The sequence below is a fragment of the Notechis scutatus genome, chromosome 5 (genome assembly GCF_049901735.1).
Source record: "Notechis scutatus isolate UNSWTSFEM ecotype Mainland chromosome 5, rNotScu1.2, whole genome shotgun sequence".
In the NCBI taxonomy this organism is placed as follows: domain Eukaryota; kingdom Metazoa; phylum Chordata; class Lepidosauria; order Squamata; family Elapidae; genus Notechis; species Notechis scutatus.
The window spans coordinates 75242545-75314633 of record NC_142013.1 but is presented as its reverse complement, the minus strand read 5'-3'; positions in this window follow the sequence as shown (position 1 = coordinate 75314633).

The window sequence follows — 72089 nt, the reverse complement described above, 5'->3', positions numbered from 1 at the left end:
CTTATAACGAAGAGCTTTTGATTTTTACCTTCTGTAGAAAAGCAGGTTTTTCAGTGTCCATTTGCTATCTCCGTAAGGAAGGAGAGTGAACTTTCCCTTTTAGATCTTTCGTTCACCGCTCGACAGCCTCCTTTGGAAACAATGTATCGTTGAAAAAGTCAGATTTCCAGGGTATTTAAATGAGTCTTAATGTCCCGGTTCAGCCAGAAAAACTTTCACTTTCTAATTCTTCCTCCTGCACAAATCTTGTCTGGTTGTAGATTTCTTTGTGGCGGCCATTACTGACCACCGCTCCACCGCCTCTGGAAAAAGGAGTCTAGCCAGCTGGGGAAAGGGGTTGCGATGTCCCCAGACCCCTATCCGGATCTCCTCTATCTTCCGTTACCCCTCTGGGGTAACGACAACCCCCAAATCCAATCGTATTGGGGGTACTTCAGCAGCGAGTGCAGCAGGGACCCGCAGAGTCGCAGATTCCTGCCGCCACCGAAGCCTTGCAACCGGAAGTTCCAAGAATTTAAAAAATTCTAAAGAAATAAAATAAGTAAATTGCTTTTTTAGTTGTTTAGTTCAAAAAGAAATAAAAAAATAGAAAATAGAAAAAAATTAAAATTGGAAAAAGAATTTTATTAAAAAATTGAAAAATGAAATTAAAAATGGAAAATATTTAAAAATTGAAAACAGAATTTAAAATTAAAAAGAAGTTGAAAAGCTGAAAAAAGATTTAAAGTTAAAAAATAATTGAAAACTTGAAAAAAGAATTTGAACATTAAAAAAAGAAATTGAAAAAATTGAAAAACAATTTGTTTTTTTTTAAAAATTTTTAAAATTTAAGAATTTGCAAAAGTTCTTGACCCTTATGTAGTGTTATGCACTTCTTTTTGTTGGAAATCTCAAGCTTTTTTCTAGGAGATGCTTAGCTCTTAACCCTCTATAATCTGCTTTGAAAGTTTATCTCTTTCCTCCCTGTTCACAAGTGTTATGTACTTATCCTTTTCCTCCCTGCCTCCTTGTCGGTTGCCTGGCCATTGCCAAGGTTAATTTAGAAAAAGATACTCTACATACCAATAGCAAAGATAAAACAGTGTGCAAATAGTGTCTTTAATTTCACATACTAACAAAAAAAAAATAGCTGAAGCAATCCATAGGTCTTAGCAGTTTTATCAAAAACTTCCCAGCTATCTCCTTCTTTTCTTTGTTATATGTCTGATCTCAGTATACAGTCAAAGCCTTAAGTGTATTATTTGGCTATCTGTCTACAGTAACAAATGACTTATTATTCTAAATGCTGCCCTTACTGGACCAATTTAATAAAGATGTTAATTTGCTGGTCTCCAAATTACACTTGTAATCATATATCATTTCTTCCAACTGTGACTTGAGACCTAAGCAGGGAACCCAACTAAGACTAATGCTTTTCTCTGGCATCTTTCCTTTAATTCCATATGGTTTTCTTCTAAAGATGCCACCAGCATAATTCCTTATCCAATTAGCTGCAGAATAATATTTACTTTATCAGTTAATTTTAGAGAGCTGTGGCAATAGCCTCTAGTTTATGGTAATGCTTTTCCCCTGAATACACTGGTTTCTTGAATAGCTCAACATGGAGAAGTATCAGAATTGCCTACCACAGTTTTATAATTATGGTTTTTTCCCCCTCTGGGCACAGAAACCAGTTAGCAGATGTATCTATTGATTCTGGCATTTCCACCTAATACTGCTTGTTCTTTTTGACCAGCTGTTATTTTTGTCTAATGGGCCCTGAGTTACTTACAGTTTTATGTGGGCTTGGGAATGTCATTTTTTTCTTCCTGATTTCTGAATTCAATTAGTGGAAAAAAACAAAACTAAAATGAAATTTGAGCAAATGGTCATGTTTCTTTCATTGCTATGGTAGAGACAAGTTCTATTGGTCACCATATATAAACCTGAATAACCCACTTCACTTTGAGTCTTTGACCCAATTAATTCAAAGTTTGACAGTTTGTATACACATTTATCAGGACTTGTTTTTCAATTCTGTAAACAAGTAAGAACTTCATCGTCCCAATTCTTAAGCCTCCAAATTTGAATTATGAGTTTCTTTCCTGATGGCGGTTCTTATTTATTTTTATTACAAATTAATCCATTTTTCATATTAAGCACCTCCTCCTCTTTTGATTTAACTCCTGGATACATCTTCTCTTTTCTGTCAGGTGAAACTATCCACAGAATTATTGCTACAATGTATTTCTCTCCCTTCATGATTTATAATTATGTCTTCTGTGCTGACCAAAAGCCAAAATTAAAGGCTCTAATATAAAGCCAGAATAAAATTAAGAAAACAGTAAAACAATATGGCATCCTGAGAACCTGCAAGCTGCTCTTAATGTTGCTCATGGGGCAAGTCCACTTGCCTTTAAAACATTCTACCTTTTATTATAAATAGTCCTTTCCTTCAAGATGTTTATTTTTCTATCCTTTCCTTAATCTAACCAAATCTCTTTTGTTAAATTTGACTTGACTCTTTTAAAACAGTAATAAATATAAACTTTACATAGACACTGGGTGAATCTGCAACCTGTGTGAAGATTACAATAGTAGTTGGACAAAATAATAGCAATAGGTTAATCCAGGCTGAACACATATTGCCAAACTAAAATTAAAAAACCTCGAAACACTTCTGTATTACACAGGTCAAACTATCAGGCAGGAAATCTATTCAGTAACAAATAGACAATGAGCCCGATTTGATTGATGTCAGTCCATTCATGATGATACTTTTTAAAGTATCTTTATGTAATACTTCATTTGGTGAAAATGATTCAGTTATAACCCATGTACTGCAAAAGAAATGTATTGCCAGACATTTTTAAATAACAGTAACTTGAAAGTGTTAATTTTTGATGGGAATCAATAAATACAAGTTAAATTTCTACCCAATAAGACACAGCAACGGCTAAGAACTTTCTCTCCTGGAGAAATAAAAAAAACCACATTCTACCATAATTAGTGACAAGAATTTGCCAAGAATTTGCCATGCCAATCACACAATAGTACACATTCAGTATTGTTTCCATTCTAATGTGTGATTGAGATAAAAGAAAATAAGCCCAACAATATTTCTTAAAATCTGAAAAACTAAAACTCCAATCATCATCATAAGAAAGATAAAAGTTATTAAAGAAGTTGAAACAATCTGAAAGCAGCTGAATGCTGTCTTTTTTTTAATGGTCAGTTGTGTTATGATCATACTTTTCCTGTTCCCTGATCTTCATCAGAAGATTATTGTAATTTATCAGACTAAAATTCAGAATGGAAAAGAATTAAAAATGCACTTCTTTTGAACATATGCAGAATCTCACTGAATCAGGAAGAGACAGAGCAAAATGCTTAAACGTGCATCTAAAAATAGCTCAACAAACAAATTCCAGGCAAGAAAGGAGAACATGAAATAGAAAGGGTGTGACCCAATTCATCATTTTATTCTACATTTTCTCTGTGCCTCTAATCTCCTAATGATGCCAATACAGATACGTAAGCAATATGTAGAATTCCAAAGCAGACATCAGGAGTTAAAAATCCATTTCTTTAGAATTTGAATTGGGACATCTCCAACAGGGAGTTTCAGAGGGCTAGACTGCTATCTTGTCTTGCATATCTCTGGGCCATTCTAAATATGGAAGTTTCCTACACTTTGTGAACTGTAGCCTACCAAATATTATGCTGTGGTATGTTACTATTAAGTAACATGCCATCAAGTTCATTGTTGCTCTTGTTGCTACTGTTTTCCTGCAAAGCAGGAAAAATACTCAGCTTCTGTGCACATTGCCCCCCCACCAGATGTTGTGTGGCCCAGTCTCTCCCTACCTCATCCCAGATACACAAAGAGTATGAGAATGATCAAGGAAAAGAATAATTGCCTGATCTGGTACCAACTTTTGACAAGTGGCTAAACTCATAGTTCTAGTCAGCTGTCAAACTTGTTTCATTCCCTAGCCCTAAGGTATGCTAAGGAAAGCAACTTTTTTGCCCATCCAAAATACTTGGCATGGCCTAAATCTATAAGGACAGAACCTTTCACTCAGCTGAGGTAGAAGACAGATTATCTGCTGGAGATAAACCATTTATGATTTCACAATTTTTGACAACCTAAGAACTGAAGAAAGCACATTAGTTCTCCCATGAAAAACAGCCTTAAATTAAAGAAATGCACTATGCAGAAAATGAGTAACTGTAATAATTGTTATATTTGATTTTATGACTAGAACCTGCCATCTTATTTCTGTCTCCAGATGCTTCTTTCATAGGAACCAACTATTAGAAAAAGGGTGTTGCAGCTCTTGACATTATCTTTAATTATGTTTCCTACAAATGTTGCATTCAGAGCTATCTGCTGCTTTGTTATCCAAGGAATACGCAGGAGTCTTCTCCACCACCACAAGATGATTTTCTTCTGGTCTTGCTTTTTTAAGGTCCAACTTACAAACCATAGGTTGCTACAGGGAACACAGTAGAGCAGATAAATCTACATTTGGTTGCCAGATTGATGTCCTTGCTTTTCCACATTCAACTCATGTTCATCAATGCTGTGTGACCTGATGTCTTGTGAAGTTTTATTTCGGTGTTGCAATCACCACTTTGAGCTATCTGCAATCCTAGGACAATGAATTTTTCCAAGCATTCTATCTGTTCACCATCAATTTCTGATGTTTCCATTTCTTGCAGTTATCTTTTTGATGTTCAGAAAGAGACAAAAAGAGATTAAAATTTGATGTAACATTGCACTTTGACCCTAAGAGTCAAATTTATAAGTAACAAAATTTCTTCATAAATTAATAATATTCTGCATATGTAATAATAATCTTCTATGAAGGGCCAGCAGCAACTGACCTTTTAAAACTGACAGTAGCAGTATAACAACAAATGAAAATGTATGTTTTCTTTTAAAACAGCCATTGCTTTGACTATTTGATGTGCCTATTAAATTTATTAAAAGGCACTTTTATGAATTTCCTAAAAACCATGGGAAAATCTAGTAGTGTTGTGGATCAAAGCGTGCAAGAAGGCAAATGTAGGGTGATACTCCATGCCCTGCTCCTTTCATATATGGGTCGCAGATAGGTCTTTAAAACTTGTTTTGTCATTGTTGGTGTGTTCCAAAACTTTAATGCATGTCATTACATCTCAGAGTTGCTAGCTAGCTAGCCTTGCATTAGTATGCGTGTTGGAATACTTTATTAGAATTATTAACATCCTCATCTTAACCTTCAATTAAGTCATATTCTCATTGAAGAACTGCAGATATATTTTTGTTTTCAAAGATGACAAATGACATAGTGAAACCAAAACAGGTGAGATTTTTATGTTTGCTTACTATAGACAGTGAAATTATTCACAATTCAAATTTTTATGGGTATCCTGCTTGGTCATCTTCCTAGAGATTATACCCTCCTGACTTTCCCATTAACTGCCCTTCCTCTCCCTTCACTCTCTCCACCGTTTCTGGACTTAATATGAGAAAGTAAAAAGAAAAGAAAGGAATGGATTTATGATTATTTCCCTCACTGAGGCAAGTCTCCTTTCCTTGGGTTGGCTTAAATCAGGGGTCCCCAAACTTGGCCACTTTAAGACTTATGGACTTCAACTCCCAGAATTCTCCATTTCCACCCCACTCCAGGGGAAGAATATACTGCAAAATCTCCATTCCCTCCCCACCCTACTAACTTGGTTTCTAGCTCCATTCTCCTGTGCAGGGCAACAAAAGAAGACCCAGTCGATCAGCTGGGACTCAGGAGGCAGAGAATAGATGGGGGCAGGGCCAGTCAGAGGTGGTATTTGCTGGTTCTCCAAACTACTCAAACTTTCCGCTACCAGTTCTCCAGAACTGGTCAGAAAATGCTGAATACCACCTCTGGCTGTCTCCCTCTTTTCTGTAATGGACCTTAGGTGTAGATGTCATATCTATGAAATTCATTCCTTCTCTTTCAGAGAAGCCATCCATGGACTTTTTCTCCTCTGACCAGGAACCAACAACTCATATGTAACTATTCTCCAATTATTTTTCTCCAGCCACTTTGCTTTACATTGTCTTTTCCTGTTCTCTTCTTTCCTTCTCTCTCTCCAGTTTGAGTCAAATGGAAGCAAGATTCCCAAAAACTAAAGAAGAAACCTGGGTTTCTTCCCAGGTTTCTAGTCCACCTATGTATAAGATAGGAGCAATGGGATTGCTGCTACTCAAATCTACAACAGCCCTTGCCAGCCAGTGATCTCATTCAGCTATGATGAAGGACAGCTGCACTTCAAGGATAGGATTGCTTTTCTCTATCTTTATTGCTCTTCAACTGCTGACTCATTCCACCATATCAGACCACTAAAAACTATATGCCACACATTTGCACATCAGTAATTTCAGTGAAATTTCGTATGCCAAATAGTTCAATTAGCACAGATACACATACTAAAAGTGCTTAAATGAAGGTGAAATAGAAACTCCATAATGTATTTAAATGAGCCTTCTAGAGTGTGTATTTCTCAAATAGAATAAACATGCTTAGCCTTTGTAATAATTCTTCTGCAACCAGAATTAACTGGTAAATAAATAAACATGTTGATCTTCAATACATCCTAATTATTCCTCAAATATAACGGAGTCTGTACTTGTGAACTCTGATCCAACTCTGGTGTGATATCTGAATTTAAGAAATTTGTCATTCCACATCCATTTCCTTGTAAATGGATGGCAGTTGCCTGCAGGTTGCTCAATAACTAATTTAAGCCCTAACATAATAACTTGAATGATGTATCAATCACTTCCCATTTAACATTTGCTTGGCTGAATTAATAGTCCTCGTTTCATCAGAAGAAGGTCTGCAATAACTACATCATTAGTATGGTGGTTCCAAAACCACAATAACAATATAGAAATATTAACTGAATTATTGAGGTATGCAATACATGGTGTTTTCTGTATATTTATATATGTGTGTGTGTGATAATGTATTTCTATATTTGAGAACCAGGGAGATATATAGATAGCCCTCACTTAATGATGGTTCACATAATGATTGTTTGAAGTTATGATGGATTTCAAAAAAACTACTTATGTATTGTCCTCAAAGTTATAACTACAAAACTCTCCTCTCCTGAAGTCATGTGATCACATTTCAGGTGCTTGGCAACCAGATTGTAATTATGACCAGTGCAGTGTACCGAGGACAAATTTCCTGACAGTTAGAACAACTAATCAGTGGAACAACTTGCCTCCAGAAGTTGTGAATGCTCCAAGACTGGAAGTTTTTAAAAAGATGTTGAATAACCATTTGTCTGAAGTGGTGTAGGGTTTCCTGCCTAGGCAGGGGTTTGGACTAGAAGACCTCAAAGATCCCTTCCAACTCTGTTATTCTATTATATTGGTCATATCAGCACAATGTGCAACATTTTTGCCATTTTCTGGAGAAAACATCCATTGGTTATGCTGAATTTCCTTAACAACTATGTGATGATACTCGAAAGATAGTCACTATGACTGAAAAGGCTTTCCTTTACAATCAAGAATCAGAAATATTAAAATAACACATTCATCCTTTACTCATTTGCTTTCATACTTGCTTAAATAATGTGCCTTCTGGGCCACAGTTAAAACAAGAATAGTCTTTTATCCTTAATAATTCCATTCCACTTCAATCTTGCTTGCTAAATTTGGTTTTAATTTTCCACTTGAAAAATCCCTGTATTATTGATCCCAATATGTAATCATTTCAAATTGGAGAGAGTCACTAACTATAGAAATCTAATTATTCACAGTAATATTTCCAATTGTTTATTTAACTTCTTGATGGGTTGATATTGCTTCTTGTTTCATCAATATTTGTTTAGCCAGCAATGCCTCTGCAGACAGAACATAGTTTACAATTAATAACCATTATTTATTCTGGTAGATGTGATAGTATAATATTTATACATGCTACAGTAAGAGTAATTATGTTAAACTAGCTATTCATATTTTTAGTTTCCCAGCTTTATTGACAAGGAGATATTATGGCTTATTCTTAGTGATGGGTTATATAATTAAAATAAAGTATAAAATATGTGGCTACAACAATTCAAGGAGGATTTACCCAAGATGGTTTGGTAAGTAAGGCAGAATAGCACTCAGAAGATTTAAATTCCCTTCCTTAAATGCTTGCATGCATATTTATATATGCATATATATATATGTTTTCTTAAGTTTTCGGGTATTACATGTATGGTGTTCGGCTTGGTTGGGTATTTTCACGTCATTGTAGTTCTTTTAAAGTTGTAGCAAGCGTTTCAGCAGAATCTCATCTGCCTGATGATGGCAGATGAGATTCTGCTGAAACGTTGCTACAACTTTAAAAGAACTACAATGACGTGGGAAAATACCCGAACCAAGCCGAACACCATATATATATATATACACACACACACACACACACACACACACACACACACACACACACACGCACATATTTGGTATAGTGTTTGAGACATCAAACTAAAAACCCGAAAACCATGAGGTTTAGTCCTGCCTTAGGTTTGTATCCAACTTGTTGATCTTAGACCAATCACTCTTTTTCTGCCCTATGAAGGACACAATGGCAAATCACTTCTAAAAAACCATGCCAAGAAAATTGCAAGGACTTCTCCACTTTGAATCTAATCTCTTAACTTTATGTATGACCATTGGTCAAGACATTGGCATACCTCCCCCACTTTTTCAATTTTGTTTCTCAAAAAGATAAAATGGCTGACTTGGGAACAGTCACATTGAACTAGAGGTACCTGCTGAGTATATATGTGCATTATGACATCCTATGCATGAATGAATGAAAGAAGAAGAGTTAGATCACAATAGTGCTGCACTGTTTTGTTATCTTAATTAAGGCATCAGATCTTGTATCTGATAAGAACAGATTATCAAGGTCTCATTTTTTTCTGGCATGCCAATGTCCATGTTAACTAACTTACAAGTTTTTTTTTAAAAAAAGCAAACTTCATAAGTATCATTTACTTCTGTACAATTAACAACAAAAATTAAAACCTGAAACTATCTTCTGCAATACGAACTGAAGGAATGAATATAAACTAATTGAAGAATTTGTTTAGCAATAGCAATAGCACTTAGACTTACATACCACTATACTGTGCTTTATAGTCCTCTCTAAGCAGCATGTTGCCCCCAACAATCTCGGTTCTCATTTTACCCACCTCGGAAGGATGGAAGGCTTAGTCAACCTTGAGCTTGGTAAGATTAAAACTGCCAAACTGCAGGCATTCAGCAGTCAGCAGAAGTAGCCTGCAGTACGCACTCTAACCACTGCGCCACTGCGGCTCATAAATAAATAGTCAAATTTAAGTAAACATGTGTTTCAAAATGCTTGTGCCTTTTTGAAAAATATATAGGAGACTGTGATATAAAGGTTTATTAGTTTAAAAATGTTTAAGAGTGGCTAAATTAAAAATATGAAACCTAATTATTGTAGTACATACCACTACTACTTTTAAAATAAATAAATGCTTTTAAATAAATAAATTCTATCCATTCTACAGTATTACATGTGATTCAGTTTCCAAAATGAATCCAGGTAGTCCTCAACTTACTATCATTCATTTAGTGACCATTCAAAGGTACAACACTGAAAAAAATGACTCATGACCACGTTTCACACTTCTGATTGTTGCAGCATTCCCATGTGATCAAAATTTAGTGCTTAGGAACTGGCATGTATTTATGATAATTGCACTGTCTCAGGTCATGTGTCATCATTTGTAACCTTCTGTCATGCCCTTGTTCGAGTCTGATTCTGAGGGGGAGATTGAGGAGCTGACAGGGAGTGGGAGTGTGGCTCCGGTGGCTGTGGAAGAAACAGGGAAAGGCTGGGTATTCAGAAGAAGAACCAGGGCCACCCCCTCTTCATCCTAGGACACTCAGGGAGGAACAGAGAAGGTAGCAATGTGACTTATGGAAGAGAAAAAGGCCCTGATCCCTTTCATTAGTTGCAGCTGGGAGAACAGGATATAAGAAGGGCATTTGCACACAGCACCTTGCTGGAAGCAAAGCGTGCATTATCTTTGTCAAGGCTTATTTGGGTTTTGGTGTCCTCCCAACTGTGTGTGCTTCATTATTTTTTGGAAGTCTGCAATGTATTATCCTGGCCTGTCATGTTAATTGCTTCAGCATGGTTTGTGTTGGTTTTTTTATTTCTACTATATCTGTCCTTTGGGTTCGGACTGCATTTCTTCCTCTTTTGGAAGTGTTTGATTTCCAGCCGAGGATAACTGGACATTGGGGGCCAAGTTGGAGGTATTAAAGGGAATTTATCTACTTTTGTGACTTCGTTATTTTTGTGCCACACCCTGGGTCATCACACCTTCCCAGCTGGCTTCTGACAAGTCAATACAGGAAACCAGATTCACTCAATGTCCACATAATTCATTTAACAACTACAGTGATTCACTTAACAGCCGTGGCAGAAAGGTCATAAAATGAAGCAAAACCCACTTATCAACTGCCTTGCTTAGGAACAGAACATTTAGGCCCAATTGTGATCATAAGTCAAGGGATATCTGTACTATCTGATTTGCTATCTGTTGGTAAAAAAAAATCAAGACATAGTGAATGTCATAATAGTTCTTTAATGAAAAGTGCAACACCCCAACAATTTTGGTCTTGTAGGATTCATTAGTTAATCTTGGACAACATGGGGTGGTATCTGGAAGTTAAATAAAGTTTCAATTTTGTAATAAAAGTGTCACATACTCTTAATATTCACCTAACATGCTCCATTTTTTAGCTTTAAACTATGATCAGTAGAGTCATGATGACAGAGTTTTACATTATATATCAAGAACCAATAATGAATTCCAGTACAATGTTTGCCACAGTTCATGGCATATAACATTTATAGACTCCTGGCCTATAGGTTATTCAGATTCTTTCGGAATTGGTCCTTGGAGCTGTCAAGTTGGTCACCTGGATGACTGTCCATCTGTCTAATTAAGGTCTCCTAATAGCTGGTAGGAGGTTAAATTCATGTAATGGTTTTTCTGTGGTAAAAGGTGGTCTGTTCACTTTTAAGGAGGCAATTGTCCATTTTTCCTTAAGAGATCATCACTGTACCCAATGGTTTTAAACAATTTTTTTTCCAGTCTCAAACCTTTCCTTTTTATAATGATTGTTGAGCAGGGCTTGACTTACAGATCAAGTAGGAGTTCAGAGAAATGAATTATGTAAACACTTTTCAGTCAAGATCACACTAGTTGATGACCTCTTGTGAGTTGAGGACATAATAGTGTACCGATTCTACTGTCCTTGATATCTCAGAGGCTTTCTGATACCAACAAACCTGGCATCTTTCAGGGAGTTAGGAGTGGAAGGCACCATGTTATGGTGGTTCTCCTACTTTCTCTGGGGACATTTCCTCTTGGAATGAGGACCCAACTTTGAGTAGGGCATTGGCGCTTACTCTTTCCACACTCCTGTTTAAGATCTACGCGAAGCCATTGGGCAAGACCATCTGATGGCATAGGTTAGGGGTGTCAGGGGTATCAAACTGGCAGCCCACTGACCAGATGCATCACATGCAGGCCACCGCAGTTCCGCAAAGGGGAAAAATTGTGATATGTCACGTGACAGCAATGAGTTTGACATGTGTGGCATAAATTATGCTAATCAAGTAATTTTAGTTTTTTGGGGTGGTTGTAGAGTATGAGGGTCTGGATGAAGAAAATAGCATTTGGCAAGATTGAATAGCTGTGGTTTTATGCCTCCCCTCAGTTCTGGGGATTTTCCATCTTTCATTCTGCTTTGAGTTGCACTTTCCCAGTCAGAGTTGGTTTCCAGTTTGGAGTCTTAGCTCCTGTTCAAACAGTAGGTGGCAGCTGCAGACAGGGGCTTTTACACACGTTTCTTTTATACATCCATTGGCTCATTCTTTGTCTTGAAAGTCTTAGTCATTCTAATTCATGCCATAGTTATCCCCCATTTGATTACTTTAATGTAATGTATAAGGAATTGTCCTTGAAGAGCACTCAGAGTTTCAGGTGATCCAGAATGTGCTAAGGTTTTTCTTTGGGGGGGGGGGGGAGGCAAGTACTTTTGGCATTTCCCATTACAAACATACAACACCAGTGCCCCACAAGCTCCATTTATAAACCTGTCTACAGCCAATGTAGCTTGTGGGGCACTGGTGAATCAATAAGGTCCAATATTTATCTTTAATAATAAGAGAAATGCATTTTAATTGCCATCATATGGATGCTTGAGCTGAAAATATATAATTTAACCTCTAGACATGCTTATTTCAAAAATGAATATTTTATTTAAAAAAAATAATGTAAATGCCATAGAACATATGGTGAATCTAGCCCTCTGGGTAATGCAGCTCAGAATTCACAAGCAACACTTGCTTATAATGTGAGATAAAACAAAAGACTAAATACCAGAAAAGAGCAGAAAATATGTAATCCAAATGCATCTTTGCACTTTAATATAGTTATGATTCTTACTATCTGTTGAACAAATACAACCAGCAATACCCTCTTGTTACAGTAAAAAAAATCCCAAACCCTTATTAAGTTGTCCTCAGTACTAAATTAGATTTTGTAAATCACCTGGTTGTCCAATAATCAAACAATTTAAATGCGTACCAGTTACCTTGATAAAGTATATAGAAGTTTCATGTTTTCTCATAAAAACATGAGAAAACTCTTGAAAGAAACCTTGAGAAAAGAAAGATTCTATGAATGCTCTGGTTGATATCATGGCGAGAATGGCTGGAAAATAGTAGAGCTCCCCTGGGCTCCATGAAATGCAGCTGGTAACTGCTTGCTGGGAGACCCTATGGGTTAAGCCGCCCTGGAGGGGTGGTGAGGAAAGGAGAGGCGCTTCGTCAATCCTGAGGAATTCACAATTTCCTTGTTAATCCAAAGAAAGCTCTCCCAAATGGCAGCAGAGATGACAGCTATTTTGGTCAGTCACAAGCTGGGACAACTGAGACAGTAAGATCTTGTGCCGGAGCAATGAGATAACTTCCATCCTTAGAGATTTAACCCAAGTAAAAAGTTCCAAAAAAAATGATCTCCTAACATAAAGTAAGTAGCGATTGGATTTATGGAGAAAGATTAAAGACTAAAAACTAAAGAGAAAGATTAAAGACCTAGAAGTAAAAGAAATACCTAAAGGATGATTTAAAACTGTCATCAAATTACAATGACAAAACAGAGGCAGCAACCACAAAGAATGATTCTTGCTTTGGAATCAGAAGTTTATTAATTCTAACAATTTAGCACAGAGAAAATATAAGAAATAAAGAAAGAGTATACCAATAACAGGGTATTCACATCAATAAACCATTGCAATGGGATCCAAAAGACATAGCAGGTCCAAAAAGAGTTGCTATGGCCAAAGGGCCCCACTCTGATGTTTATCCAATCTTTTATACTTTTCTTCCAATGTCCACCCATATTTCATAATTTAACTTCCCTGTTCTTTTGCTGACCATCAGGTTTCAACATGTGTCCAGGTACATCCGAAATCCTTCAATACCTGCTACACTCAGTTCCTAAATTTCCTTTAGTCACAACCGTTGATTTCCCAACATACTTATGAAACTTCCTTCAGTTTCAAAAACATGTTCCAGTAACATTCTGACATTCTTACAGATATTTCCTTTGTACTTTTAAAATTCTCCATACTTTGGTTCATTACTATACCTGAGGCCTCGTTGATTCATATAAAACAGTAGGCCCTTGTTTGGTTTTCACAAAACATATAAAGCCTGGAAAAGCCGAATAACATTGTTAAAAGTGATTATTGGGAGAAATTGCTTTTCTAAACTCTATTTATAACCCCCCTGATTGGATGACAATAAGCTGTTTTTGACTGTTACACTCTGTTAAATGCTGGAATTGGGAGCAGGAAAGCCATCTACTGGAGGAAGAAGATTACCTGTAAAACTCAAAGGAAAGTGAGGAAAGGAGAGAAAGTAAATAACACCTGGAAGGCTACTTCACCATGACCTTATCTTAGGATGCGATTTGGATGCTGGGGAATATACTGTTTTTTTGGTTTTTTTTTGAAGATCCATAAGTCAAATTAAATTAAACACTAATAACTTTATTGGAACTGTGCATTTGTCAACTCACCAAGCATCCCTGAACTGCTCTCGAGTTGCCAAAGGAAAGGGGATGGGAGAGCGAATTTTGCTGCTGCCTTAAGGAGCTGATATCTCAATCAAAACAAGGCACATTCCAACCAAATCTCCAAGGCTGTCTCCATGGAAACCCACAGTGGCTGGAGGGAGGGACTTTTACCATCCATTAAATTGCTTCATGGGGGAATGTGACTGATGACACATATCAGGGGAAAGGGGAAACAGGATCAGAGGCAAAGCATGAATTAACTGAGGTCAGAGTTGGCTCCACTTGGTCCATGCCAGCATGAAGCCCCTTATAAATAACTGGATTTCTTTTGAAGTTTGGTTTGAGACTCATGATTTAATTAGAGCATCTGTTGGAATCCTGACAGCATTGAAAAGTGGATTTGAAAGATTTGAAAAAACCTGGTGGGCTAAGCTGGGTTTGGGTTATTAACATCACATTTACATTTGGACCTTTGTATCCTTAATGGTTCCACAAAAGGCGACTACCCAGTGGAATATAATTATCGGGGAGCAGGAAGAAAATCCATAGTTGATTATTGGATAATATCATATGACCTCCAGAAGTTCTTGCAAAAGATGGAGGCAGACTCACGACTGGAAAGCAACCACAATTCAGTAATCCTTACTCTCACATTACACCAGAAATCTCTAAGGACTGGTTCAATCTACCTACCCAGGCTAGAGAGCCAAAATACCCAGGTAAAAATTAAATGGACCGAGAAAAATGCAAAGGAAGTTACTGAATGGATGTTAGTGCCAGAAACAATAGAACTTCGTACATCTCTACTAAAAAATAAGTTTGAAGGATCATACTTAGAGGGGTTTGAAACTTTAATTTCAAATTTGAAATCGATTCTCACTAACACAATACTAGCTCAATCCAAAAAGCCGATTTTAAAGAATAAAAAATGGTTTGATAGAGATTGCGTGCAACTGAAAAGGACATATAACAAAGAGTATAGGAAAAGTAAAAATGCCCCTTCTGAGGATCACGCTCACTACTTAAAGCAGTTGAAAGCACAATATAAGACCCTGCTAAAAGAAAAGAAAAGTGCAGCTCTGAAGGAGCCTTGGCATAGATTAATTGCAGCAGTCAAGACAAAAAAAAACATCCCTTTTCTGGCACATCACTAGAGGATTGGGGAAATTCCTCCTACCCCCAACTAATCAGGTACTGATTCATGCCTGGGAAGAATATTTTAGAGAGCTATATACAGACCCTGACTATGTAACTAAGGAGAGCCAAATTAGTTTGGACCAAACTCCTTACTGGCCTCCGGTTACACCAGGAGAGATAACCCAGTGGATCGGAACCCTCAAGGCTAATAAGGCACCAGGTGCTGATAATGTCCTGCCAGAAATAATAAAAAAGAATGCCAGTTGGTGGGCTCCACTTTTAGCATTTTTGTTTACATTTATAGATAAAACGGGTCGTATGCCAAGAGATCAGGGATTAGCAATTATCATACCAATCTATAAAAAAGGTAATAGAAATGACCCAGGTAATTATAGACCTATTAGCCTTCTGAGTGTTATTAGTAAATTGTATGCCAAACACCTAAACTATAAACTTCATGATTGGCTAATTTCTGGGGGGATAATTAAAGATGAGCAAGCTGGTTTTAGAGAAGGAAGATCTACGGTGGATCATATCTTGGCACTTCACCATCTGATTCAAAAATACACGAATAAAAAAAAATCCTCTCTTTTCGTGGCCTTCCTTGATTTTAAGCAGGCCTTTGATTCAATACTCTCCGGGAGAAATTTAAACGCACTACCATCGATAAATGCCTCCTTTTCCTCATACAAAAATTGTATGATAATTCCACCTTGAAAGTGAGGTGTACTCCTCAAGGGACTTTAACCGGCCCAGTAAGGGTACAAAAAGGGGTATGGCAGGGTAGCATTCTATCCCCCTCCCTTTTTAACTTTTACATTAACCCTCTGATCAACCTCTTACAGAACCCTGATTTACATCCTCCAAACGTAGCACAATGTAAAATCCCAATTCTCCTATATGCCGACGATGCTGCTATAATCTCATAAACTCCAATAGGACTGAAGAGAGCAATTACAGCAACACTTGAATTTTGTAAACAGAATAAGCTGGTTCTTAACTTTGATAAATCAAAAGTTTCAGTTTTTGCTAAAAGACCTAGACGATACTCCTGGAAAATAGAAGGACACAGTTTAGAACAGGTCAGGACATTCAGATATCTTAGGGTAGTTTTCCACTTGACAAGGGACATGGAAGGCACACCTGGATCACACAGTGCAAGCAGCCTATAGGTACTCGAATGCAATTAAACTTTTTTTTTACACCAGTGGAGGGCAATTAGTACCTGCGGCCTTAAAACTTTTTGAGGTCAAAACATTGGCACAAATTCTATATGGGGCACAAACAGGAATCCTTGCAAAAAAGACTTGCTAGAACCTATACAAACCAAATCCCTGTGAGCCATCTTAGCTGTACCCAAAGGAACTCCAAATGCCCAGGTAAGAATTGAGACAGGCATGCCTCAAATTCAGGTAAGAGCCTGGAAAATGATGATCATTCATTGGCTAAAAATGCATTTCTGACCCTTCTAGTATTGACTGATAACTACCCCTCCCCCTGGAAACAGGCAATAGACCACAAGCTGGGCTCTTATGGGTTCTTACTAGTATTCTTAATTTCCGTAGGCTTTGACCAAGCAAAGCAAATAGTAATCAATAGAATGAAGGACATCGAGTTCCAAGAAGAACTAAATAGGTTGGCTCACCACAGCAGGGACAGAATTAAACAGGGAGTGTGGGAGTCAGCATGATATCTAAATGATCTTATCTTCCCAAAACAAAGAATAACATTCTTCAGAGCCAGATTTAATATTTTCCCATCAGCATTCATTCAGGATAGGTATAAGAAAACACCAATAGCACAACGGGTATGTATATGTGGTAAAGGAGAAGTTGAAGATTCCTCACATGTTTTATTGTACTGTGAGTTATACAGAGTATATAGGTCATTGTATATTCTCCCCTCACTAGAGAGATTGCCAGGGAGGGCAGACAATTTTTATGTAGACTTTCGCCTCCAGGATTCAAACCCAGCTATTACACGTGCAGTGGCAAAATTCTGTGTTGCTGCAATGTCTACTAGAAAAAAATTGGTTACAGAATTATAGCTGTCAATTTGTGACAATTTTTGGAGATAGAAAAACTTTGGAAAATGATATTTACACACATACTTATTGGCTCTCCACTCATATAAAGCAGGGAGTGCCCCTAACTGTTTGAGAAGATGTATTTTCTTAACAGATGTTTTAATCCACTATTAATGTATTATAATGTGTCAGTATTTTTTATGTATATTGTAAATAGTGATGTCTATTGCTGGTTTAAGACCGTAATAAAGTTATATTCATTCATTCATCACATGACATATTATCCTATGAAGCAAAGGAATAAAAGTGTTAGAAGGGGGAAAGGAAAAAGAAAAAAAAGATAAGTAAGACTTTAAAATTTGGACAATTGGGAAGGTGTAAACTGGAAATTATAAAGACTGAAAAGCACAAATTGATAGCACTTAAAGACTAAAAATTTAGGGGACTTGGAGGAATAATTTTGGGATTGAGCAAATTTTATTAACAATTGATTTTTTCTGGAGTTTTTAGATATTGGGATACTGGAATATTAAGGTATATTAACAAAATGCCCCAGCAGGAGACAATAAAGTTCTATGAGGAAATGTTAGAAATGGCAACAAAGAATTATAAGGAGCTGATGGGAATATTTAAAGATAAAGATGTGAAAGTAGTAGGCCCTCAACAAATGACGGGAAAGGATGAATATAATACACAGAAGATAGATGAGAAATTAGAAGAAGTGGTAGAGGAGACTATGTAAAATAAACTACAAAAAGATAAAAATAAGTTACAAGCAGATAAAAATACTGAAAAAAAACCAGTAACAATAAATATTAAAAAATCAAATAGATAACCCCTTAAGAATTTACAATAGAATGGGGGGGGGGGGAGATTTTCCAAAAATAATGAAAGGGTTATGGATGGACATACAAAAGATGCAGCAAGAGGAGGAAAAGGGTAAGGCAGAGCGAACAATTAGTCTGTGCAAAAATGCTAGAAAGACATGTAGGATTCCAAGAGAGAAATATAAAAGAATCACCAAAATCAATAAATGATGACATTCTAAAAAGTCTGAGAGATGATGGATAGAGAATAATACCTTGCAATTATATTTAAAACCAATAGAAATAAGGGGAAAGCTTAAATTGCAGGGTGCTGCAGTTTGACTGCCTTATCATTATAGATAGATAGATCTATAGATCTGCAAAAATCTAGAAACAAATAGATATAGATAGCACGGGTTTGTTAAAAATAGGTCATCCAAGCCAATCTTATTTAGATTTCAGCAAGGCATTCAACAAAGTAGACCACAACCTACTTCTTGGTAAACTACAAAAATGTGGGTTAAACAGCATCACCACCAGATATATTTGTAATGAGTAATGAGTAATGAATAGCACTACATCTACATGGAGGGGAGGAAGCAGTGGGATACCACAAGGTTCTGTCTTAGGCCCAGTACTTTTCAATATCTTCATAAATTACTTAAATGGGGAAATAGAAGGGGAACTCATCAAATATGTGAAGTATTAATATAACTTTATAAATCCTTAGTAAGGCCACACCTGGAATACTGCATCAAGTTTTGGTCACTGCAAGATGTTGAGACTTTGGAAAAAGTGCAAAGAATAGCATCTAGAGGGGGAAAAAAGGACTAGGGGTGACATGATGGAAATATTTCAATATTTAAAGGGCTGCCACAAAAAAGAGGGGGGTCAACCTGTTTTCCAAAACAACAAAAGGCAAGACAAGAAATAATGGATAGAAACTAATCAAGGAGAGAAGCAACCTGGAATTAAGGAGAAACTCCTAACAGCAAGAACAATTACCTAATGGACCAACTTGCCTTCATAAGTTGAGGTGTTTCATCATTGGAGGTTTTAAAGAAAAGACTGGCCAGCCACCTAGCTAAAATGGTTTAGAGTCTCCTGTTTGAGTAGGGAGTTGGACTGGAAGACCTCCAACATCCCTTCCAGCTCTATTCTGATTGATAGTCCTCAGAAGTTCCTTAATTCTTCTTTATTTTCATTTCATTCAATTTATTCTGCATTTTCAATTGCCTCTACCTAGGTTCAAAACCAGGGGTGGGATTCTACCAGTTCGCACCTATTCGCTCGAACCGGTTGTTAACATTCTAAGCAGTTCGGAGAACTGGTTGTTAGAAGAAATTACTGGCCTAATCCTGATTTTTCTATCTCTCATCAAAAACCAACTTTTATGAGGAAAGGTAATTATCTATAAGTTTATTTAAAACATCATTTTATCCTCAGCATCATTCTCTTTCTGAAGCCATATTCATTTTCATCATATTTATCCTTGTCCAAAAATTCATAGTTGTTCTTTACTCTCCTCTAAATATCCCCATTTATTTTTGTAATACAACTCAAAATATTCATATTTATTATATAGGATTTCTTCCTTTGTATTTCCCTAGGTATTACCAGAACCTGAACAGAAAACAAAAATCTTATGTACATAATTACATGGATATCTTATGACCAACTGGTAAAAAATAAAATCAATCTATTTTTCTATCTAGAGTGTTTGCCACTATGATGCCATATCTCCACAAATTAAATTAATTATAATTATATAATATTAAATAATAATTAATGTATATGTATTCCATTAGTTTAAAACCTATCATTCCATGTTGTGCTATAATTGAATAAAGGTTATTGACTTTTTATGATATTATATCTTCTTTCAAAACAAAAGTGCTCCAGATCCTTCAGTCTTTATACACTGGAGTTAATTTTCAGTCCTTAATCAGCCTGTTTATGAGTGTCTGAATCTATTTATTTTCCTAGACTTCTTTTCAAACTGGACATAATGATGGGCATAGGTAAATGAAGGGAATTTATCTGTCCAAACTAAAATTGTCATGATTGAAAAAGATATTTCCACTAAACATAGCCTAAATTGCCGTTGCCTTTTTTTGCACTTATATCTCTTTGCTGACTCATTTATTTGTAAGCAACTTCTGTTCTAACATCATTCATGGATACTATTATGAAGTTAGACATAGCCACCCTGTATCTGTACATTTGATTTCTGCTTGATAGATGTGTAAATTTGCATTTGTTCCTGTTGATATTCATTCTATTATTTTTAGCTCCTTTGTCTCACTCAGCAAGATTATTTTAAATTTCATTTCTGTCTTCTAAGTATTATTTATTAAGCTTGGAAAACCATTTGGAAAAACGATATTTCACAACTTATGTTAACAGAAACAGTGTAGCTCTCTTTCAATAGTTCGCGTGGCAATATCTTTTATACTGCTCACCCAGCTTCTTAGGTTTTTCCTAGCTGTCTCTACATGTTGTGCATGTAAACTTTGCTTTAGTGTCCTTTCAAAGGCACCAAATGCAGCTTGAGCAAGATGTCTATTTCCTTATCTCCCGGTGCTCAAAATTCTCCAAAGAGAATTTGTCTGGCAACTTCCTCACAAGCAGCAACTGCTTGGAGCACTTGTGGGGGATCTCCCATCCTGTCTTGGTCTGGAAAGGTTTGAAGAGCCAGTCTATTCAGTGACTCTTCATTCTCTGCTGAAGTGGTTGGCTCTGCTATTTGTCACCTCCATTTCAGTTAGTGTACCATTTCTTCCTCTGGAAGTCCTTCTTTAGATCTTTCTTTCTTTTTTCCTTTACAATTTAATTTCTTTTCTATCTTTATTTTTATTCTCTATTTCTTCTGTCCACTTTTACTCATGCTTTTTACTATTCTTCTTTTTACTTTGCAATAGTTTTTATAGCTGTGTTAATCTTCAATTTTTTTTCCAAAAAAGTTAATAACAATATTGAAGAACACAGAGTCAGTCTAGCTTTCATGGCATGCAGTTCAAGTGTTCAAACAATGGCTCAACATTCCTTGAAGGCAGATTTCAGAAAGTGCCTCTCAAACACTATGTTTGCCCTTGAGAAAGGACAGGTAGTTGATCCCCTAATTGCTCTTTTATGATGTGATTAGGAGAAAAATGCTAGTGAACTTATTGATAATTTCACTGAAGGAAATGTTAAGATTTGCTGGTGGTTGTGTTCTATTACATTGGTTTCCAAGTATCTTTTAACATCTGAATAAATCTTATCTGTAAGAGCTTAGGCCATATTTTAGTTTTCATCTTTCATTTAATCACATTACAGTTTTAATTCTGGATAGTTATTTAGTAGTATTAGAATTGTATTTATATTTCACCATTTTTCTTTGCTCTATGTTTCATTTATTATTTATTATGCTTGTTTCACAAGCTATGGTTACAACCATGAACCTTACCTCTAAATCTTGTGTTAACCTGCTTAATATCTCATGCTAATTTATTGTGGTACTGTTGATGAGCATACCTGGAGTATATATATATATTTTGGCTGTTTATGTGTCATGTAATTTTCATGTCATTCTGCCACATTTGCTAATTATACAATGCAATAAGTTGTCTAATAATTTGCTGAAATATGTCTATAAAATTATATATATATATATATATATTCATTCTTAAGTTTTCGTGGGTACTTACATGTATGGTATTCAGCTTTGTTCGGGTATTTTCCCACGTCATTATAGTTGTGCTTTTAAAGTTGTAGCAACGTTTCGGCAGAATCTCATCTGCCATCATCAGGCTTCTGTATAGTGTTCGTCTGTGAGTCAGACTTTCACAGCCGTTTCAGTTTTAAATCTGGTGCTAGCCTACTGCTGTGCCAGAATGGTTTTTTTCTTCATCCTGATTGGTTGGGAGTCTTGGTTTGTGTTTATTGGTCTTGGAGTTTGCTGTGTTCTGCTTGATTGATGTTTCTAATATCTTCTGTCTGTTTTGTGGCTTTTTTTGTCTTGATTGGCTGGCAACATTGTGTTTCCTGTATTGGAGGCTTTTAGTGCAGCTTGGCTCTGAGTAAATGGACAGCCATCATTTATTAGGAAGCTAGGTTTCATTTGAGTGCCTGGTTGGGGTGTATATATACACATATACATATACATATACATACACATACACATACACGTACGTACGTATGTATGTTTTCTTATGTTTTTGCGGGTATTTATATGTATGTTCCCATGTCTTAATATTTGTGCTTTTATTATAGCAACGTTTTGGCAGAATCTCATCTGCCATCCTCAGGCTTGTGTATTGGGTTCTTTTTAATCTTGTGTGTCAGGCTTGGCAGCCATTTTTTGTTTGAATTTGGTGCTGGCTTTCTGCTTTATTTGAATGGTTTTTTCCTCATCCTGATTGGCTGGGAGTCTAGGTCTGTTTTTATTGGTCTTCGAGTTGCTGTGTTCTTGATTGGTTAGCAACATTGTGTTTTGTGCATTGGGGTTTCTTAGTGTGAATGGCCGATAATTATTTATTAGAAAGCTAGGTTTTGTTGGGTAGCTGGCTGGGGTGTGTTTGGGCTGGAGGTATTGGGGGGAGGGGCTGTTTGTGTCCAGGTGCTTGCCTGGATTGTGGTATAGAGATATTTTTGTTTGTGAGTGCAGGCTTCCAGATGATTGATAGTCTGGTGGAGTCATCTCTTCTATTCATACTATTAGGTCTTTTATCAATTTCTATGGCTTCTCTGATGATTCTGTAGCTGGGGTTTTCTATAGTAGCTAGGGTTTTGGTGCCATTGAAGTCGATGCTATGACCTGTGGCTCTCATATGTTGGACTAGTGAGGAAGTGTGTTCCAGTTTTTTTTATTGCATTCTTGTGTTCTTCAAGGCAGGTACTTATCCTTCTGTTGGTTTGTCCTATGTATGTGGCAGGGCATGATGCGCAGGGTACTTCATATATGCCTTGGTTTTCCAGGTCAATTTTATATTTGGGGTTTCTTAGCATGGCTACTATTTTTTTGTCTGTTTTGAAGGCAGTCTTGATGTGATGCCTGCGTAGTATCTTGCTGATTTTGTCTGTTGTTCCTCTTATGTAGGGCAGGACAGCTGTTCCATAGGTTTGTTCATCTTCTGGGTCTCTATTGTGTTTCAGTGTGTTTTGTGGATCAGATCCAGGATTTTGTTTTTGTGGAAGCCGTTAGCTATCAGTATTTTGGTCAGGGTGCATAGTACAGTCTTTATGTGTGCCTTGTCTGCCAGGTGTTTGGTTCTGGTAATTAGTGTTTTGGCTACGGAGTTTATTTGTGCTGAGTGGTGGTGGGATTGAGCATTTAGGTAGCGGTTGGTGTGTGTTTTCTTCTGGTATATGGTATGTCCTAGTGTGCCATCTGTTTTTTTGTAGATTGGTACATCTAGGAATGGTAGTTGTTTGTTTGTTTCTGTTTCCATGGTGAACTTGATTTTGGGGTGTGTACTGTTTAGTTGTGTTAGGAAATTGTTTAGGTTTCTTTTCCATGGGGCCAAATAACAAATGTGTCATTGATGTATCTTAGCCATAGTTTGGGTTTGTGGGTGGCATTTGCCAGGGCTCTGGATTCGAATTCTTCCATGAACAGATTTGCAATAACGGGTGACAGTGGTGATCCCATGGGGGCTCCTTCGATCTGCTTGTATCTTTGTACTTTGTATATGAAATACATGTTGGTTAAGCAGTGTTCTGTTAGTTCCATGAGGTGCTTGGGTGGTTTGTATTTGTTTTTGATGATTTCTAGGGTTTCTTTCACTGGGACTTGGGTGAATAGTGAAACCTCATCGAAACTTACTAGCAGATCTCTTTGTTCCACGTGTAGATTTTTGATCATTTCTAAGAAGTGGTATGAGTTTTGTACATGTGAAGCTGCTGTTTCAGCATGGGGCTGTAGCTGTTTTGCTAGGTATTTGGCCATATTTTTGTAGTGGTGCTCCTCTGGAGCTGACTATGGGTCTTAAAGGTATGCCTTCTTTGTGTATTTTGGGGAGGCCGTATAGTTTGGGGCATCTGGAAGATTTTTCTCTTGGGATGATCTTCTGTTGGATCTCTTTGCTAATGTTGCTGGTTATGATTTTCTTCTTGGTTATTTTTTCTAGATATGTGGTTGGATCAGTGTTTATGGGTTTGTATGTGGAGTTTTGTAGTAGGTCTGCCAGTTTTGTTTCATAGTCTTTTTTGTTCATTACTACTGTGGTATTACCTTTATCTGCTGGAAGGATGATAATGTTGCTGTTGTTTTTTAGGGCTTGTAGGGCATTTTTTTCTTCTTTGTGTAATTTGCTTTTGGGTGCTTTGCTTGTGCATAGGATATTCGTGACTTGGTGTCTTATTGTATCAGCTTCATCTGTATTTAGTTTAGTTAGGCTGGACAAAAACAGACCCCCCCCCCCCCAATACCTTCAGCCCAAACATGCCCCAGCCAGCTACCCAAATAAAACCTAGCTTCCTAATAAATAATTATCGGCCATTCACAAGAAACCAAGCTGCACCGGGACTTCCGGTTTGTCGGCTTCGCAAGCGGCAGGGATTTGCGATACTGCGCGATCCCTGCTGCACTGGCCGTTTTTGGTGCTCCGATCCGGACGGGTTTGGAGCTAAGGCTGCCCTGCAGGGGTGGCTGAAGATAGGAGGGATCCGGAGAGGGGTTTGGGGGTGTTGCAGACCCCCTTCCCGGCTGGCAGAACCCCCTTTTCCCTGCAATGGCCGCCACAAAGAAGCTGGCAGCCGGGTAAGAATGCGCAGGAGGAAGAGGAGAAAGCCTTTGAAAAGAGAAAGTTTTTCTTGGGTCCCAGGACTCTAAGACATATTTAACAAAATTCCTGGAAATTATGGCTTTTTGAATGATACCTTCCAGAAGAGAAAATAAGCGGCAATTTGGAGGTGCTGAACGGAAAGTTTACTCTCCTTCCCTACGGAATTAACAAGTGGATATTAAGAAACCTGTCTTTTTCAGGTAAAAACTGGCTTTAAGTGATAAGTGGGAAGGGAGAGGACTAAAAAAATATTTATATGCTAAGATTTTGTTGGAGGAGATGCCTTAAGGATTTGAAGACTGAAATATATTGCAATAAGGCTTTAAGATACAGATTTGGACTTTCTTTTTTTTTTTTTAATTGATACTACCCCAGGAAGAGAAAGTGAGAACTTTGCCTTGGCTTGGATTGATTGATGACTTTGGGACTGTTCTATTTTTTTTTTTAAATATCTTGGTTGTTGCAAGAAGAAAGAAGGGGGAAAAAAAGAAAAGAAAAGATTTATAATGGCTTTTTCTGCTGAGGAACTGAGAAAAGAATATGAGCAAACAAAAAAAAATGGCAAAGATGGTGTGAAAGAAGCCTTCTTTTTTTTAGAAATGGCGCTTGCTAACTATCAACAAACATTACAACAGATGGAGACAGCAGAAGAAGAAGAAGGAGAAGAAGAAGCCATCTTTAATGAATTTCAGAATTTAACTAAGAAAGAAGGAAGAGGGAAAGGAAGGAAAATGAAGGACTTAAGATTTAAAAAAAACATTTAAGAAAGGGAAAAATAAGGTGCAAAATCAATATAATGATAGTAAACAAAAGGAAAAAGGAACACAACAGAGAAGGGAAGCCAGTAAGGCAGAGGCTAGAAGAAGTGGGGGTAGAAAGGTCTGGTGGGGAAGAAAGGAAGGAAAAAGGTGGAGAAAAGCCACAAAGTTTTGAAATTAGATGGGAAAAAAGGAATCTTTTTTAGGGACAAAGGGTAAAGTATAATTTCTTTAAAAAAGATTTTGCAAGGTACATAAGATGGTATTGTAGCATTGTATTAGAAATAGAAAATTAAAATGGTTTAAGAGTTAATAAGAGATTAAAATGTTGAAATGTTTAGTAATGATTGATTTTAAAATTTAATAAAATATTAAAGGGAAGGTTTAGAATATTGAGTTTTAATTAAAGAGTTTAATAAGATTATGGTATTGATGTTATTATAAAATTTTTATTGTAGCATTTGTTTTTGGAAAAGGCAATGGAAATGTTATAAGATTCAATATTTAGATCTACTGCTTAACTATGTATTTAATCATTTTGGATTTATTATTTTTTGTTTATTTAAAAAAAAAATAGTAGATAGAATGTACCAAGCAGAATCAGATTGGGTATTAGGTGTTATTTTATATGTTAATTTGATTAATTTAGGGGGAAGATAGAAAGGCATCATACTCTGATTAGTGATTTCAGGAGAAATTCTTTTTTTTTTATTATAAGGAACAAGACAAAGGGATAATAAAGAATGGACAAAAGATACAAATATAATGACTCAAATTAAGATGGATTAATTAAGATAGAATTAAGAAGAGTGAAATGTGTGGAGAAGCTAATATAGAAGACTTAGAATGGTAAATAAAATAAGTAATGACATGTAAGATGAGCATGAATATAATTGAAGTCCATGAAGAGAGAGATACCTGGGGCCAAGTTACTTTCCTAAAAGATTTTTTTTTATGTTTTGTGTGTTGTGTGTTTATGTTTCTGGGAGAATTAATAAAACCTTGCAGAAATATAGAATGAGAATAATGGTAACCAAGTCAGAAAGAAATAGATGAAATAATAATAATGAAATTGAATAAGAGTAAAGAGAAGTAAAGAGAAACTGCATAAGAGGTATTTGTATGCTCATATGGAAATGGTTTAAAATAGAATTATATTGTATAAAATAAGGTTTTATTTGACTTGTTAAATTTATAATGGAAAAAGGTTTAAGTATGTAATGGTTAATGATGATTTGTTTGTTTTTAAAAATTAATAAAACTTGTTTTTTTTTTAAAAAAGAAACCAAGCTGCACTAAGAAACCCCAATGCACAAAACACAATGTTGCTAACCAATCAAGAACACAGCAATTTGAAGACCATTAAAAGCAGACCTAGACTCCCAAATCAGTAATACTGATTTGCAAACTAGGGCATTCAAAACCTTTGCTAGACCAATACTTGAATACAGCTCTGCTGTCTGGAATCTGCACTGTATATCAGACATAAATACAATTGAGTGAGTCCAGAAGTATTTTACAAGAAGAGTACTACACTCCTCTGTTTGCAACAGAATACCCTACACCACTAGACTTGAGATTCTAGGCTTAGACAACCTTAAACTATGCCAGCTAAGATTGGACTTAAGCATAGTACATAAAATCATATGTTACAACATCTTACCAGATAATAAATATTTCAGTTTTAACCACAACAACATAAGAGCACACAACAGATATAAACGTAATGTAAACCATTCCAAACTTGATTGCAGGAAGTACAATTTCAGCAACAGAGTGGTCAATGTTTGGAACTCACTACCTGATTCTGTTGTCATTTGCTCAAACCCCCACTCCTTTACCCGCAAACTAGCCTCTATTGACCTCACTCCATTCCTAAGAGGTCTGTAAGAGGCGTGCATAAGCACACAATTGTGCCTACCATCCCTGTCCTATTGTCCCCAATTATTAGTTCCTATTTCTTATATTTAAACTTATGTTTATTTCTATGTATTGTAAGCTTTTGACAAAATAAATAAAAAATATTAAATATGTAACTTCATTAAAAAGTTGAGATGAAGTTTAATGTGCAAAGATTTGCTGTTAACAATATTTTAGATTATAGACTAATTTCTCAATTATTTGTTGACTCAAAGGTGCTTTTTCAAAAGGCAAATGGACTTCGTATTTTCCTTGAGGAGAACATTTCACTTCTCATTGAAGAAGCTTCTTCAGTTCTGACTGAATGGTCAGTTCTGAAGAAGCTTCTTGGGTAAGAAGCTAAACGTCTTCCTCAAGGGAAAAAAAAAAGCACTTTTGAGACAATCATGACCCAGATGACTTAGAATTTCCAAAGTCAGATATATGTTATAGAATCCTCTCAGGTGTCAAGATCAGACATACTCTTCAGTATAATTCCCTGGATCATCATCATTTTGTTCTTTTTTGAAATGGTGTAGAAAGTTCAAAAATGTCCAAAAGAAATAACACAAAGATTATTACAGGGAATTTAACCTTTTTTAATCCCCCAAAGAAACAAAACATTAACAAGAATTTCAAGCTGCCTACTGGAACATAAGAGGGAGTGAAGGAAAAACAGGCTTTCAAGTAAGTGCAGGCAAACTTGTGAATCATTTTTTTGGTCTGGCATAACTTGTGGTACCTTGTTAAAAATGCTCTTTTCCAAATATCCTTACAGATATCACAAACAAGATTTCACTAGACCATTGGGGCTTCCGGTTTTGAGCTTCCTCAAAGACTGACTGCTAACCATGACTGTGCGCAGCTTTGGTCCGTGCTTTGGCATTGGAGAGCCCCAATCGACTAGATTTGGGGCAGAAGCTGCCTCATGGGGCGGCAGAGGAAGGGGAGACTGTCAACCAGGTAGAGGGGAGTTGCAATTCCCCTCCCCGGCTTGGCAATTGCTCCCTCCCGAAGACGCCTGAAGTGGTGGTCTAAAATGGCCACCCTGAAGGGCAAGGTTAGACAGGAATAAGTTTGTGCAGGAGAGAGAGAAAGAAGTGAACAGCAGGAGGAATGGGACAATATAATTAAATGGAAGGTACCCCTGGATTAACATTTCAAAGAATTTTCAAGAAAGGACTTAAAGCGGTGAATAGAAAGAGGAAAAAAAGGTGTGAATTGCTTTTGACAGTGGTGGGGCTTTGAACTGAGAAAGGTAGAAGCTAGAGAAGAAATCATCTAAACAATTTGGATTAGTATATTTTGATTCTATCTGGGCACTAATAAAGCTGAACTATAGATTGTTAAAGAGAAACTTTAATATGAATTGGATTTGACCTGTTTGGAAGATTGTGGTTTAAAAAGCTCTGAATAATTGGGAAGAAAAAAAGAAAAGGGTGTGTGTGGACTTGTCAGAACAAAAGTGCCATCTGAGCTAAATCTAACTTGTTTTTCCTTCTGTTTCTTAAAACTGTAAGGAAAACTGATACAATAAAACAAGAACTTTGAAAAATTGAAACATTGAAACAAGGAAAGAAATGGGAAGATTCTTCCTTTGGATTAATTGTTGATTCTGATATGGATTTGGCATTGGATTAGCTGAGGATTAAAACTTGAGAGGAAGAAAATAAAAGCTGACTGTTGGAAATTAACTTTAAAGGCATTATTTTGACTAAATTGCTAATTAGAAAGCTGTAAAATGGCAATATCTCCTCTGGCATTAAAAATGGAGCTTAGAAACACAAAATAAATATTACAAGAACGAGGTGAAATGCTGGGCTTTGCTTCAAAATTCATTGAAAATGCAATTGCAGAGTATGAACAACAAAGGGAAAGAACAGAAGAGGAGGTGGAGCAAATCATAGAAGGGGCCATCTTTAATTACCATCGAGAACAAAGGACTCTGGAAAGAAAGAGGAAAAGAGTTGGAAATAAATATTGGAGATTTGGGAAATTGAATAAAGAGGGAAATATCTGGAAAATTAAAAAAGGGGAAAAGAATCAGCAAAAATTCAAAGGGTGGAAGGGAGTTATAAATAGAGAGGGGGATAAAAACTGGAGTGAAAGAATAAAGGGGAAAACACAAGGGGAAAGAAGGTATAAGAAACAGGACTTGGGAACAAAGAAATATGGAATTCTAAAAAAATGGGAAAAATTGTTTAATTAGACATAGAGATAATGGCTGATTGATATTTGGAGAGGGGATTCTGCAAGGTGCTGGGGGGTAACATAAATAAATTTGTAGTTGTGAAATGGGGACATATAGATAAGATGGAAACTAGAACTGATATTTTTTGATAATGGAATTCAATGCTCTTTTCCTTTATGCATAGAGATAATTGTAACAAATAATGGATTAAATATATTGAAATATTTTAAATATACTGAAATAAATGAAATGATATAGGAGGAGAGCTGAAATGGAATTAACATCAGGATTAAATGAGTAGATTAATATGTCCTTTTTTCTGAAATTGTAGATAAACCGTATGAAATTAAAAAGAGGAAACCATGCAGAATCTGATTTATATATGTTATGTAGTTTTAAATGGGATTATTAATTTTAATGTTTTAGGTAATAAAATGTTAAACATTTAATGGGATTTAAAAGGGGTGATAATTAATGAATATGTAACTTAGAGGTGGCACACTTAAACTGATATTTTAGGGGGAAATCTATTTATAGGAGTGTTATTAATCAGAATTTAAGAGGAATATACAAATGTGACAGTTAAAAGTACTAAAGTATAATAATTATGAAGTTTATATATATATGAATTAAATAATGAGATAAGCATTTGGAATAATATAATAAAATGGAAAATGTATAAAAGCATTGTTAAGATAAGAAATTGAATACAAAAATTGAATATGTAATTATGGTCATATTTGTATGTGAAACCTGTAATCATGCTGTTCACTAAAAAGAGATGTTAAAATGGGGGAAACTGAATAAAACTTGTTTTTTTTTTAAAGATTTCACTAAACCATTGTAAGTTATTTTAGCATTTTAACACAGAGACCTCTCTGGCTTTAGAGGTCTAAACTTATTCAATGTCATTCATAGCTGGTAGAAATTTTCTGACAACATCACTTGTTCTCTCAAAACTTAGCCCCAACCCTTTATCTTCTTCCCAAGTATTGGATGAGACATACCCTTGTCTCAGATTAGACTGAGTCAAAATTCAATTTGATCAAATGTATCTTTTATTTCCTATCCTTTATGTCTTTCTACAAAGTCAAAATACTGTATGTGTTCAGCCAAGCTGCACCCTATGGAAGCAAATATTGGCCTTGGAATAAGCAGAATAGAAAAAATATTGATACTTTTGTACTGTTGGAGAAGATCTCTAAGAATACCATAAATAGCCAAGAAAATGAACAAGTGAAGCACAAACAACATGATGTAATTATATGTCACATAGATTATTCAACATCTAGCTCTTCTAGCTAATCATAGTCAATCAATTAATCCATCCATTGCAATCAAGAGCAAAGTTCTGGATCACAGTAGTTTTTCCATCTATGCAGCTACAAAGGTATTTTTTTGCATATACTGTAAAACAGAAATAAGTCAAGGAAACAGGCATAGTATTCTGTTACCCCTGATAATCCAATTAGTTTGATAGATCACTGTGCAACATTACATTTTCTCCTTTTGTTGCTATGCCTTCCACTCAGTGGGAAGTAACATATAATAGTATTACTGGATTAAAGTATCATTTTAGAACAAATTTAGGTCATTACTGTGCAAGTCATAACAAGTAGGTGTCACCTGTAGTTTTATTAGCAATAACAGTCAATGCTATTATGTGTTTGTTTGTTTAATAGAGATCAGATTCACTACTCAGCATTTCTTATTGCAAGGATTGCAATTACAGAACAGCTATGAATGTCTTAATTGGGTTATTACTAAAAATACAACTTAGCAGGTACATCTTTCAAATAATTGCAGAGAAGCTTAAATAAGACTCAACAAGAACAAACTCTTAAGAATGCCACTTTCACTATCAATTTTTCAAAATTTAGTGATGAGATTATGATAAAATCTCTGTTCTGAAGAGTTTAGCATTAAAATATTTTACTGAGCGTATTTGAATATTTATAAGGTATATCTTTGAAGGATAGATACCTTAATTCCGGAGGGACTACCTTTTCCCAACAGTCTTTACCCATCCAATTCAATCTACAGATTGGGTATGCTGCTGATCCCATCAATCAAAGAGTATTGGCTGGTGGGGACTAGGCTTTTTCTGCATTAACTCCTGCTCTGTGGAATAATCTCCCCTCAGAGATTAGAATAAGCCAATCCTCTTGGCCTTTTCTAAGGCTTTAAAAACTTGGTTCTGTTCCCAAGCCTGCAGTATTAAATGTGTTAAGGGTCCTGTTCCTTGGTTTTATTGTTAACTAGTTAAGTATCTCAGTTGCTGTGCATATTTATTTCAACGTTTTTATTCTTTTTAAAATGTTTTTTTAATTGTTTCTGTAGTTTTGGAATTCTAAGCTATGCAAAATAATTTATTGAGATGCACAAAGATTCAATAAATAATTAAATATAAATATAAAACAGGATATGCACTGTGCTACTTTGTTAAATAAATTCCCTTTTTCATTAATAATGTCTAGTACAACAAGAGATCTTACATAGCCCAAAAGCACATCTTTATTCTGGATTTTAAGAGGAAAAATTGGGGTGGGGGGGAACTGTAATAGAAATCTCATTCTAATAGAATAAGAGAAAATAACATGGTCATGGAAAGTATAGTTTTGTTTCTACGATTAGGCTACCGCACAGGCCCTTTAAGATATTCTGAAGGTATATGTTCTCAATAGTCATGAATACAGTTTATTGAATACTATCACATAGTTGATGCCATTTTTCTCATACAGATGGGAAAAAATATTCAGGAACACGTAGTTGCTTGTATTGAAAAAAGAGTTATTACTATTAGCTGTCAGGGGAAAAAAAAGAAATTCCAAAACTGAATCATTTCATTGTTGCAACCATGGAGGGACTCCTCAGTTAATATAATCTGTGTTGTACACCCTGCTGGATGCATAGCAAGTACCAATACTATTGGAAGAATGGAGCTGAGAAAGATTTTTTTAATAATAGTTTTATATTCCATGACTTAGACTGCCATTGGCAAATGATAGGGATGAGCTAAAGCGTATCTCACAGTGGCAAGGGTGGCAAAATGTGGCTGTTTTTCTGCTTTTATTGCACCCACCAATAATCACCCAATAATCATTCAACAGAAATGAAGACTGTCTTCTGTCGGATTCAGCAGAAAGCCCACACTCAAGATCCAAACCAAGACAAAGCCATTAAGCCATAATAGAAATTGCCCAACACCCTTTCAGAACACAAGCCCCTTCATTGCATCACCCTCAGAAACTTCAACCAAACTTAGCTCAAACTCCTAGGATCTGCACATGGCCCCATGGGAGTCTGACAACAGCCAATAGAATACATGTTCTTGCACAGGAACAGAAAGGTCAAGTGCAAAGCCCAAGAGAAGGTATAAAAAACCCTCACTCTCAGTTCCACATGGTCAGCTGCACCAGACCCATATACTTGGTGGTCCTGCTTCATTATTAAACCATCTTTCCAATCAGTCTCCATGTTTCCAGTGTCTTTCTTTTGGCTTGGAGCTGAACCAGATGGATATTTCTTCCAACACTAAGAAGTTGTTCGATTCTTCTCTGATAGAAATTTTTATTTATTTATTTAGGGAATTTATATTGTCACCTATTCGCACATGGCGACTCAAGGCGGCTTACAGAATATAAAACCCTATATAAAACCAATAAAAGAAGAATCATATAGTAAATTAGTATACTAAAATCACCCCCAGTCCCTACCTCTGCACTACAGAAATGTAGCGGTAGTAGATTTCTACACTGGTGAAGTATTAGAAAGATATTTTCCAGTTCTTCTACCTATGATTCTATGAGCCTGTTAAATGTGTAGCATAGCCTAAACTGGAGCTTTGCCCCTTGCCCTGAAAATGTCCCTGCTTGTACCCATAAAAATCATTTTTATCTATATAAAAATAAGTGATAGTAATCTCTACAACAATGGCTCACTTAGAACGACTGTTTTAGATAATGTGCTTAAAAAGATCCATTCTTTTCATTGGCAAGTATGGAAAAGTGCCTGGAACATTAAGAGATGAAATCAGTTCATTCCAGCCTTTTCTTAATCCAGCAATAAGGGTCATTCACGCAAGTTTAGCTTTTCTGTAAACCCTTTTGATTTGGTTTTGAGGCACAGTGCTTCAGTGTTTTTCTTTTCCAAAGCTGCCTGCTAGGGGGGGAAATTACATTTCCTGAGAAGTTCCCTTTTCTCTTTCATCTGACATTTCTTTCTGTTCTCAAATTTAACATTTGCTCAGAGCTCAAATTCTTCTTATAGCATTTCATGTGGTGGGCATTTGGAAGTAGAACATGCTAGTCTGTACCACTTACAAATGTCTGATCTGATTAGTATATTATGACAGGAACTGGTAGCCATTATGTGAATGAGTCCACATTAAAACATTTGTTGTGGTTTGGCACTTTTAATTGCAAATTGTGGAGAAACAGATGTTTCCTTTATGTAAAACTCAGTGCATTCCTCTATGAATTTTTTCCAGTGTGGTAAACATTCCCACAGAATAAGTGTTCTTATAAATAATTAAAATAAAATTCAGCATTGCACAGCTATTTGATATATTCAAGTTTGCATACATTTTATTGGAATATATTTGGTTATTTATTTTATTACACTTCAAACATTTTTAACATTAGGCTTTTCCAGATGACATACTTTAGATAAGATATATCCACTTCACTCTTAATAATCAAAGCTGTTATTCTGAAACTTCATTCTAATAAGGTTGTGTTGCCATCATCAGATACTTTTTACATCTGAGGAAGACAAAAAGCCAGTTCCCAGAATATCTGCATATCAATCTCTAGCTGTCTGCTGATCAGGAATTCTAAATGAGCAGGTTAGCATTTTGTGTTCCTCTGAGAAACCTAAGGCCAGAAACTAAGCATTGATTGACTGACCAGTCTCTAAATCAGTTATTTGGCCAAAAGGTAATTAGTGACTACCTGACCTTTGTGTGTGTGTATGTATGTGTGTGTGTGTGTGTGTGTGAGATAGAGAGAGAGAGAGAGAGAGAGAGAGAGAGAGAGAGAGAGAGAGAGATGTAGAATCATAAATATGATCCCAATTACCTGCAAATTTCAAAACAACCTACAGGCAGTCCTTGCTTAATGACTGTTTTTACTGACATTCAAAGTTATGACAGACGGGTGGGATTCAAATTTTTTAACAACTGGTTCTGTGAGTGTGGCTAGGTGGGCATGGCCATGTGACTGGGTGGGTGTGGCAACAACCCCCCCATTTTGGGGGCCTTCTGTACCTCAGGGAAGCCTCCTGGGGGGTGTTTTTGATCCCAGAAGGCTTCACTTGAGCTCAGGAAGGAAAAAAATCATTTACAGCTGTTTTCAGGGTCCCAAAGCCATGCAATTTTTCAGCATTTTTCCCAGTTTCTGGCACTTACCTTTGGTTTCCAACAAAAAAACAAAATATTGAAAAAGACAATTTTGCTTAGTGACCATAGTCTTTGCTTTATTGACTTTGGCATTCACTTAACAACCACCACAAAAATCAGACATGGTCACATGGTGACCTGCTTAATGATTACCATGACTCACAACAGCAATTTTGGGTGCAATTATGGCCATAAATTAAGGACACCTATAGATAGACCAGCTTAGATTTTAACATTTGAATAGACGAGTTAATTAGAAAGACTGGTAATCTAGAAAAAACCCATAATCTTCCAACAAGATTATTGTTCTCTGGTATGCTTGTTTAGGAGGGACGTGGTGACTCAGTGGCTAAGATGCTGAGCTTTTCGATCAGAAAGGTCAGCAGTTCAGTGGTTCAACTCCCTAGCGCCGTGTAACAGAGTGAGGTCCCATTATTTGTCCCAGCTTCTGTCAACCTAGCAGTTTGAAAGCATATAAAAATGCAAGTAGAAAAATAGGGACCACTTTGGTGGGAAGGTAACAGCGTTCTGTGCGCCTTCAGCATTTAGTCATGTCGGCCACATGACCACGGAGATGTCTTTGGACAGTGCTGGCTCTTTGGCTTTGTAATGGCGATTAGCACCGCCCCCTAGAGCTGGAAATGACTAGCACATATGTGCAAGGGGAACCTTTATCTTTATGCTTGTTTGATGAAAATAGTCAACTAAATAGTTAAGTATGTGTTTTCTCAAGACTTAAAACAAGGAAGAATTGCCAAGAAGGCTATCCCAATTATTTCCTAAAGCAAATTCCTACATTTATTTCCCTATGTAAACATTTGCCCTCAAAGCCATATTGGAAAGGAAAGACCTGAACTTGCATCAGATTACAAATGCTGAACAAAAAAGAAAAAAAATCTAATTGTTTTTAAATTTCAGATGCTTATATGTCTTGTTAGAGGATAGTCTTCATTTCAAAAGTGCCTTCTATTTGAATATTTGCCAAGAAGGGATGTACATGAAGTACCCAAAGAAAGAAACGAAAAAAATCTGACAGAATGTTTTGAGTCAGCTGTGTTTCAAAGAAAGTAAATGTGAAAAGTTATTAGTGTTCCTCAATAGGAAAAAACTAGAATTCAAAATATACTCCCCAAACCTAGTCAGAGTGGTTGTCAGTGCTGAATATTTTCTGCGTGCAACCCAAAGAAAAAAATGCCTGATATAAAATTTAAAAATATTTTAAAAACCACTTTTTAAAAAGTCTATTGTAAACAGTGGAAACAATGCATGCTTTGTGCAGCATTATTTATTCATTACATTTAATTGCGATTCACCTCACTTGTAAAGTGATTCTGGGCTTTATTATAAATTACCATAAAAGAGTCCAACAATGTCTAAACAGAAATGGACACACAGCTGAAGAACAACATAATAGGAATAATGTGTTTCTTTAACTCTTGGATTGAGGTGCTTTTCTAATGCTCATGTACACTTTGTGCATTCATGAATCTGCTTATATAATTTAATAGAGCACAGACAACATATGGTTTACACTTATCCAGGTGAATGATGCCCTTGTCCATACTGTGCTTAGTGCCTATGTGTTAGGTATGGATATTTCTCCATTGGAAAGGATGGATACTTTTGGGCTTAAGGAAGGAAGCTTGACTGAAGTAATTCTAGGTCCCATAACAATCTGCTGTTTTGTGTGAAATGTTTACACATAATGCATCGGCATCAGAAATGAAAAGTTACATACATAAGATATTCAATATAGGTTTGTGTTCTTTTAACACATCTATTCCTGATATGTGTCAGATATTAATGAGTTAGAGGGACTACTGGGATGTGATAAATAAACTCATTCTTCATGTGAATGTCTTGTTCTGACCACACAAACATGTCTAATATATTAAATAACTAAAACCATGTATGTACCATTCACTTTGCCATTTTATTCGGTGACATCTGGATTCCTAGACCCACCAGCTGTATCATTTCATCATATTGGGGAGAGATTGGTAAGAAAATAGATATTGGGCAGAGAAAACCTAGAGAAATAGTAACAAGCATGGGGAAATAATAAATTCATTTCTTAATTAAGCCAAAGGCCAGCAGAATTAAATTGTTCTTCTACTAATAGTGCAGCCTTATCAGAATCTTCTATTCAAGTCTCCTGTACCACTGAGTTCTAGAGTCTATGTATGCCAAAAAGTTCACCGTTCTTCTCTCAGTTTATTTGAATTACTGGGAAGAATCAGTTATTTTTTTAATGAAACAATAGCGGGGATATAAAAGTCTTGGTAAGCTCTATTTACCATTTCACTTCTCTGGGTATCCAGAACATTTTTGTACAAAGACTTTTTATATTATATGGCCGAGGAAAGAAATATGCCTGAAGAGTCAATATTCAAAGAAGGAGTCCATGTCAGCAGTCATTCTTCTTGTAAAGGACTACTAATAAAATTAAGTTTTGAGGGACATTCTAAGTGGATGTTTAATGGCATGTTAGTCCTCCTCTTTTTAAAAAATGACTTTGTTTCACTCTATCTAACTAAAAATACACTGCCAGGAATGCTAAGAGGTACGAAAGATGCTATTTCTCTTTATTACATTTCCTATCTAATACTTACACACAAAAAAGAACTGTAACTGAATTTTAAGTTTGACACCATCTTGCATATCACCATAGTCTACTTGCAGGCTGTCTTTCAGCAAAACATAATGACTCTAAAAGCTATTATACCATCAGCTGTGGCAGATGGCTGTAGGCATGCAGAGCTAGGTATACTGCTGCTGTTGCCATATTTTGCAATATAATTTCTGTACGCTTCTAAAGTTTAATAAAAAAAAACAGTTAAACCAGAAAAACAAACCAGACAGATGCACACACAGATTTGCGGTGACACTTCTCTCAGAGGAAAAAGAATATAACATAGTAGAACTGCAAATATTAATGAAAACAGGAAAAAAAATCAAGAGACTGAGAGGACAGTAGGCAATCTCAAAATCTTCATTGACCTAATACGAGCATAGTATCCATTTCCTGACCTTAAGGATGATTCACATTAGATTTCTTATCTGCTTCTAATGAAATCAACTGTAATTTATGTAACTTTCTTGGGTTTGGGTTGGAAAAGACCAATATACTTATTTTTGGAAACCACTAACCCAAAATATGTGTTCTCTGTTTTTCTTTTCTTGGGACATCATAGCAGGAAAAAACTTTCAGTGGTTACTTCCATTATATTTAACTACAAAGTCATATTATAAACCAATGAGACTTCTGCCCCACTCATAGTCCAATATGAAAATCACTTAAAATCATTGTTAGGTATTTCAGTGTTAGAGATGCTTTTCCTCTCTAACACTTGGTAGCAATACTTGTTATGGTGTGGTCAAGAGAAGAAATTTGTCAAGCTCATATTGGCAGCTGCCATCTATTATGTACGTGCCCTCTACCCATTAAATTTCTAGAATTGCCCTCTATCACTATTTTTAGACTATATTTGGCTGGCCAAAAGAGACTCTGGATACAAGAAGAACATATTATCATTTGGGACATGAGAGACAGAAGGACATAGATACACACACAGAGAGAGAGAGACAGACAGACAGACAGACACACACACACACATATTGAAAGCACTATCAACCAAGATAATTATATTATTTGCCTATATTTATGTCATTTGTGTGATGACACCACAATGCAAATGACATAAATCACCACATACTTTCTTTTATTGTATTTTTTTTATTTTTAACAACAAACATAAAGAAATACAAAACATACAACATTAAATAAAATATTCTTTCCATTATACAATGTGTCGGTTGGTACATATCTCTTGCACACAATATCAACAGTCATTCCATCTTAATTTTATATTACAGTTCATAACATATAATATTAATATCATATTATTATCAAATCATTATCAGACTGTAATTGCAAGTTCACTTCATCCTTTTCAAGCAAGACTCAACTATTATAAAACCTAGTTCATAGTATCATTTCATTTCACAATAATCACATATTATGGTTCTTTCCATAGTAGTCAATTATAACTTTCTGGCCACATATTTCAGGAATAATGGAGACTGTTCCGCAGTTTGTCCATTAAATTGAGACTTCTCTGTAATTAAAACTCATGACTAAACTTGCTGAGCTTATTTTTAGGAAGCTATCTACAATTGGTCTTTGAAAAAGCAGGAATTCTTTTAAGTTTAATTTGTTAAATAAGCCACAATGCCTATGTTTTGACATAGACATTAAGCCATATGCCTTGTTTTCCAAACTAATAGCTGCCTACATACAACATGTTCAACCAAAGTAAACCCCTTATTGCACAATACAGCAGGTATATGCAGCCCAAAAATCCTGCTCTACCTCATATCACATGTTCATGAAAATGTGTCCATGTGTATAGAAGGAAGAAATCTGAACAAAACAGTTTTTCAATCTGTCTAGAGCAAAAAGAAAAAGAAAAAGATAGGGATAGGAGGGTGGGCCAGTAAAATCGTATTTATCACAATACCAAAGCAATGTACAATGGGTGTAGAGCTCATTAAAGACAAAGTGAAAATATTTTTGCCTTCTAAAAACATGATAGAAAAATAATGTAGCCATCCTGTCTCTCTGAGAAGAGTGTATCAGAAGATGTGGTTGTTTAGTTGTTTGTTTACAAAAGACATAGAGCTACCATTCAATAGATTCCTAGAGTAGCTGTGCATTCTATTAACTATAGGAAGATATATCATTCACTCGAAGGATGACTTGTTCTTGACCACAAAGCAAAAGGGATTACCAAATATCAGAGAACACTAGAATTACATATTATGTTCAGTACTTAATACCGATCAAGTATCAAAGGCACTTGTGAAACTAAAACATCAGCTTTGGCAAACTTGCAGTTTTACCCCTGGAGAATACCTTCAGGAATCTGTGTTCAAATGAATTCAGCTGATTCAGGTTCTTCACAAAGTGACATATGGGATTAACTTCATGTAATCTCTCTCTGCAAAACTTCTTAAGGCTATTTTCTCATCTTTCTTTCTAATTTTCTCTATTGCTTAAATAGTGCCACTTGAGCTGTCATTAATGACTAGGAATGCATGTTTGCTTTTGAATTTGCATCAGGAAGAGTCTCAAATATTCTTCTCAGAACAAGAGCATAAAATAAAAGTTACTTTACAAATCACATCAAATCCTCTCTAATTTTTTAAAAATAATTTGGGATGATTAACCCACCATCATCTAACTCTCCTCGGAAAATGGCTTTTTATGTGCTTCTAATCAGAAGGGAGATGGGAGTACAGTACTGATTTCATGCAGCCATTTAATGAGTAAACTTTATTAAGGAAATTATACTTAGAGTTTATCTAAGTTTACTATGAGTTACCTTACAGGCCAATAGCTTTCCACCAGAGACACAATATAAGATGATATAGATTTATGAAATAATATTATACAATAAAAAACAAAGGACCCCTGGGTTCCATAAATAAAAGATTCGATTGTTTAAATACCTGCAGTAAAAGTGATCTTCCAGGCTACAAGTAAATGGTACAATTGATAGATTTAAAAATGAAATGTGGAATAATTTTAAAATTATTTTAAAATCAGCTGGGAACTAAAAATATGTACAAAACACAAATCAAGGTAGCTCTTGATATTTAGAGAGTTGAACAATATTATAAAGCTCCAACTATGCATGTCAGTGCTAGGCTATCTATCCCACCATTTGACTCTTTTTCAGGGCTTTCCATCATTGATTGATTATGTGCCACCAAATTATTTTTGACTCCTATAAACCACACAATCCACACACACAAAATATTCTATCCTTAAACTGTTCTTTCATGTCTCCCAATGGTGCACCCATCATCTCTATAACTGAGTCCATCCACTTTGTTGCTGGTTGTCCTTTTCTCTTTCTTTCTGCCATTCCCAACATTAGACCCTTTTCCAAAGAGATGGTCCTTTGCATAATGTCTCCAAAGTAAGATAAACATATTCATTTGTTCATTGAGTGAGAACTCTGGGTTGACTTGTTCACTGATCCAGCAGTTTGTTTTCTTTATTGTCCACCGTATTTTCAGGAAACTTTTCCATCACCAAAGATGAAAAGTTTCAGTACTCTTCCTATCCTGCTTTTTTAAAGTTCAACTTTCACTTCCATACAGTGTCACAGGGCATACCATTGTTTGTATGATTTTGAACTTTGTAGGTATAGACACATAACAGTATTTGAATGTCTTTCTTTTCCAAGGCCTTCATTCTCATATTCACACCAAGTGTTAGTCTGTGGTGTATTTCTTGCATCCTTGTTCCTTTATTGATGGTTGAATATAAAAAGCAGAAACTACTCACTACTTTGAAACCTTCATTGTCAGTGCTAAGGCTAATTGTTCTACCGGTTGTCATTAATTTGATCTTCCTTATATTTAATTTTTATCTTTGATTTTTGTTGCTCAGACATTCTTTGAATTTTCAGTTATGAGAACAGTGTCATTAGCATAGTGCAAGTTAATCTTGTTTTTTTTGTTCCAGTTTTAAAACTATGCTAATCTTTTCCATTTTAGATATCCTTAATACATATTTCACAAATAGGTTGAATAAATAATGGGAGAGTAAGCAGCCTTGTCTTACTCCTTTGCCAACTTGGAGACAGTTTGTTTCATCATATTCTGCCTGGCCTGTGGCTTCCTGACTTGCAGATAAATTTCTCATGATGACAATGAGATGTTCTGGGATTGCCATTTTTTAGCACATTACACAGCTTGACATGAACAACACAGTGTAATGTTTTTCTATAATCGAAGAAGCACATACTAAGATTTTTTTTTTATTATTCTTCAGCTTTTTCAATTATCTGGTATACATCTGCAATAATGTCTCATTTCCTCGGCCTTTTCTAAAGCCAGTTTGAACATCTGGCATTTCTTTTTCCATGTAGGGCTCTAACTGTGTTGGATAATTTCAAGCATTATTTTGCCAGCATGTGAAATTATTTTACAATATTTTGCACACTCTGTTAAGTCTTCTTGTTTTGGTTCTGGAATGTACCTCTTCCAACAATTGGCCACTATGTCATTCTTCAGATTTGCCAGCATAAAACCTTGATTAATTCTTCTTCTGTTGCTTGTCATATTTCAGTGGATATTGCATCAGTTTCTGTAGCTTCATGATTTGATAATACCCAGAGCACCAATCTAACTTGATTTTCTACTACTAAAAATTATTATATGTCAGAAATATTTTAAGGTATCTTGAATGTTGACATCTTACTGTATGTCCATCTCTACTGGAAGCTGTACTCTATTCTTTCACTATACTCCTATCATCTTCCTTTGACCTCCTTTGAATCAATTATTATCTGTCCATTGATGTGCTTTAGCATACTTTCAATTTACATAGAAGAAGCTAAAGTGGCAACCTTATATCAAGTTAGCCATCATATTTGCAAACTGTCAACTCATAAAGCATGCCTGTTTCTGAGTTGCCATAACCAGGGGGAGGAAGAAACCAAAAGCACATTCCACACTTATCTTACAAATATTGTAGCTAGGCTACTGGATCTTCTGCCTGCAAAAATCCTTCTTTGGAGAGTGTGATTGATGACATCTAGCCCATGAATGTGCTTCGTTGGAGAATCTGATGTATGACACACCCGGGGGGAGGAGGGGAAACAGGGTCACAAGTGACATGAATTATGTGTGTCAGAGTTGGCTTCAACTGGGACAATGCCAACATGTTGCTCCTAATAAATCTTTTGGATTCTTTTGAAGCTTGGCTTGAGGCTCATGATTTAATTGGGGCAATCGCCAGAATCCTGGCAGCAAGCACTTATTAAGGTTACAAAGTGGTTCATAGCCAATCTCAATTGAAGCACTGTTTGCATAGGCTTAACTTGGTACTACCGCAACAGGAGATAGGATGCCATTTATCTTGGGAAATAAAAGAAAAGTAAATATGTGAAATTTTAATACAGGCAGGTCACATTCAGGATGATAATTGGGCATTGAGTCATCAATGTAATAAAGTTAATGTTTCTAATTCAAGATGATTCTTGGATAAAAGAAGCATAGCTGCTTCCAACAATCGATATAAAGGAAAAGTGCTTAGATTCTAATGTCACAGATGTTGGCTCACCTCACAGAAAGGAGGAATGCCCATTATCTTTAAAAGGTATCCTGTATTTGTATTTTATAGAATACACAATAATAGAGTTGGAAGGGAACCTGTAGGTCTTCTACTCTAACCCCTTGCTCAAGCAGGAGACTTTATACCATTTCAGACGTCTGGTCTCTTCTTAAAAGCCTCCAGTGATAAAACACCCACAACTTCTGAAAGCATGCCGTTCCACCAGTTAATTGTTGTCACTGTTAGGAAATTTCTCATTAATTCCAAATTGCTTCTCTCCTTCATTAGTTTCCATCTATTGTTTCTTGTCTTGCCTTCAGGTGCTTTGGAAAATAGGTTGAACTCCCTCCACTTTATGGCAGCCCCTCAAATTTTGGAACACTGCTATCCTTAGTCCTTCTTTTCACTAGACTAGACATACCCAAATCCTGTAACTGTTCTTCATATGTTCTAGTCTCTAGACCTTTAAATATCTTAATTACTCTTCTCTGCAGTTTTTTCAAAGTTTCAACATCTTTTTTAATGATGTGATGACCAAAATTGTATGTAGTATTCCAGACGTAGTCTTACTAAGGTTTTATTTATCTTATTGGGCTTATATGCTACACAAACCCAAACCATCTCTTCTGGCATATATTTCAGTTATTGTTGCAGTGAATTAAAACTTATAGCATATTGTACATTAAAATAGCAGAACCATAATTCATAAAAAATACAAAAGAACATACTGTACATAGAAACACGGAGCTAGACTAAAAACAAGTATTTTCATCCAGCTACCTTAAATAAATGCAATGATAAATTTTCTCGGTCATGCAAAATTTCAGGCTAGTTTTTCACCTTTCACATAAGGATTCATTTTCTGTTCATTGTAAAACACAGCTCTAAAATGTTATATACATTTCCTTAACAGGCATCAATACTCCCCCTTTTTCTCTCTTGATATTTTGACTTTGTTGTCAAATGTAAGATTTATGTTCTATCATGGTCTTTTCTTAGAATGTAAAACATATAAGTTTCTTTCTCCTTTTTTGGCAGATAAAAAAAACCCTCATCTAACATAATTCTATTCTTTCCACTCCTCAGATATTAAATTTAAAAGCCCTGTGCATTGAAATAAGCCACTCCTTAGAGTTTAGGAATGAAAGCTAAAAAACTATAAATCATCATTTTAAAAAATCTTTCTTTTTGCCAAGGGTTTTCTCAATGATGACTTTTTACATTTCTCCCAGAAATTCAAGCACTTTTTGTGCAAGAATGATTCATTAACTTCATTTACATTCCATGATGAATTTTAACATTGTCTTAAAGTTTTATACCATAACTATTCTGTAAGGATAACTTCCTCACTGTTTCTTTCCTTTCTTGTGCATATAATTTTCATTTCTTCAATTAATGCCTACATCACTCTTTCTCTTATGAAAAAGAAATTACCCATTTATTGGGTTCACATCTTTTTTTGCTTCACATGATATTTGTCATTATGACAAAATAGGATAGGGTAGGTTAGAGTAGGGTAGGGTAAGGTAGGACAGAACAGAACAGAATAGAATTCATTGTTGGCCAAATGTGATTGGACTTTGTTTAGGTGTATAAGCTCTCAGTGTACATACAAACAACAAGTAATAAGTCATGATCATAAACATAAAATACTATCATCATAAATCCAGATACAACACTCAGTGATATAAATAGAATGCTAAATAAACAATCAACATAAATCATAATAGGATACTAAATAAAACCAATCAATATAAATTACAAGATACAAATAGCAAAGTTATAGTCATAAGAAGCTAAGGAAATAGGTAATAGGAAAGATGAAAAAGATAATAGTAATATAGCTCTTCTAGGTGGTTTTACATCCTTGGGCATAAGACAGTATTGTGGGAATTAGTTGTTTAACAGGGTGGTGGTGGTGGTGGGGAAACTACCATTGTGTCTAATTGTTTTGGGATGCAATGCCCTATAATATCATTTTGAGGGAAGAAGTTCAAACAGTTTATGTCCAGGATGTGAAGAGTCTATTGGTATTTTCACAGCCCTCTTTCTGACTTGTACAGTATACATGTTCTTAATGGAAGACAGCCTGGTTGCAAATGTTTTTCTGCAGTCCTAACTATCTATTGAAGCCTGTGCCTGTCTTGTTTAGCTGTTGTGCCAAACCAGACAGTTACAGTTGTGCAAATGACTTTGTAGAACTGTATCAGTAGCTCCTTGGACAGTCTGAACTTTCTGAGTTGGTGCAGGAAGAACATTTTGTTGTGCTTTTTTAATGATGTTTCTGATGTTAAGTGTTCATTTTAAGTCCTGAGATTTTATAGAACCTAGAAGCTTGAATGCCTCAACTGTTGAAAATGTGTTGCCAAGGGGTAGAACAGAAGAGCTTCTCTTAAAATCTACTATCATCTCTACAATTTTGAGTGTGCTCAGTTCAAGATTGTTCTGGCTGCACCACGGGGCCAGTTGTTCAACTTCCTATCTCTATGCAGATTTGTTGTCATCTCAAATAAGGCCATTCACTGTTGTGTCATCTGCAAACTTCAGTACTTTAATAGAGGCATCCTTTGAGATGCAGATGTTGGTACAGAGAGAAAAGAGTAATGGAGAGAACACATAGCCCTGCAAGGCACCTTTGCTAATTGTACAGGTATCTGATGTGATTTTTCCTAACATCACCTGCTGCTTCCTAAGTGTTAGAAAGCTTATGATCCACTTACAAGTGTGGCTAGGCACAGCTAGCTGAATCAGTTTACTGAAAAGAATATCTGGAATGATGGCATTGATTGCTGAGTTGAAATCTACAAGAAGGACTCCTGCATAGGTCCTTGGAGATCCAAGATGTTATAAGATGTAGTGCAGTGCCATATTAACAGCATCGTCTGCCAATTTAATTGCTCAGTAGGCAAATTGCATTGGGTATACAATTGATTTGTGATGGTTTTCAGGTGGGCAAGCAGTAACTTTCAAAGGTATTCATAATTACGGATGTCAGGTTAACTGATCTATAGTTGTTCAGTTCTTGATGGAGAGTTCCTTAGGCACTGGAATGATAGTAGAGCATTTGAAGCAAGAAAGAACATGACACATCTCTAGTGATTTATTAAAGATGCAGGTGGATATAAGACCCAATTTGATATCCAATTTGATAGAAGACTCAATGTGATATCCGGGGTGTTGTGTTCCAAAACTTTATCACTCACCCCAGATATCACAGTTGTTGTTGTTGTTGTTGTTATTATTATTATTATTATTATTATTATTATTATTATTATTATTATTATTATTGTTATTGTTATTGTTATTGTTATTATTATTATTATTATCTTTATCTAAGTAATCCCAAGTGAGTGAAAGTTCATTCTTGCCATCAACCACAATCAATTATATATGAAGTGATTATTGTATTATATTATTTATATATTTATTTGATTTTTTTTAAAAATCAGCATCTATTCCAGAAAACTATGAATGGTTCACAAAATTCCCCAAACAGTAAAAACAACACAAATATAAAATATCAAAGAACCCCAGATTAAAACAACAAGAAACTACAACAGGGCCACTACCGGCATATTAACCCCAGTTCTGAGAGAGGAGCCAGGTCTTCAGGCTGTTTGGAACCCCAAATATGTCCATATCTTTGGAGGGAGAGCTCAGGGGAAGATTGCACAGGGTGGGAACCTCAGCAGGGAATGCATTTAAGCTTGGTCCATAATATTAAGCACCTGGAACATAACCATTCTGCCAGAATGATCAAGCAGGCAGAAACAACTGGAGATAGGCAGTTCCATAGATATCCAGACTGTATGTCATGAAGGTCTCTAAAGATTATATCCAGCACCTTGAATTGCACTCAGAAGCTGACTTGCAATGAATACAGTTTGTGTATTCGAGTATGGCTTACAGTGACACACAGGACATTGGAAAGCCTATGTTACTGCTTGCACCACTGCTTTTTCAGCCAGCCGCAGCTTCCAAATGTTCAAGGACAACTCCATGTAGAGTACACAGCAATCCAGTTATGAGGTGAATAATTTATGCCAGAGTCTCTGCAGTTCGATTGTCTGAAGACCCTCTCAATCAAGGAAAAGAAACTGGCACATGTACCTGTAAAGAGACCTTGCTGACAATAGTAGCCACCTGTTCTGCATAAAGTAGCTATGATTTCAGGAGGAACTCAAATTGGTCACCAGAGGAAATGATACTCCATCCAAGACTAACAACCTACATATAGCTTGTGAACACATTGACAACTTTACCTGCAAGGTCACCTGTTACCTGCACAGTGATATTAAAAAGGTATGTTAGTATTCATTCTAGCATTGTAGATTGTTCCAGAGAAATAAACTCTAGCCCTATTGCCTCAAGACAAAACTTCTTTGTCTTGATGGAAAAGAATCTGTATTATTGGTGGAAAATACATAAACTTACTGAATACAATTACAAACTACCATCAGATTAGAAAACCTACACAATCAGAATGTGCAGATTCATAAATCTATTTCTATTACTTTTTATGGGACAGATTATACAACCAAATTTCCATCAGTAAAAAAAAAAAAGCAAAATGGTTGCAAACAGGTTACTTAAAAAAACATTGAAAAATTATTTGGACAAGATTCTAAACCAATTGTTATAGTTTTCACATTGTTTAAGAATAAAGTCTATATTAATTGACAATATTTTAAATGAAAAGATCACTTTTTCCTGTAAAAGAAATGTTCTGGATGTATTTCTTGACATCTCAACAAACTGTGACAGCTGTTCAGATCAGCATGGTGCTACCATATTGTAAAATGATGATTCAGATGGTGGTCTTGATTGATAACATCTAAGTGCTACAATCCCTATGCAGCCATCTTTTTTCCTACTTCTGGGCAAGTAGAAGAATAAATTAATGATGCTTTTGGGAAACCATTGTAACTTCAGCACTGACATCCTATTTATCCCCTGTTGAGAAAAAAGGAATTTCCCTGTATTTTGTGTATTGAAATGATGAATTATAACTGTTAAGCAAAAATGTAATGCATATGTTCCAGCTACCTAGCAGACAAATTACCATTATGCTATGTGAGTAATACTTTATAAACCCATTTGTCACACAGGATAGGTGTCATATACAATCTGATTCACTGTGTTTAATGTATTAAGTAGAACTGATTCTCTTTTTCCCTTATCCCAGCAGATAAGGACTCATTGAAAAGCATTTTCTCTCTACCAAAAGTAGTTAATCTCTCTGGATGTTTGCAGAAGAAAATGTTGGGCTATACTTCATTTTTAATTGACATTAGGGAATCTGGGATTTCTAGATTTTGAAAATGCACTATTATTTTTAGCAAAATGAATGCAGTTTTATATAGTTAAGATAGATATAACATGCTAGATTTATGCATGTCCAAGTTTCTCATTCTAGGAGATGCTGAGATGCCATATTTTGGGAGTTATTGAGTTTCAAATATAGCTTCAAAGCTTAAAATATTCTATCTCATGAAGATGTGTACAACTTCTAACTTCTTTGCACTTTGTCATAATTCTTGTTTGTGATAGATAGACAGACAGACAGACAGATCTAGATAAAGGTAGAGATATATATTGATACGTATGTGTGTGTGTATATATATATATATATATATATATATATATATATATATATATATATATATATATATATATAGATATATAGATATATAGATATATAGATATATAGATATATATATAGATATTGTTTTCTTAAGTTTTCGCGGGTATTTATATGTATGGTATTCAGCTTTGTTCGGGTATTTTCCCACGTCATTATAGTTGTGCTGTTAAAGTTGTAGCAACGTTTCGGCAGAATCTCATCTGCCATCATCAGGCTTCTCTATAGTGTTCATCTGTTGATATTGATATTGATATATATTGATATTAATATATATATATTGATATAAAACATATATTTATAAAATTCATTCAGTAGATTTCCTATTAGTTGTTCCACAATCATATTACCTAGTAACCTGATAGAGCCAACAAAATTGTTAATCATCTTTCCCTCCTCCGTCCCATGTCATACATCCTGTTTTTTTTAAAAAAAATACAGCTTTGTTTTGATTTTGGCACTGCCACATTAATATGAGATTAAAAGCATGCTAGTTTAATTTTGAATGTATTGAATCTGTTTTACTGACATGCAAGAAAACTTAGCCTAATTTATTCACTAGATTGTTAAGGAAGAGGAGAAGCAACTTATAAAGAAGCATGTGCTGTGTCTTAGTTTTAAACATGTAGTTGGTCATCCTGGTTTTATTTGAGGCTACTTCTCCAGTTAACTATTTCTACCCTTTTCCTAGTCTACTGGTTTTAAACCGACTACAGTTGTTTTCATTTCTTCTACTTTCCAAATGACAAAATTGAAAAAAAAAATTGAGTAATCAGTCTCCTTTTAATATAAAAGAATTTTTAAAAAACCTAACTTAAACAGAACTTTTTCCCAAGACTGCAATCTAAATGTCCTCTTTTCCCTTCCTTTCCATTAAAAATAAATAATATTTTCTAAACTTTATTGTCTGCATCTGCTGAAATATCAGCAGTTGTGGTAAAGTAGTATAGCTGCAAAGCTCTCGTGCCATCTTTTTTGCCAGCTAAGTACAATTTTGCAACCAGGATTTTTTTTCTCCAATAGCTGCATGCATAGATATGGCTCACACAAATAATGCCTTGTTTGTGGCATGACATTTTTTTCTTAAAGCAGTAATCAATAAAACCGATTATGTAAAACACTCAATTGGAGGAATTGATCTAGTCTTTTTTATATGCTAGGAATGCATCAGAACTACCTTGCAAATTCCTCTGAGACTTCTAGGCTTCTCGGAAGCAAAGCCAATTAAATTTGTAAGCAACTGCCTAAAATCCTACTTCAGAAGAAACATGAATTTACATTTTCACATTTGCAATGACAATTTCTGAACAAGTCCTCCGCACATCATTGGGAAAATCATCTGCTTTTTTTCCTCCTTTGATATTTTCCTGTTTTCAGAACTATAAAACAGAGGAATGATGTTCTCACTCTTTAAATATTGACTGGCTTATAGTTTTCTTTCTTTCTTTTTCTTGCTGCCAAAAGCTAAATATCAATGCGATGGAATGATGGATGATTTTTCTTTGTATTTTCCCCCTTCCAATATTGGCTGGAGGCTGAACTGGCCACAGAAAGGTAGTTGCAGGAAGTTGAGGACAGTTACTAAACAGTGTGCACTTAGACTTAGTGCACACTTAGGAAATAGCAGACTTATATACCATCCCATAGTGCTTTACAGCATTCTCTGAGCAGTTTATAATGTCAGCATATTGCCCCAACAATCTAGATTTTACCAACTTCGAAAGGATAGAAGGCTGAGTCAATCTCGAGCCAATCAGGATCAAACTCCTGGCAGTGGGCAGAGTTAGTCTGCAATTTTGCATTCTAAGCACCATGCCACAATGCTTCCTAAAAATTATCACTATAATTTAGCGTAATGCTAGCAGAAGTAAGAAAAGAGTAAGATTATTTTCTAAGTGGAAAACTAGGCTGGATATCTCTCTGGGTTGAGACAACAATGCTGTCCATAGATATTATAGCTAGCCCTGATAGAAGGGCTGGCTTGTTTAAGGAAAAAAAAGATTGGTTTACATTTATTTTTATTTTGATTCAGGGGTTATAGTTTATCTAAATCACATTTATAAACTGCCATCTCCCTCACAAAATGACAGTTCCTCTGAATATTTGTTTTTTATGATAAAAAAAACACTAATAATATCCATACTGATAGTCTGGCCAAGATCCATAGAGTGCCAGTTTGTTTCTCATGGTGACCAGCCAGATGCCTGATATGCTGCCATAGGTAGAGACATAGACCTCTTCCATAAATTTTGCGAGCAATTGGATTTTGGGAAGCATTCTTCACCTAATCTAAAGTTAATAACTTACGGTCAAGCAATATTTCTTGGTGGACCATCAGTTTAACCAATCTCCTTCGAAAATGATCCAGATTTGTAGCCAAGCTCAAGTTTTGTAGTAATAAATTCCACAGGTTAATTATGGACTATGTGAAGTTATTTTAAATCTTCTTTTAGCCAGCTTTTCCATATAATTCCTGGTCTTACTGTTATAAAAAAGAAAGAAAAACTTTCTCTTGTCTACTCTCTCCACACCATAAATGATTTTATATACATTAGTCACACACCCCTGCCATCATTTGATGAATCAATTAAAAAGCACTAACATATATCCTTAAAGAAGAGAGACAATTTGCTAAGAAAGTACTCTACTTATCCCGATTCTGTTTTTTTTTTTTACTTGTTTACAGAGTCCCTGTATCTGACAACTACTAAATTTATCCAAGATCCTCTGAATAAAAAATACAGAATGACAGAGTTAGAAAGGGCCTTGGAGATCTTCTATTGCAATCCCCTGCTCAAGCAGGAGACACTATGCCATTCTGAAGAAATGGCTGTCCAGCTTCTTCTTAAAAACTTCCAGGGTTGAGAGGCAAGCCACTCCACTGGTTAATTATTCTGTGTCAGAAAATTTCTAGGTTATGTGGGTGTGGCCTAATTTGAGGGTGTGGTTTGCTGGTCACATGACTGGGTGGGCGTGGTTTGCTGGGTGGGAGTGGCCAGGTGACTGGCAAACCAAATACAAGTGGTCCTCACTTAATGATCGGTTGTTTAGCAAGTGTTCTAATTTATGACTGGCCTCCCCAGAGCTACTTGATCAGTTTTTGGAGTTTTGATAGCTTTAGATCAGGGGTCTAAATCCCACCCCTGCCTGTGTGTGTGAGAGAGAGGGAGAGAGAGAGGTTGGATCAGATCTCTCTCTCTCTTTCTTCCACCAACACCAGAAAGCCACCGTCAGTCAAAATTCATATTAGTGGTCTCCGGGATTTAAAATTATGAATTTGGTGGTCCCAGAGGTCCAAAAGTTTGGTGACCCCTGATCCAAAGGGATGAGCCTGAGAGAGGGAAAGAGAGAGAGAAAAGAAAGAGAGAAAGAGAGAGAGAAAATAAAGAGAAAAGGGAAAGAAAGAAAGAAAAAGGGACAGAGAAAGAGGGGGGATGGAAGGAAGGGACAGAAAGAAAAAGTAATAAAGAAGGAGGGAGGGAGGGAGGAGAAAGATAATGAAATATCTATTCTAGTCCAATCACCTGCTCTAGCAGGGTTAGAAGGGAGTGTGTGTGTGTGTGTTCTCCTTGTAATTTACCAGTACATTTTGGTTTTGCCTTCTTCAGTATTGGCACTGTAATACATTGGGGAAAAGTAATTTTTAGGGTGGAGATCTGGTCCAATGGATCCTGTTCCTAAAACCTCAACAAAATGTGAGAGCTTCCTGACAGTCTTGACCATGTTTCATCCACAAAATCTTTAATAGAAGCCAAAGAGGTTTCAATGTGCTGGCAAAGATGTTTCAATGTGGAAAAGGGTCTCAGTCTAAACTAGGCCTCATTCAATCTGATGCATCAGGTCTCTCTCTTTCTCTCTTTCTCTCGCTCTCTCCTTCCCTCCCTCCCTCCTTCCCTCCCTCCCTCCCTCTCAGACTGGCTTTGCTCTACTTTCCCGATGTGCCTGCGGGCCCGGCACTTCGAACATGGATGGATGGATGGATGGATGGAGAGAGAGAGAGAGACAGAGACAGACAGACAGACAGGCAGGCAGGCAGGCAGGCAGGCAGGCAGGCAGGCAGGTAGGCAGGCAAGAAGGCAGGCAGGCAAACAGACAGACCTTTTGGAAGGATGGATGGATGGATGGATGGATGGATGGATGGATGGATGGATGGATGGATGGATGGACGGATGGACAGACAGACAGAATGCGACAGCAGTGGCACTTTGGGAAAGCGGTGGCAGGGGCTTTTCTCAACGTGCTGCCGCATTCGAGGCACCGGTTCTGGAGCATTACTACAGTCAATGGGTGAACCTGCAAGGCCGGTGCCTCGAACACCCCCCTGCCGCCTCTTAGTGGTCCCAAGGGCAGAGAGGGGGCTAAGAGGCGGCAGGGGGCGGTTCGAGGCGCCGTCTGGCCCTGCAGTTTCACCCATTGACTAGCACTGCTCCGCAGCTGGCGCCTCCAATGCAGAAGCGGTGGCACGTTACATGCCGCCATGGCCTCGTTTGATGCACCGCCCCCCTACCGTCTCTTAGCACCCTTCTGATGGCCCCCTTCAGGATGCTAAGAGGTGGCAGGGGGGCGTTCAAGGTGCTGGCCCTGCAGGTTCACCCTTTAACTGTAGCACCGCTTCTCTAGCTGGCGCCTCCAATGTGGAAGCGGTGGCACATTACATGCTGCCTCAGCCGCGTTTGACACGCCACCCCCTGCTGCCTCTTAGCCCCCTTCTGCTGGCCCCTTTGGGGATGCTAAGAGGTGGCAGGAGGGCGTTCGAGGCGCCGGCCCTGCAGGTTCACCCGTTGACTGTAGCACCGCTCCAGAGCCGGCGCCTCAATGGGTGAAACTGCAGGGCCGGCTGGCGCCAGAATGCCCCCGCCACCTCTTAGTGCCCCTCTGCCGGCCCCCTTGGGGACACTAAGAGGTGGCAGGGGGACGGTGCATTGAACGCTGCCACGGCGGCACATAAAGTGCCATCGCTTCCGCATTGGAGGCACCAGCTCTGGAGCGGTGCTACAGTCAATGGATGAACCTGCAGGACCGGCACCTCGAATGCCCCCATGCCGCCTCTTAGCATCCCCAAGGGTGCCGGCAGAGGGGCGCTAAGAGGCAGCAGGGGGTGACACATCAAACGTGGCCATGGTGGCACGTAACGTGCCACTTCTTCTGCATTGGAGGCGCTGGCTCTGGAGAGATGCTACAGTCAATGAGTGAACCTGTGAACACTCCCCCTTGCCTCTTAGCGCCCCCCTGCCAGCCCCCTTGCCTCTTAGCGCACCCCTAAGGTATCCCACCCCCCCCCCCAGGGGGTGGGACCGCCCACTTTGGGAACCACTGGTTTACTATATTGATCAACTGCTAACTAATCCAACTCCTAGTGTTTAGTTAGATCTACAGCTCAGCAGAAATTTATTTACTGATTTTTTTTTACTGTTTTCCATTGTTGTGCAACATTTATCCTTATTACTGTTAGGTATAACATTGATACCCAACAAGGTTTGGGTGGATAAATATATAAACTAAGGTGTCATAGTTTAAGTGTTTGTAACTTTAAGCACCACACTGCATGTAATTAGCCAATTAAGGGTGCGGTTAGAAACTGCAATAAGAGGAAGCAGGAGAAAGCTTGCTGCTTACTGCCTACTGTTTTACTGTTTACCGTTTGCTGTTTACTGTTTACTGCTGGATACAACTGTTTATTACTGTTTTACTGCGACTGTCTACTGTTTGATCGTTCTACTGAATATCCAGCGTTATCCTCTGGAGAAAGGCATCGGAGGAGGAGAAGATATCTTTATCGGCTGATAAAGATATAGTAAGGACTATTATCTGGACTGAGTTAGTGAGTCTTACTGAATGGATATATTGTGAATGACATACGGACTGATTGACAATGCTTAAACTCTAACTGGATTAAAAACTATTTAAACTACAAACAGTGTTTGTGTTCAGTGTGTGTATACTCTAAAACCCTTCCTCTCTCATTTGGCTGCCTGGCTTGACTGCTGCTGCATACTCTGCTAGGGGTTTATCCCAAAACACTAACATTGGTTATGGGCCCAGCTGCACAGTCTAACTAACCAGGATATAGCAGTGAGAGTTGGTGTGAGTTGCACATTACTGTAAAAACAAACTGTTTTTATTAGTTTAAAATAGTCATATATCTGAAGAGTAATGGCACAAGTAAATCTACCACATCTGTCCCTGATATCTAGGCTGGATGGAACAAACTATGTTTCATGGTCAATGAAATGTAGTTTACTTCTACGTAGAGAAGGTTTGTGGGACATAATAACAAACCCACCAGATGTGAGTAGCTGGGATCCTGATGATGAAGAGGATAACCAAAAGTTACAAGACTATAAACGGAAGAATGAGCAGGCTTTATGCATCATAGGACTGACTCTCTGTGACCAGCAGCTTGTCCATATTCGTGGAGAAGAAAATGCTGCAAACTGCTGGGAGAACCTCAGGAAGATATATGTTCGGGACAGTGTAGGAGCACATATAAATCTTACACGGAAGCTGTTTCAACACATCTTCAAAGGAATGGAGACATGTTAGCTCATTTAAACTGTATGAAGAGCATTTTTCAAGAATTACAAGAAAAAGAGCTTATCTTTAATGAGCTGCAACAAGTATACATTATATTATCTTCATTAGATCAAAGCTATGATGACTATGTGACTTCGTTGGAAGTATTGCCTAAGGATAGCCTCTCATTAACCTAGATTACAGGCAGGCTACTAGAAGAAGCCAGAAGAAGGTGTGAACGTGACCAGCTGAGAGAAGATAAATCTAAGAAAGAAGAGAAATTATCTTCAAAGCTTGATAGAAACCAGCTTAGTAAAGGAAAGCACCGGAAGAAGAGAATTTATCTTCGACGGCATACACAATTAAAAAGTGTTTTAATTGTGGAGGAAGAGGACATTTGGCAAGTTTCTGCAAAAAGGGAAAAAGCCAGAATGTAAAAAAGCCCAAGAAAGCCTTTGAACTAGCCATGTTTAGCAACTGTGATGTGAAGAATGATTTATGGGTGGTGGACAGTGGTGCATCCCACTGCATCACGAGAGATAAGACAAAATTTGTAAAAATGTCAACAAGCTCTCAACATATATCACTTGCTAATGGCTGGAACCTGAAAGCGAAAGGAGAAGGTACTGCACATTGTCCGTACATAAATCAGGATATAAAAATGTTGTATGTACCGCAACTAAAGTTCAACTTGCTTTCTGTAAGGGTATTAGTCAAACTAGGTTATGTAATTACATTTAAAAATAATAATTGCATAATTGAGAAGGATAAAAAAAGGGTAACTGCAGCTTTAAATGGAACGTTATACGTCTTAGATGATAGTAAGAAAGGGGAGGCACAGACTGTATTTAACAATATAAAGCCTCATAATGAATGTATCCATTTATTGCATAGGCGTTTGGGGCATGTAAATTTTAAAATGCTAAAATGTACAGTAGAGTTATCTGATGGAATAAGGTTAAAACCTTGTGATAAATATTTGCGTTGTAATGTTTGCTGTGAAGATAAGAGCAAAGTATTGCCTGCAAATAGGTTAAATGGTTTCAAAACCAAAGAACCTTTAGAAGTGATATTTGCAGACATCATAGGTCCAAAGAAACCCAGTATGGGGGTGCTCGATATATACTGAGCATTATGGACCACCATTCTAGATATGGGTTTTGCTACTTAATGAAGAGCAAAACTGAAACATATCAACATTTTTTCAACTGGCTTAAATTTGCAGAAAGAAAGACTAAACGGCAACTGATAACCCTGGTGACAGATAATGGTGCGGAATTTGTTAACAACAAATTCCAGAACAGACTAAAGGTAGCTGGAATAGAGCACAAAAAGTCTGCACCATACAGGCCAGAACACAACGCATTCATAGAGAGAAGAGGCCAAACACTACAGGCAATGGTTAGAACAATGTTAACTGATTCTGGATTACCTGATTCTTTGTGGGGGAGGCTACAATGTGTGCTAATAACATATTGAACAACGTTGTTAACACAACGACAGGTGAAATACCATTCACCAAGTGGCATGGCAGGAAACCTGACCTAAGTTACCTGCACACATTTGGTGCACCAGCATGGGTGCATATCCCTACACAACTCAGGCATAAAGGGCAACATAGAGCTAAACGATTTTTCTTCGTTGGTTACCAGGCAAACCATAGGGCATATAGATTTTGGGAGAAAGGCACATCTAAGGTGTTATGTAGTGCTAGTGCCCAATTTCTAGAGCACGTAGGATGGGAGAAGTTAGAACAGGATACCAATAAAGAAGTAATTATTGAATCCTATAGAAATCCCATTAGTTATCCCTGTAACTTTAAGAATAAAGTAAAGAGAGAAATACAGGAAGAAATAGAGCCCATAAAGGAAGAAATAGATCCAATAGCTGAGCAGGATGAGGAAGATGAACAGGTAGTAGTTCAAAAAAGTCCTCCTGCAAGCCCTGTAATTCCCAGAAGAACTACACGAATATCTAGACCGCCTGATAGGTACCAGGCTAACACAGTGTGCCAGATTAATAGAGTTCCATGTACTGTAGATGAAATAAAAATGTATCCTACTAAGGATAAGGAAAGTTGGTATGCAGCAATGAATAAGGAACTGAACTCATTAAAGAATATGAAAGTATATGAGAATGCGAGATTACCTGTAGATATGAAGTCCATTGGCTGCAAATGGATCTTTAAGGTAAAATCTGATAAAGATGGAAATATAATCCATAAGGCACGATTAGTAGCCCAAGGTTTTAGACAGAATGCCAATGACTATGATGAGGTGTTTGTAGTCTTAAGGCAGCAACCTTGAGGGCAGCTTTAGTGTGGGCAGCTAGCAAAAAATATATAATTAACCACCTAGATGTGGAAACCGCTTACTTGCACTCCCCATTAAGACACACTATATATATGAAAAAACCTGTTGGAATTAAAAGTGAAATAATAGATAATAATGATTGTTGGTTGTTAAAAAAAAGCCTCTATGGTCTTAAACAATCAGGCTATGAATGGAACCAGTATATTGTAAAGGAACTAAACAATATAGGATTCAGAGCTGGGTTAGCCGATCCATGTCTATTTAAGAGGGAGACAAATGGGAAAATATCATTATTATTATTGTTCACTGATGATATTGCATTGATTACTGAAACTAATGATGAGGCCAACAAAATAATAGCATCATTAGGAAAGAAAATAAAGATTAAGCAATTAGGGGAGATAAAAAAATATCTCGGTTTAAATATACTGAAAACACAGAAGGGCTTTAAGATATCTCAGGAAGATAAGATATGCAAATTGCTAATAGATTATAAAATGGAGCTTTGTAAGCCGGCTAAGACTCCAATGAGTCAGGAGTTTAGCAACACTGATGCACAAAGCCCGGGGTTTGATAAGGTAATTTATCAATCATTAATTGGTAGTTTGTCTTATATTAGCAATTGGTCTAGACCAGACATATCGTACAGTGTGAATCAGTTAGCTCGTTTCAATTCTGCACCAAGTGAAAGACACTGGATTGCAGCTAAAAGAATATTAAGATATCTTAAAAAGACAATGAATTATTCATTGTATCTAGAGCCAAAAGGTGATCTCATTCTGAGTGCTTATGCTGATGCGAGTTTTGCATCAGAAAGAGACACAAGAAAATCGACTTCAGGAACAGCCATAATGCTGGGTAAGACATTAATAGGTTGGAAGTCAATAAGACAACAGCATATAAGTTTGTCAACTATGGAGGCAGAATTCTCCTGTTTATCGCTATTATGTACAGAATTGATTATGTATAAGCAAATGATGAATGATATAGGCATAACTGTGAATTATCCTATAATTATACATGAAGATAATCAGGCAGCAATTCAAATGGCCACAAATATTGCAGTCAAAACTAGAAGCAAGCATACAGATTTAAGGTACCTAAACGTTACACAATCTGTGAGAAGTAAAATGATACAGCTGGAGTACTGCATGTCGGAGGACAATGTAGCTGATAATTTTACAAAAGCCCAAGGTGCCAGGAAGCACCAGGAGAGTTGTGAAAACTATGGGGTTAGATTGTAAAGGTATTATATATTTATATCACCCAAAAGGGGAGAATGTTAGGTATAACATTGATACCCAACAAGGTTTGGGTGGATAAATATATAAACTAAGGTATCATAGTTTAAGTGTTTGTAACTTTAAGCACCACACTGCATGTAATTAGCCAATTAAGGGTGCATTTAGAAACTGCAATAAGAGGAAGCAGGAGAAAGCTTGCTGCTTACTGCCTACTGTTTTACTGTTTACCATTTGCTGTTTACTGTTTACTGCTGTTTACTGCTGGATACAACTGTTTATTACTGTTTTACTGCGACTGTCTACTGTTTGATCGTCCTACTGAATATCCAGCGTTATCCTCTGGAGAAAGGCATCGGAGGAGGAGAAGATATCTTTATCGGCTGATAAAGATATAGTAAGGACTATTATCTGGACTGAGTTAGTGAGTCTTACTGAATGGATATATTGTGAATGACATACGGACTGATTGACAATGCTTAAACTCTAACTGGATTAAAAACTATTTAAACTACAAACAGTGTTTGTGTTCAGTGTGTGTATACTCTAAAACCCTTCCTCTCTCATTTGGCTGCCTGGCTTGACTGCTGCTGCATACTCTGCTAGGGGTTTATCCCAAAACACTAACAATTACTACTAATAGCAACCAAATTATACCTTTGGCAACTGATTATGTATGTCATTGATAGAAGAGCTATCAATGATTGTATCCATATTTTCAATCATAAATATATTTAAGTATCAACAATTTAGCCAACTGAAAATTTTCATGGTTTTTATCAATCACTCAATGGGGCTTTGTTTGTTTTTCATCAGCAAAAACCATTCAGCATCTACATGCTCTAAACCACTATTAGTAAGTGTTGTTTACACCACAAAGCAAACCAGTAGAGCATTCAATATGGTTTTGGACTCTTTTTTTCTGCAAAAAGCACTAAGCCAAGGCAAGCGCTATTGTCATAGCAAAAATCATTTCAAGAAAAAAAAATAGAGAAAAGGGCAGAAGTAATGCCAAATGAAAAACCTCTGACAGTTGTTCTATATAAAAAGACTACAAGATGCTATTATTATAGGCTATCTCATAGAACATAGAATAATAGGGTTGGAAGGAACTTTGGAGATCTTCTAGCCCAACACCCTGCACAGCAGGTGATCCTATATCATTCCAGATAAATGACTGCCCAATCTCTTCTTGAAAATGTCCAGTACATGAAGGGATGGGATCTGACCGGTATAACTACCGGTTCTATTGTTCTGCATTGCGTGCACATGCGTGAATCGCGCGAGTCGCGTGAGTGCAATTTACGACCTGCTGAGCTGCCCAGACAACTGAGCAGCACTGCGTGCAAGTGTGCAGTGATTGGGAAAGCCCTTTCCCCCTGCTTTTTCAACTGCAGCTGTGTCGCGCAAAGCGGCTGTGGTTGAAAAAGCAGGAAATAAAGGTCAGGTAAGAGCCTGGGCGGGTGGGTGGGCCAAAACAGCAGCAGACATAGAACCGGTTCTATGTATGCTCTCTGTCTGCTGCTCTTCAGAGCAACCAGTTCTACAGAAGTGGACAGAACCGGTAGAATCCCACCCCTAGTTAAGTTCTAGTTTTCCAGTGGAAACTGTTTCCTCATCTAATCTATCCCAAAGGGTTGGCATGAATCTTGCAAGCCTCATTGTTACGAACTAAGCAAACTCATTCATCAAACAAACAGCCCACCGGAGCCAGCGCCAGAGCAGAAACCGGTGGAACAGCGAAAATCGAATAGACAGGTGAAATGGCCTGCCTACTTGCGAGAATACGTCACCCCACCCCTCAGACGGAACCTAGGGGGGAGGGGTGTTATGAACTAAGCAAACTCATTCATCAATAACCATACTAGCTTTACTTCAGCAGCAGGCTCGTAATCCTGCACTTCTGATTGGCCCGCGGATAAGCGAATCATGATTGGCCGCCTCTGGCTGACCTGATTGGCTGACAGCGGGCCATCTCTGATTGGACGCTTTTAGAGCGGTTAATTCAATTACATTGGTTGTTGTGACAGCAGCCAGCTCTATAAAAGAGCTGCTGCTGCCCAAGTTGTTGTTCTGTTCTGAAGTCACTATTAAAGAGTTGAGTTGAGTCACTATAGATGCCTCGTCTCTGTTATTGCGCCCACTCCTCCAGATCTAACACTGGCGACGAGGATGGGATGCGGAGACGATAGAGCTGACTGAGCACTCGCTGAGTACCGAACAGAGCACGTGGCTAAGAGTGCGCCAACAACGGCAAGATGACCAGCGGCGCCATACCACCCGCTCCATTTGACCCGGCTAACAAAGACTGGGACTCGTATATAGACAGGTTCCAGATGTTCCTGGAGACCAACAATCTGAAGGACGCTGCGCCTGGCAAGAAACGAGCGGTCTTCCTGACCCATTGCGGGCCTGCCGTTTTTAAAATGGCTAAGGCACTTGCTAAACCAGCGGAAGTTAAGACAATGGATTGGGATACCCTCGCACCGATCCTCCGGGCCCATTATACACCCGTGGTGCCAACACTTATCCGAAGACATGAATTTTACCAGAGGGACCAACGGAAAAACGAGAGCGTTGGAGACTTCATCGTGGACCTCCAGAACCTGGGAGGCCTCTGTGGTTTTGCAAACCTCGAGGAAGCCATAAGAGACCGAATAGTTCTGGGATTAGATGACCACGCGGCGCAGAGCAAGATCATGGCTAAAGGGGACATCGACCTCGCAGATGTCATCACCGACGCTACTGCAGCAGAAGCAACCAGGAAGTTGGCCGCTCGAATGCGCTGCACCAACGCACCGCTCCGCCAACTCGCCAGTGATACTATGCCTTTTTCCGAGAGGCACTCAACAACGACTCACCATGAAGACCTCGAATCCTTGTCTGATAGTGAGGAAGAGGAGGTCAACTGACTCAGGTCAGAGCGCGACCAGCAAGACCAGAAGAGCCAGAAACCTGCGCGTCAATGCGCCGGTTGCGGGGCCAATCACCCGCGATCTGACTGCAAATTCCTCGACGCACTCTCCCGTTCCTGTGGAAAGAGGGGCCACATCGCAAAGGTCTGCAGAAGCAAGCGAGGGTCAAGTCCAATCCGAAGAACAACGGGCAGCCCACCTGTAAATCTGAATCACCAATGGAACCACTATCACTACAGAAATCGAGTGCCTGCTGCGTCAGCTAGGCGGGAAGAGGCGCATCAAACCATTACCATTGGTCACGCATCATCCTTGGATGCAAGAAAGATCCGAGTGAAGGTCGCCATTGAGAATCGTCCATGCGTAATGGAAGTAGACTCGGGATCGTCCCTATCAATGGTCTCATGGAAAACCTTCAAACAGCTGATCCCTGACATCCGTCGCCAGGACCTCAGCACCCAAAAAATCATATTAAGGGACTACCAGGGAAACAGGATTCCCGTTGCCAGTTCCCGCCACGTCCAGGTGTCCTTCAAGGACCACACCGCAACTCTGCCTATTACCATCGTCGATCGAGACCGGCCCAGCTTGTTGGGGTTACAGTGGTTCGCTCCACTGGGAATTGAACTAGCTGGCATTCACCAGACCGGAAGCAGCGACTGGGAAGTGGCCCTCGTCCAGGAGTTCCAGGACGTGTTCACCGAGAAGCTACGCAAGTTCAAGGGATCCCCCATATCGTTTAGCCTCAGCCCCGATGTTGCGCCCATCCACCTTAAGCCTCGTCGAGTGCCTTTCACACTCAAGCCAAAGATTGATGAACAATTGGACAAATTAATAGCTCAGGGGGTGTTGGAACCGATCGATCACGCCCATTGGGAAACCCCGATTGTAACACCCATAAAGCCTGATGGATCGATAGAATTTGTGGGGATTACCGGGCCACCCTAAATCACGCGCTTCAGCAGAGCGCTTACCCGGTACCTGTGGTCCAACATCTTCTTCACTCCTGGGCGGCGGAAAATATTTGCAAATTGGACCTCGCCCAGGCATACCAGCAACTACCCGTAGATGCAGAAACTGCTGAGGCCCAGACTATAGTCACGCACAGAGGTGCGTTTAAATGTAATAGACTCCAGTTCGGAGTGAGTGTAGCACCAGGCATTTTCCAAAGCCTGATGGAGAGACTGCTACAAGGTATAAAAGGAGTCGTGCCTTATTTCGATGACGTATTGATAGCTGCCCCCACTAGAGACGTATTAGAGAAACAACTCAGAACGGTTCTCCAGAAATTCAAAAACGCCGGGTTGAAAGTAAAAAAAGACAAGTGTCAACTTTGTACTGAGAGGGTTGAATTCCTGGGGTACCTTCTTGACAAAAAGGGAATCCATCCTACTGAAAAAAAAGTAACTGTAATAAAAAACGCCCGAAGACCCAGGAATAAAACAGCCCTCCAAGCCTTCCTGGGACTCATTAACTTTTATAACATCTTCTTGCCCCAGAAGGCGACTGTAGCTGAGCCCCTACATAGACTACTTGACAAGAAGGCTTCCTGGGTCTGGGGACATCGGGAAGAACGAGCATTCCAGCAAGTAAAAGATCTCTTAACCTCAGATGCTGTATTAATGCAGTATAACGAGACTTTGCCGTTAACTGTCACCTGCGACGCTTCACCGTTTGGGGTGGGAGCCATCTTAAGCCATGTCCTACCAAACGGTAATGAGGCACCTATTGCTTTCTTTTCACGAACTTTATCAAAGATTGAAAGAAAGTATAGCCAACTCGATAAAGAGGCTCTCGCTATTGTATCCGCTATTAAACGTTTCCATGAATATGTATATGGCAGACCGTTTACCATAATAACCGATCACAAGCCATTGCTTGGCATTTTAGTGGGAGACAAACCAACTCCCCACACCTTATCACCCAGAATGACCCATTGGTCAGAGTTTCTAGCCGCATACGATTATCAACTGCAACACCGCCTGGGGAAAGCCATTCCCCACGCTGATGCCTTGAGTCGTTCTCCGCTACCGGAAGCCATCGACGATCCAGCTCCAACTTTAACTGCACTCCAAATCGAAACTCTTCCTGCACCACCCCTGACTGCACGAGACATCGCCGCAGAAACAAAAAAGGATCCTGTATTCGCTCGAGTCCTCAGCTGGGTGGAACGAGGTTGGCCTGACAACGAACCCAACGACACCTTCACCCCTTTCAAACACCGACAGACAGAACCGTTCTCCCAGAAGGGCTGCATCTTGTGGGGATACAGAGTCGTCATCCCAGAAAAATTACAACATACAGTTCTAAAACTGTTGCACGATGGTCATCCAGGCATCGTGCGAATGAAGGCATTGGCAAGAAGTTACGTGTGGTGGCCAGGTATCGATAAACAGATAGAAGCCTGGGTGGCCACATGCAACAAGTGCCAGATAATCCACGCTGCCCCACTGAAGGCACCTCCAACTGAATGGGACGCACCTCGTGGTCCCTGGTCCCGCATCCACATTGACTTTGCGGGACCCACCAAGGGACACACTTTTCTCATAACTGTGGATGCCTATTCCAACTGGCTTGAGGTCCACAAAATGAAGAGCACCACCACAGAAGCCGTTGTTAAAAAATTAAATAGACTATTCGCTACGCACGGATTGCCTGATGTTTTAGTCTCGGATAACGGTCCCCAATTCACTGCCCTAGCATTTGAACAGTACCTAGCCGACCGGGGCATCTGCCATGCCTTAACTTCGCCGGCTCACCCTGCGGCCAATGGCAGGGCTGAGCGAATGGTCCAATTCATACAAAAGACCTTGCACAAGATGGAACATGGAGACATTGACGACAAAGTAACCAGAATGCTTCTCCTCCAACACATCACCCCGCACAGCATCACAAACAGAACCCCAGCCGAACTTCTGATGGGCCGGAAACTTCGCTCACACCTCGATCGCCTACACCCAACCTACATGCCAGAAAAACCTTGCGGTTCCAGCAGCAAGTGTCGTGCGTTCAAGGTAGGCGACTTAGTCTTTGCGAAAAACTTCTCGGGTGATCCATTGTGGGTCCCCGCTACTATAACTCAACTTACGGGCCCTAGATCTTACCGTCTACAAACTAGCGATGGGAAATTATGGAAGCGCCATATAGACCAACTTCGTTCCCGATTGGCACCTAACCCTATCTCAACCCCTGAATCTCAAATTGGGGGGGGAGGGAAATCGAGGGGGCTGAAATAGAAATAGCAGATGACCCAATAATTGAAGCCCAACAGTCTGCACAACCAACCATGGGATACTCACCTTCCGGAGGAGGACCGAGCTGGGTGATTGCTTTGCCACAAAGCAGCCCGGCCATAGAAGCAAGTCCAGGGAACCTGGATGACAGCAGAGAGGACAGCCCTGAGTCCCCGGGTGGAGTAGTGGAACCGTCTTCGCCACCCAGTTCTACAAACAGCCCACCGGAGCCAGCGCCAGAGCAGAAACCGGTGGAACAGCGAAAATCGAATAGACAGGTGAAACGGCCTGCCTACTTGAGAGAATACGTCACCCCACCCCTCAGACGGAACCTAGGGGGGAGGGGTGTTATGAACTAAGCAAACTCATTCATCAATAACCATACTAGCTTTACTTCAGCAGCAGGCTCGTAATCCTGCACTTCTGATTGGCCCGCGGATAAGCGAATCATGATTGGCCGCCTCTGGCTGACCTGATTGGCTGACAGCGGGCCGTCTCTGATTGGACGCTTTTAGAGCGGTTAATTCAATTACATTGGTTGTTGTGACAGCAGCCAGCTCTATAAAAGAGCTGCTGCTGCCCAAGTTGTTGTTCTGTTCTGAAGTCACTATTAAAGAGTTGAGTTGATGCCTCGTCTCTGTTATTGCGCCCACTCCTCCAGATCTAACACTCATTGTGCTGTACCTCTCTTCCATGTAATATCCAAAGGAATCAGGGATCTTATTTGATATCTTGTTTTCCAAAACTTAAGGAATATTTCAGCCCCCTTTGTTTATACAACAGTTTTTTGTCTATTTCCTTCAAGATCTGATTCACTTCTTCTATTCTCTAACCCCTAACCCCTACGATTACACGGTCTTAACTTTATATTTTTTCTGAATGCTGGTATACAGCATATAATAATATTTATTCAATATTTATTATAAGTAATGTTATAATGGTTTTTAAGAAATTACATTTATTCAATATTTCTTCAGAATTTCCTCATCTTTATGGAAGAGATGATACATACAGCAAGAATGGAAACTTCTAGACTGAAATACTAAGGAACCTACTGTAGACATGAGTGTTAAACATGTTATTATTTCAAAAATGGTGCATGAAAAATTCAGATAAATATTTCATGCCTTAAACAAAGGTAGTCCTTGACTTATTACTGTAATTAACCCCAAAATTATGGTTGAAAGTTAAGCGAGTCACTGCATGACAAAGAACAATTTTACAAACTTTGTGCAGTGGTTGTTAACAAACCCAGTGGTAACAAAGCAACCACCACAGATGCTAAGCGAATACCAGTTTTTGACCAAAAAAGAAAAAAAGCATAAATCATGGTCGTGTCACCACAGGATGCTGCAAAATGCCATAAATGGAAGTCACTTGTCAAGTTGCCACTTGCAAACTTGGAGAAGGTGTGCAATCCATCAGAACTTTGAATCTGGGTCATAAGTAGCCCTGGGAAGGTCTGTTATAAATTCAAACTGTCAGTCATAAGTCAAGGACTAACTGTATCCATATGTTAGGAGAAATTATTTATAAAGAAAATGTGCTTAAAGCCAGTAATTCACTGAATGCTTAACAGAAGGAGCCAGCATTGAATGTATGTCATACTGAGACAGAAAACAGATTTAGATTTTCATCTAATGATTAAGGCACCAGGCTAGAAACTAGGAGCTGTGAGTTGTAGAGCAGCTTTAGACATGAAAGCCAACTGGCCTATCATTCTCTCTCAGTCCAACTCATTTCATAGAGATGTTATTGTCAGGAAAATAGGAGGAGGAAGGAATATGTTTCTGCATTGAACTTTGTATAAAGTCATAAAGATGGGATAAAAATCTAATAATAAATTGCAGCACATCCCATTTCAGTGAGTTTGGCTACATTTTGACATATATGGTTGCTTGCTCCTTTCGACTCAAGCTTAAATAATAAGTTCTTCACCACCACTACTCCTTTTTTCCCCCTGGTTCTTCTGACTCATTTGGAATCGGTGTCATCCCACAATAATACAGGAGATATATAAGAGGTCAGCTTATTCACCTTTGTCAAAGAGGAAGTATGGATAATCCATTTTTCTCTTAAGGAAGATAATTACTAGATTGGATAACCAGGTGAAACAAGAGTCTGTATTATCTACAGACAATTCTTTTTCACAGATCATTCATCACCTGTCCAAGTGTACATATAATATGCAATAAATTACAAAAGTATGGTCTGTGACCTAGACAATGCTAGTTACACAGAAACAGCAGTGCTGAAAAGGCCGAGGTTATACCAGGGTTGTAAATCTGAAAAGCACATTTGAAGGCTAAGCTGTTAGGATAAAAGGAGAGGATTCCTTTGTGGAGGGCATTAAAGATTTTAAAATCTGATATGTGCATATGTTATTTTAAAATCTAGAATACTTTGCACAATATTAACAATTTGAATTGGTCTATGGAAATTTCTCTGCAATTGCCCGCAATTTTAAATTTTGAACCAGTGTAAGTCAGATTATTCTTTTTTATTCTTTCAAACCCAACAGAATCTTGGAAATAAATTATGTAAACAGCTTGGGATTCTCTTTGAATTTATGACTCTGTCTATCGCTCTGCACATAATTGTCTCTCTTAGCTGAACAGAACAAGACTAAATCTCACATGGAGGAAAAACAGCAAAAGAACGGTCAAGTTTTAAAATTGGCCAAAGCTGGCTTGGGGGTGGGGCTGTAGGAGGAAAAGGATTCAGAAAAATGCCTTCTGTAAATGAAAATGGCCATTTCATTAATGGGAAAAAATGAGATCTTCTGTAAATAAAAGGCACAAAGCAATTTTCAATTACCTCATAGCTCCCAGTGCCAACCCACCCGTTATATTCTGAAAGATCTCCAGCCTCAGTCTTTAATGGCAAACCTGAATCTAATTGAACTTCTTTATCTTTATACTTTGTTGATCAAATTATTCCAGGCAACAGTTATTTAGTTCTAAGAAATATGATTTGCTGAGAAGTTATAAAGGTAACATTATGCTGCAGATGTGTCTGTTTGTCAGAGACAGTACTTTATGTCATCTTTTGTAACCTTGGTAAATTTAGATATTTACTGGATTTATATAATGGTCCAACTTGAATGACTCTAAGTGTTCTGCATACAAAACATTTAAACAACAATATATAAAAGAATTTAAAAATAATAGCATTGTAATAATATTAATAACAATTACAATAAGAAAAACCAAAGCATGTATCTATATTCGGATGTATCTTCCCAATATTAACATAAATTAAATGCAAGAAGTACTGTCAGCTCACTGAAGGTGATTCAACAAAAGATCAAACAGCTAATATAAAAGAACAAATAAAAATCTAAAAATAAAACATAACAATACATTTCATAAAAACAAAAATACATCTAAACATCTCATATGCTAAGGCCTGGTAGAATAGCCAAGTTTTAGTGGCCTCTCTAAAAAGCAATTGGATAAGAGACATCTGAAATTTCTGAAGAAGCTGGTTCCCAGAAACTGGGCAGCAACTGAGAAGAATTCCTTCCATGGTTCCTGTTATCTATCTTTAGAATGCTGTATAGGCTCCACCTTTCCTTAAGTTCCCAAAGTGGAGAAATATGAGAAATATCTCCTTGAATGGGGAGTGGGCACAGGTGAAAATCAGCCTACAAAAAATTAGCAATATTTAGCTTCTTTTCAAATTTATATGCATCCCAGAATAAATCAGAATGTGAAAAATGGCACATTAAAATTTAAACATGCTGGGTTCATGACTGCAGTCTAATTCATTTCCTACCATGGTCCTATGTACTTAATGTACTTTAGTTAAAACTGAAAATACCAGTGACAAATATTTAAATATAGAATGTTTCTATGTAAAACACTCACAAAGTGTGGTGATGCTGGAAACCATAGAACCAAGTTAGTAAATGAAGAATGGTTCATTATTAGACAAAATTACAAATAAAGGAGAAAACATGTTCTACCAGACTATCCATCAAAACCACAGGAACATTTAAATATAATTCATAATAATTATTGGAGCCAGAAATATTTGATAATCAAAACAATTTTTTTGCCTCCTTTTCTTTCTGCAGTAGCAAGCCACAGCAACAAATAAAGGTCTTTGGTGCTCTCTGGGCTTGGTTGTTTTCCTGCAGATGTTTCATTACCTAAACTAGGTAACACTATCAGTACTAGTAAGAAGTGAGATTTGCTCTCAGTTTATATTTTAGTGGCTTGCCCTGTCAGCTTTAATAGGGGTGATTTTACAGTTCTTTGGTTGGGCTGTTTACTGTTAGCTTGTTTGGCAGTTCCTTGACTGGGATATTGTTTACTTCTTGAGTGTTGATCTGAGGTTAATCTTGAAGTTAGTCTATGCTTATCTGGGTGCTAACTGCTGATGTAAAGGTTTTGGTCTTTTTTGCTTGTTCTCTGAGCTTGATTGTTTTCTTGCAAACATTTTATTAACCAAACTAGGTAGCATTATGAATGACTAGCACTATGATGTTTCCTAGTTTGGGTAATGAAATATCTGCAAGAAAATAACCAAGTTCAGGAAGCACTAAGAATCTCTCATTTCAACCCTGAGCTATAAATATTTTCTTTTATGAATATATCAGAGTGCCAGGCTTCTAGAAATTTCCCAGCATTTTTGGACTTGGTTTGGTTTAGGATGGTCACTATCATTAAGTCTGTCCATATGCTGTGAAATTAAAAAAAAAGTTTTCATCATGTCTTCTGACTGCTAGTTTGTGTTCAAGGATATGTTCTGCCAGTCTTCTACCTATTTGTCCTATGTAGTGGATATTGTAATAACTGTGCAACCTAATATTTCAGTGATGCAGTCAATGGGGTGGCCTGGGGTAATTCAGGGACAGCTACAAGGTCTTCTCCTGTGGCCATGTTAAATGGGGTGAACCCAGTGCTATTGTTCACTGAGGCAATTTCCATGAAAGGGAGGAAGTCTGTCCAATTGTCCTGTTTGTAATTAATCTAGCATCTGAGGTACTGCTCCAGGATGCCATTGGCCCTCTCTCATACTCTCTATTAGTAGCTGGATGATGTGAGGATCTGAGCCCCTGAGTGGTCTCCAAAAGTTTTAGGAACCCTGGCCAAAGCTGTGAAGTGAATTAGACTTTGCAATCTGAGATTATTCTTTCTGGAGCACTGTGCAGCTGATAGATGTGCTGTATGATAGCCAAAGTGCATGTTGAGGGGATTTTTTTTGACAAGGTATGAAGTGTGCTTGCTTGGAGAATAGATTGGTTATCACCCAGGTCACCGTATTCCCCAATCTTTCAGGCAGTTCTACAATAAAGTGTAATGATATCTCTTTCCATGGGGCTTTGGGCTCTGCTACTGGCTGGAGAGGCCTAGATATTTTCCCTTGTTGCCAGAACCTTATTCAGCAGGTTCTCACCAGTTCTAGAGAACCAGTAGAGGAAATTTTGAGTAGTTTAGAGAACTGGCAAATACCACCTCTGACTGGAGATTTTACAGTATCCTTCCCCTGCCATGCCCACCAAGCCATGCCCACAGAACCAGTAGTAAAAAAAATTGAATCCCACCACTGCTTGTTGCCAATTGGCAGAGGTACAAATGGGGCAGCTAGCTGCATAGCTCTCTATGTCCTTTTTCAGTGATGGCCACCAAAATTGCCGCTTGATTAGGTGTATGGTTTTTATGAAGCCAAAGTGCTCCACCACTTTTGAATCATGTTTTTTTTTTTTTTAGAACCGTTAATCATTGGCTTTATGGAACATATAGTTTAGTACCTATTCAAACTAGACCATCTTACATTGTACATTCTCCCTTGTGCATTTGGAACTACTCATTCTCCTTCAAAATTCCCTTAAGGTACCCTTTAAATCATCAGCTGGTTGAGTTTTCATTTTGGCTTCTGTCAGGGTGGGGCCAGTTGCCTGGAGGGAATGACCAGTTTAATCACTTCTGGCTTTGACCTATTTTATTGTAGCAGTCTGAATAAAACATCTGCTAGAAGGTTCCTCCCCCATGGGAGGTACCGTAACATGAAGTTGAATCAGTTAAAGTGTTGGGCCCAGTTGGGCCCGTTTGGCCAATAGTCTCTGGAGGGCTTTTAATGCCTTTAAATTCTTATGGTCAGTCCATATTTCAAATGGGGTTTTTCCTCCATCTAGAAAATCCCTCCAAGTTAGGGGCACCCAGCGCACTGCATAAGCTTCCTTTTCCCAGACTGCCCATCTCTGCTCCATCTCATTTAGCTTTTTAGAGTGTAGCTGCAGGGCTTCAGTACCCCTTGGTCATTTTTCTGTAAAAGCACTGCACCCATTGTGACATCACTGGCATCAGTCTGAATGATGAAGGGGGCATTGGGGTCTGGGTGTTTCAGCACCGGTTTCATTTCACTTACACTTTTTGAATGCAACCTGGCACTCCATAGTCCATTTAAGTGGCTGTCTGGGTTTCCCCTCCTCTTTTGTCTTTAGTGGATTGGTGATGGGAAGAGCTATCTGGGCAAATGAGGGGATGAACTGGCAATAAAAGTTCACAAATCCCAGGAATTTTTGTAGTTGTTTCCAAGTGTAGGGAGGAGCCCATTCTAGCACTGCCTATAACTTTTCAGGGTCCATCTCTATTCCCTCATGGGTGATGTGACAGCCCAGTTAGTTGATTTTACTCTGGTGAAATTCACATTTTGACAGCTTGGATATACTGTAGTTTGGCTGCTCGAAGCTTCTTGAGCACAGCTCTTTTACATATTCTGCCATTGTCTCAGTAGAGATTAAAATGTCATTAAGATAAACTAATACCCTCTTGTAAGATGTTCATGCAGCATTTTGTTTACTAGCTGCATAAAATCCGCAGGGACACCTTGCAGTCCAAAAGGAAGGATCTGGAACTGGAGGTATCCTAATGGGCAATTGAAAGCCATTTTCCACTCATTTCTTTCTTTCTTTTTTTCCAATAAATTTTTATTATTTTCCACCAGTACAAATCTTAGTTACTTTTTCAACAAC